The sequence below is a fragment of the Octopus bimaculoides genome, chromosome 6 (assembly GCF_046866305.1).
Source record: "Octopus bimaculoides isolate indiv1 chromosome 6, ASM4686630v1, whole genome shotgun sequence".
In the NCBI taxonomy this organism is placed as follows: Eukaryota; Metazoa; Mollusca; class Cephalopoda; order Octopoda; family Octopodidae; genus Octopus; species Octopus bimaculoides.
In genome coordinates, this window is record NC_142933.1 from 53,104,070 (window position 1) to 53,166,795 (window position 62,726).

General features: G+C 38.5%; 15 non-coding genes across 15 annotated transcripts; all 15 read right to left on the bottom strand.

Moving 5' to 3' along the window:
- Positions 1 to 25,931: 25,931 nt before the first annotated feature.
- Positions 25,932 to 26,003, bottom strand: Trnad-guc (transfer RNA aspartic acid (anticodon GUC)). Its single transcript has one exon. It is a non-coding gene; the product is annotated as a tRNA-Asp (tRNA).
- A 729-nt stretch (positions 26,004 to 26,732) lies between these two features.
- Positions 26,733 to 26,804, bottom strand: Trnad-guc (transfer RNA aspartic acid (anticodon GUC)). Its single transcript has one exon. It is a non-coding gene; the product is annotated as a tRNA-Asp (tRNA).
- A 3,470-nt stretch (positions 26,805 to 30,274) lies between these two features.
- Trnad-guc (transfer RNA aspartic acid (anticodon GUC)) lies at positions 30,275 to 30,346 on the bottom strand. The gene has a single exon. It is a non-coding gene; the product is annotated as a tRNA-Asp (tRNA).
- Positions 30,347 to 33,413: 3,067 nt separating this feature from the next.
- Trnad-guc (transfer RNA aspartic acid (anticodon GUC)) lies at positions 33,414 to 33,485 on the bottom strand. The gene has a single exon. It is a non-coding gene; the product is annotated as a tRNA-Asp (tRNA).
- Positions 33,486 to 34,214: 729 nt separating this feature from the next.
- Positions 34,215 to 34,286, bottom strand: Trnad-guc (transfer RNA aspartic acid (anticodon GUC)). Its single transcript has one exon. It is a non-coding gene; the product is annotated as a tRNA-Asp (tRNA).
- A 3,067-nt stretch (positions 34,287 to 37,353) lies between these two features.
- On the bottom strand, positions 37,354 to 37,425 carry Trnad-guc (transfer RNA aspartic acid (anticodon GUC)). The gene has a single exon. It is a non-coding gene; the product is annotated as a tRNA-Asp (tRNA).
- Positions 37,426 to 38,154: 729 nt separating this feature from the next.
- Trnad-guc (transfer RNA aspartic acid (anticodon GUC)) lies at positions 38,155 to 38,226 on the bottom strand. Its single transcript has one exon. It is a non-coding gene; the product is annotated as a tRNA-Asp (tRNA).
- Positions 38,227 to 38,955: 729 nt separating this feature from the next.
- Positions 38,956 to 39,027, bottom strand: Trnad-guc (transfer RNA aspartic acid (anticodon GUC)). The gene has a single exon. It is a non-coding gene; the product is annotated as a tRNA-Asp (tRNA).
- Positions 39,028 to 42,094: 3,067 nt separating this feature from the next.
- Trnad-guc (transfer RNA aspartic acid (anticodon GUC)) lies at positions 42,095 to 42,166 on the bottom strand. The gene has a single exon. It is a non-coding gene; the product is annotated as a tRNA-Asp (tRNA).
- A 729-nt stretch (positions 42,167 to 42,895) lies between these two features.
- Positions 42,896 to 42,967, bottom strand: Trnad-guc (transfer RNA aspartic acid (anticodon GUC)). Its single transcript has one exon. It is a non-coding gene; the product is annotated as a tRNA-Asp (tRNA).
- Positions 42,968 to 43,696: 729 nt separating this feature from the next.
- Positions 43,697 to 43,768, bottom strand: Trnad-guc (transfer RNA aspartic acid (anticodon GUC)). The gene has a single exon. It is a non-coding gene; the product is annotated as a tRNA-Asp (tRNA).
- Positions 43,769 to 45,298: 1,530 nt separating this feature from the next.
- Positions 45,299 to 45,370, bottom strand: Trnad-guc (transfer RNA aspartic acid (anticodon GUC)). The gene has a single exon. It is a non-coding gene; the product is annotated as a tRNA-Asp (tRNA).
- Positions 45,371 to 50,905: 5,535 nt separating this feature from the next.
- Positions 50,906 to 50,977, bottom strand: Trnad-guc (transfer RNA aspartic acid (anticodon GUC)). The gene has a single exon. It is a non-coding gene; the product is annotated as a tRNA-Asp (tRNA).
- Positions 50,978 to 53,308: 2,331 nt separating this feature from the next.
- Trnad-guc (transfer RNA aspartic acid (anticodon GUC)) lies at positions 53,309 to 53,380 on the bottom strand. Its single transcript has one exon. It is a non-coding gene; the product is annotated as a tRNA-Asp (tRNA).
- Positions 53,381 to 54,910: 1,530 nt separating this feature from the next.
- Trnad-guc (transfer RNA aspartic acid (anticodon GUC)) lies at positions 54,911 to 54,982 on the bottom strand. The gene has a single exon. It is a non-coding gene; the product is annotated as a tRNA-Asp (tRNA).
- Between the last annotated feature and the right edge of the window lie 7,744 nt (positions 54,983 to 62,726).

Sequence of the window (62,726 nt, forward strand, 5' to 3'; positions counted from 1 at the left end):
CTGTGTTGAAATTTGGTGTGATGAAGCAATTCATCAAAGCTCTTGATCACAGTAGAGACTGCTTCAGACATATATATATATGTATATATATATATACAATCTTTCCAAGTCTCAGTGATGGAGAAGCAGAAGGCAGGAATATTTGATGGACCTCAAATAAGAACACTCCTCAGGGATCCACATTTTGTTACAATAATGAATGTGGTTGAGGCTAGAGCTTGGAACGTCTTCTCTGATGTGGTGGGGAATTTCCATGGGAACAGGAAAAGTGACAAAGGTGACAAAGATGACAATCAAGAGATTGTGGAGGATCTGCTCATGAGTTTGCAAGCATTTGGATGTAGAATTAGCATCAAATTGCACTACTTACACAGTCACTTGGATTAGTCTCCAGAGAACGTGGGTGATGTTAACGAAGAACAAGGTTAACGCTTTCATCAAGACGTAAAAGTAATGGAAGAATGCTACCAAGGCTGGTGGGACTCAAACATGATGGTAGGTTACTGCTGGAGCTTAATGAGAGACATTCCAGACGCTGTGCACAAGAAATCGTCAAAAATGAGGAAGTTCTTGCAGTAGTAACATGATCGGAATGAATGACCGCAATAAATAGACTTTGTATTCGTGTTTTGCTATCACCGAGCTTAATTCTTACATGCTAATGTGCATTTACTCCCACAACTTTGTGTTTTGATTTATTAGATTTTAAAAAGAAGACATTGTCTATTAGAAATTGCATCTACGTATGTTTAATTCTTTCTGAGCATTAAATAGCTGTTTCTAGTAAAACTAAAAGATTTTATATCTAAATAATCTGTTGTGATAGACAAAATCTAATGCCAGATTTGGATTCAGCACCCAAAAATGAGCTAAAAACCATGTGTAATGAGAGCGTTATTTGCGGTATTTCTTCCGGCTTTGTTACATCCTAAATTCAAGTCCCGCCAAGTTTATCGTTGTTTTTCATTCACACAAGGTAGTTAAAATAAAGCAGAGAGATTAATTTATTCGACTGTTCTTTCCTCACATATTTCAGACCTTATGCCTATTTCAGAAGTAGTCATTTTTGTTGTTGGTAAGGCATCAGGTCAGCCTTGATTGAGCTGATCTCTGATGTAGGGTTGCATCGGTCCGAGGATAAGATAACCAAAGAATAGCCCTTGTGTATCCAATAGGCCCCTTAACAAAAAAAAAAAATGAAGCAAAAAAGAAATAATAAATAAAAATAAAAAATCAGCCCGCAGGAATTTTGAGAAGACACCCAACTTAAAAACAAACCTGTAACCTTATTCTGCCTTGCCAAATGTCTTCTGGAGGTCTTATGAACCGTAGGCCTAAGGCTAGACAACAACAACAACTGACCTAAGACTAGACAACAACAACAGCAACAACAACAACAACAACGGTAACAAAGTCAATAGATAAGTCAGGAAAGGAGCCTCTATCTGGTCACTCGATTTACTAGAAATTGTTGCTAAATCACCCTAAAAGCATACCTTACTGCCTTTTTTTTCTTTTGAAAAAGGACATATTAGATAAAGTATTTGTGGGAGTTGTCTATTTGCTGGAATGCCTTTAATTATGCTTCTGTTCACGAAGGTTTATCTGGCGTTAAGAAATAACAATAACATGGACAGGTGGGGGAAGTTCCGAGGATACATGTAATCGGGCGAGCAAAATTATTAGTTGGGTGACATTGGTGAGCTGAAATAAAGTCACTGAAAAAGACGTCTCAATTTTGGCTGGGTAGGCGTCACATAAAAAAATAGCTACGCTTCAGTTAAATAGCATAAGTAATAGTTAAAATAATTCTTTTATCTTTTACTTGTTTCTGTTATTCTGAGACACCACCTTGAAGGATTTTAGTCGCATAAATCGATATCAGGTCTTATATTTTTTAGACCTAGTACTTATTCTACCGGCCTCTTTTGCCGAACCGCCAGTTTACGGGGACGTAAACACACCATTATCGGTTGTCAAGCGGTAGTATGGACAAACACAGACGTGGATATATACATATACATTACACGACAAGCTTCTTTTAGTTTCCGTCTACCAAATCCACTTACAAGGCTTTGCTCGGCCCGAGGATCTATTAGAAGGCACTTGCCCAAGGTGTCACGCAGAGGAACTGAACCCGGAACCATGTGGTTGGCAAGCAAACTTCTTACCACACTACCAGATTGCTTATTAACAGTCAATATATGGTAATAATACACAATACAGCATTATATCGGTTCTATATTTAAGAGATGAGGAATTATGTACATTATTTACATTATTTACATTTGACGAATATTTGTCCTCATCTTGTTTGTTGTTAACACACCGTTTCGGCTGATATACCCTCCAGCTTTCATCAGATGTCTTGGGTGAATTTCGAACCCGGGTTCTCATTCCTAAGGTATTTTTCGCTGCTGCTGTTGTTGTTGTTGTTGTTGTTGTTGTTGTTGTTGTTGCTGTTGTTGTTGTTATTGTTATTATTATTATTATTATTATTATGAAGAAAAGAGAGGATGAAACCAATTAACTGTCCACAGTCTGTCTACCCTATGTGAAAGGCCTCTCCGAAAAGATACAAAAGGTATGCGGCCCATATGACATCAGGACAGTATTTAAAAGTAATACAACACTTCGCAAATATCTCCTTCGAGTAAAACCACCAATAGAAGAGAATATGACTAAGACCTGCGTGTACTCCATCCCATGCAGCTGTGGTAGGTTATACAAAGGCGAAACATGTCGCCCCCTCAAAATAAGGGTAGATGAATATCGCAAAGCTGTGACACGGGGAGATATTAATAAATCGGGTATAGCTGATCATGTATGAAAAATGGAGACCACCTCCCTCTGCGGGATGAAGTTAAAATAATAGATGGAGAACACCACTGGAAAATACGAAAACTAAAAGAAGCAGCACATATGCTAGGACACAACAACCTCCTAAGCAGGCCGAGTGCAGATATGAGCAGCATATGGGAACCAGTATTAAGGAAGGATAGGAGAATATTAGATTTATAAGCCCTAAAATTCACTCCATAATTGCCCACGGGCATATGGCGTAGTGGTTAAGAATGCAGGCTACTAACCCCAAGATTCCGAGTTCGATTCCAGGCAGTGACCTGAATAATAATAATGATAACAACATCGAAAAATACCTTAGGAATGAGAACCTGATAAAGACTGGAGGGTATATCAGCCGAAACGTTGTGTTAACAAGATGAAGACAAATATCCGTCACCTGTAAATAATGTAAATAAAGCATTATATCGGCATATTAACATTACATGTATGAGGGGGTGGGGAAACAATTCACGTTTTATTCAGTGTATTAAATAAAACAAAAACAATATATTATAGCAGTGTCTTATTGAAGCTTTCCTGTCATCTTTTTCTTTGTATCCTTCTTTTAGCTGTTAATATTTTCTGTGAGTGAGGCAACAAGCTGGCAGAATTGCTAGCACGCCAGGCAAAATGCTTAGCGGCATTTCGTTCGTCTTCACGTTCTGAGTTCAAATTTCGCCGAGGTCGACTTTGCCTTTCATCCTTTCGAGGTCGATAAAATAAGCATTAGTTGAACACTGGAGTCGATGTAATCGACTTATCTCCCACGCCCAGAAAAAAGGCAGAAAAAAGATATACCAATAAATTATTAGGTGTTAAGTATACAGAACATTACAGCAAACTGAGCATGAATATGAATATGAGTTTGAATATGAATATAAATATCAATATATTAATCATACAATGACATATTTATATAGTTTTTTCCGCATCTAATTACTACTTAGATTTTTGCATATATTTATTATGTATATTTATCTATTGGATAGATATTTTGACTATTAATAACTTCTACTTATAACTAGTCTCTTTAATAATAAACTATAAATATATTTACCCCAATATTAATATGATACTTACATACATGGTAAATTACTATTTATTATATATATCTACACCTTCTAACTATTATCTAGAGTATATTAATATATATTTACTTTCCCACTAAATATACACCCTATGTCCCCCTTAATAGGTTTATACCAAACTTATCCATATAATAATACTCAATTTGCTGTAATGTTCTGTATACTTAACACCTAATAATATATAGGTATCTTCTTTTTTTCTGCCTCTGACGAGATTCTGCTTTATAAAATGATTTAATTATTACAATTATAATCTTTAAAGCATGAATCGAAACAGCTGTTAGAGATCATGTTTATTTTTGCAGTTAATAGATATACTTATTAATTGATGTATCTCCGTCCTTGTATTCATATGCATTCGCTTGCTTTCTTCCAACGAATCTAGTGCTCTTAGCTTAGATTTTCTTGGGGCCGGCCAGATTGGAGTAGTCTCGAGTGTAACCGGCCGAAACTGCTGAGATAATCTGGAACTCGACTGAGGATTGAAAGCACCGAATGACCCCTCTTTGTTTTTTCCTGTCCTTTTTTGTATCATCTAACTGTCCGGATGTTTTGTTGTCGCCTGTTACGTTCTTGTTCCATTTTTGTTTTCTTATATATATATATATATATATATATATATATATATATATATATATACATTTGTGTGACCATCTATAGCGAAACCAGTATGCCTTTTTATAATGATTTTATACATCTTAATATAACTTCAACTCATTTGTATATATATTTGTTTTGAAAAAAGCCATTGCATTCATACCTAGCGTGCATTTTCTTTGTTTCTTTTTACTTTTCACTTAATTACATCACGTGTGGTCTTTTTTCCTTAAAACCTGTTTCAATTATACACACACACACACGCGCACACACACACACACGCGCACACACACACACACACGCACGCGCACACACACACACACACACACACACACACACACACACACACACACACACACACACACACACACACACACATATCAGAATATAAAGAAAAGATTTCAAGTGAAAGGTGGCAACGACAGCAATGGCGCCAATAAACCAAAGCTGGTTCCATAGTTACGATGATGACAAAATATGAGTCGCTGACTTTTCAATCGTTGTCCGTTACTACTCTATCAACTCAATCATTCACCATCGCTTCCACAACTGTATACAATGTTATTAACGAAACAGAAAGTAGAAACGTCATTGAAGCTACTGCAAATTCCTTTGAAATTTCATTAAAAAGATATCTAATATTGTGTTCGCGTGTGTATGTATATATGTATATATATGTGTGTGTGTATGTGTGTGTGTGTGCATAGATTTACTTGTCTGTTTCACTGTGGTTTGGTAAGGAGACAGTTGGTTTTGTCCTTTTATCTAAGTAAACAGATATCTTATTAAAGCTTTTGTTGCAAAAATATCCATTTCTTTACGCAGTTATACATCTCTATAATACTCTATAAAGAATTTGACACTTATCCAACAAAAGAAATCTAAAGTAATGGACACTTTTTACGGAAGACTGAAAACAGCTGAAAGTATGCATACATGAAAACTGACATTTGGCAAACAAGATTTTTGTTGCAAATCTCTCGATGAATCTATCACAATAAACTTACCTTTTAGTTTTGACTCATTTCTACTGTTTGTCAAAAGTGTTAGTAGTAAGTCGTGGTGTGTACTTTAACCTTCGTCTCATTAATTCAACCGTTAAGGAAAATTGTATTCGGCTTTCCTTATCACCTCTAGTATTCTACTGTCCATCGCTAACTTCAGTCCCTTCTCCACACATTAACCTATGATTAAAAGGGTCTATCATCTCCTGAAATATAACTTTGCTCGTTCCTTACTGTAACTGTTGTTAATACAAGTCTACCGTATTAACTCGAGGTCAGTTTTAATCAATCAAAACTGCTGGTATTACCACGCCAGAGTTTGAATTTTACACCACCAAATATATAAATACATACATACAGACATATATATATATATATATATATATATATATATATGCTTTCACGCATGCACACCTACACACATACACACACGTGTGTGTGTACTTTTTTATTAGTGACCACACAGCAGAAAATGAACTCTGAACCTTATGTTCAACTCCTCGATGTTAGATTAGGCAGCAGTGTATTCATCTGTAATTCTAATGTGTTGAGGTATGGGAAAATTGGGTAATGGCAAGGACGAAGTTATATGACAAAGTTCAGTTCTCTGGCGCAGAATAAACACGAAGAAATCAACAAAGTCTATTGAAAATATCTTGTGAAATTTAATGTAGGAAACGTCTGTAGCTTCAACAGATAACAAAGCTGTGAATGGAAGCTAAAGATAAATTTTAAGATTTTTTTTTTGTGATTCAAGCCATAGATCTTTTATAGGGAAATTAGAATATCTCAGATGTCTCTACTTATCTATTTCATGGACGTGGGAATAGCTGTACGGTTATGAAGTTACGTAGCTTCGGGTTCAATCTCATTGCTCAATGCCTTGAACGTGTATCTTATTCCATAAACTCAGAGCAACCAAAGCCTTATGCCAGAAATTTGGTTGCCGGAAACAGTGTGAGAACTCGTCGAAGGATCCACCCCTATTTTTGAATAGTAGATTAGTGTGTGGTCCAGTTAAATACCTCCGTCTGTTTCTTCGGTGCCTTCAGACCGAAAAATGAACGCTTTCTCCGGCTTAACAGAAACTTCCGCCCTTCTCCCACTAGTCACGGAAGTTACGAAAAATGTTATTAAGCAATAGCATAATGCTACACCTATTCAATCCATAGCACAAACCTTTCTGGCGTCAGCCGTAGTGCACAAGCAGATGATACGATTAGGTTTCGAGTTTCAGTTCAAGATAATTTACTGTATTTGCGACGCTAATAACCTGGAAGAATGTCTGGACGTTACTTATTGACTCAAAGACTAGCCTCTTTTTTCGGAGCCAGGTTATATTTCAGCTCCAAGGATTTCTAACTCTCTACAAAGCCCAGACGAGACACACAATGGAGCACTACTGCCCCATATGAGAAGGACCTGCTCACATTCTAGTTCACATCTAGAGAAAGGTCACTCTGCTTAAATCCACTCACAGACACGCTCTACTTCCTAGCCCACAGATGTGTTGTCTCCCCATCTGCTTTTTCTACCACCATTACAACGGTCTCTGCTTCTCGGAAGTAACTGCCCTCGTGCCACCTTCACTCAAGAACTTTTCGATTTACTTATCCTTCTTCCTTTTGCCCTCCATGTTCTACCCATACTCACACTCAGACCACACATTAACCCCTGCATCAATCCCCGTCATCCTCACAACTCTGGTTCTCTGGAAGTCTCCTCCTATCGACGACTTGCTACAGTTTATGCGAAATGTCAACAGCGTCAATCTCTCTACGCTCAGACAGTCTGTGAAGATCATGAACTCAGTTACTTCCTTCAGACCTACTAATAATAATTATTTCTAACATAGGCGAGAAATTTGGGAAAAGGGTTTACTCGATTAAACCAACTCCCACTTCTTGACTAGTACAAAATTTTATCGAACCCGGGAGGATGAAAGGCAAACTTGACCACGGCAGCATTTGAACTCAGAATGTAAAAAGGTAGAAGAAATATCGCAAGGCATATTTTGTCTGACGTGCTAAATTTTCTTCCTTTGGTAAAGGTGTGATTTAGTGTCCAGGAAAGGAATCGATTTAAAAAGTAAAGTAGAACTACATTCCAGAAAGGTATCAAAATAGAAACAGTTTTTAACAGTGATATATAATTAATATACAAAAGATATTTAACATAGAGGCATATATATATACATATATATATATATATATATATATATACACAACATACACATACACACAAACACACACGCACGCACAAAAACATACACATACACACACGCGCACGTACAAAATGCACACACACACGCACACGTACCCAATACCTACAACCCCACACAAACACACACACGAACACACACATACTCAAAAACTGCCTGCTGACCTTCCACTGACCATTGTCCATAAGCACCCACTAACTATTCCTGCTACTAATTCATTCCACTACGTCTCACACACACACACAAACACAAACACACACATACACACTAACAGATAAACCACCAAACCACACACACACACACACACACATACATACGCGCACACACGTTCTGTTATTACACACACACTTGCAGACTCTCGCGCACGCACAGACATTCACCTCCCTTTTTCACTCTCCTGTCTTAGAAAGAACTTTTCCTCCACCACTTCCTCTTCCGGTCCTTTCACAATGTAACCTCGTGGGCATCAGTGCCGAGTTTTTCTTCCTCCGTTTTTCCATTCTTTGAACTTTTCGTCTTTCCGACGAAGGGCTCCGCCCGAAACGTCGTACTCTCTCTCTTTCCTTTCCCGAGCGTCCAATAACACTATCCGTATCACGTCCTCACTTTGTTGTTGTTTTGTTATTGTTTTTTGTGTTTTTTTAAACTATATATATATATATATATATATATATATATATATATATATATATATATATATATATGTATGTATATGTGTGTGTGTGTGTGTGTCCCCGTCTGTCTGTCAGTCTGTATGTTTGTCTCCTGCCACCGCTTGACAACCGGTATTGGGGTGTATATACGTCTTCGTAACTTAACGGTACGGCAAAAAAGACCGAACTAGGCTTAAAAAAAGTACCAGGCTTAAAAAAAATACTGGAGTCGATGTGTTCGACTGAAATTCTTCAAGGCGGTGTCCCTGCATGGCCTCAGTCTAAATGACCAAAACAAAAGATATAAGTAAAAATTATGAAAGGACTATTGCAGTCCTTTATCAGGGCACCTTAATACAAGATTTATTAATTAAATCAAATCTCCAAGGAACAAGAGTAATCGATTGAAATCGTATCCCTGTATAATCCGTTGTTTACTCTTTCGACCCAAGAAGGATAAAAGGAAAACAATAGATCCTGTCGGGATTTGATCTTAGAAATCTTTTATTATAGAAGCAGCATTGCTCTTGGAATTCCTACGAACTCAAACTAAAAGGTTTAGTTGGATGTGAATTTTTCTACATGCACTGTGATATTTACGTTGGATCACGTATCTTTGCTTGATGTCGTAGAAACTCAAGTCAATGAAATGTCGATCAAACGAGCCTCTATACTATCGCTCAACCTGCTGAAATAGCACGCAAATCTCTCACAAATCCCACCCTATGAAGTTAAAAAGAGAAGGACACTTTACATAATGTAGTCCTAAATACTCATAGAAAAGAGAATGGTCGCGATTGGAATATTTTTGATTAAAAGTCTGTTCGGTCAGGGTCAGCCTGCCGTTAAACAACAAATGTCAAACAATTAACCAGAAGTTCAGTTTCCTAACCTTTCATAGGTAGTGTGTAGTAACCTTAACCAAGACAGTTATTTCTCGCTGATCCGAGAAACCAAACTAAATAGGCACTCTGTTGATGTGACGCTTACTGCTGTTATTAGCAGGAGAAATGTATAATTCACGAATACCCCGTCAGCTTGCAGTGTTGTATCGTAGAGCCTTCGGAGAAAATAAGAGGATTGAACGGTTCCATATACCTACGGGAAAATCCCTTAAATCTTTTATCTACAGGACAACCAGAGTCGTATACGTTTAATAAATCTTCAGCCTTCTTAGAACCAGTCAGAAATATAATGCAGTTAATAGTCAAAATTAGTCTCCCTATTTTTCTTTTTTAAAAATATTTCGAGTTGGTACTGTTTGTTTTGGTTGATTGAGTTGGCAGTCATCTTTCTAGTCTAAATCAACAACACATATTTACATAAAATAACACTTTTAAATGTTTATTTTTATTTGAAAGCTATGTAATAAACTTTTTCAATATCAAACACACACCAATATCATGATTATAGTAAATTTACATATTTAGCGTGTGATCTTTAAAGTTCTAAAACACTTTACATAGCTCAGATTACCATTTCCGCACCAGAAATTATAGCATAGACGACAAAGATTAGCCTATCTATGCCAATCTAGTTTTATTGAACCGTTTCGTGACCTCTAGCACAAACGCAAACGGAAAATTTGGCAAATACTTATTGGCGGTAACATTTATAAAGTAATAATATTTCTGAAGATTAAAGTAGAAATAATATATTTTGAGGCATTTTATTTTCAATTTAAATAGGCTTTCAAAAGTCTATTGAATATGTCAAGGTAGCATCAATGATAGCGTATGAAATTTACCCGTGCACGCACGCGCACACACACACACACACACACACAGACACACACACACACACACACACACACACACACACACACAGTTCAGACATAACCAAATTGAGAAGCTAACATAGACTGATGTAGTAGTTAACTTTGGGTTAATATATTAGATGCAGAAAATATTAAAAAGCTAACTAGAAATAATTATGCAGCAAGCATAAAAGAAACAATATTAATTAATGACTAATATGTTCATTATTTCGACAAGTACGAAAAACATTACATGTTTTGGTCTTATTATCTGTTAGGTACCCTTTCTATCACGTTCATTTTCCTACACTTACATCTTTATATCAGGGATCAGTCCTGTGATTTGTACAGAATTGCTTTTTGTTCATATTAACATATAGTTGCTATTGTTGTTTAGCTCAAACTTGAATCCAGCCATGACCACCGTCTTTTTTTGTTGGGATAGTTATATATATTTTGTATTATTTTATTTCATATATCGCACTTTTATGAATAATACTTTCTACTGTAGGTACAAGGCCTTAAATTTGGAGGCAGGAAGTGAGTCGATTACATCAACCCTAGTACTTATATTACCAACCCAGAAAGGATGAAAGATAAAGCCGACTTTGACAGAATTTGAACTCAAAAGGTGAAGTGTTTTGTCCGACGTGCTAACGGTTCTGCCAGCTTACCGCCTTCTCAAAGGTTCTTCTTGAAGCATAGGATCAGATGGTCAGTTTTCTAGTTTCTGTGGCGTATATATCCCCTCCCGCCGCTGGACGGGACACTGGTCCATTGCAGATTTTTTTGCTAGCTGAGTGGGCTGGAGTAACGTGAAATGAAGTATTTTGCTTTGTTTGATTCAGGAATCGAAACCGCAATCTTACGATATTGAGTGCAGCACTTTAACCACTAAGTCACGTGCCTCCACCATTTTTGTGAGTAATAACGCCATCGGAAAATGTGACACTTACTAGCTCGCTGCGTTTCGATGGCAAGAGACTCAAGGGCGTGAATAACTACAACTCGAGACAAATAAATACCACAAATGTATTTTGTTTGAACTACACACACACACACACACACACACACACACACACACACACACACACACACACACGCACACGCACACACACACATACACACACACACAAAATAAACAAACAGACAAACAAACAAACAAACACTCACATATACATTTACAGATATATGTGTGTGTGTGTAAAAACCATTTTCTCCCCTAAGTACGGCTATCCCAAAAAAGAGAGAATAGTGGTTTTACTGTGATTTTTGCTGCGAGTGTTACATTCCTTACAGCGACTAGCAATTCCATACCAGGTGGAAATTCAAGGATACTTATACATCCATATATACATACATTATGTTTACCTCATCTTGTCAGATGGGAACCGTTTAACTTGTGTGACATCTTTATGTCACTGGGTTTAAGTAACAAAAGTCTGTACAACACTTCTGCCACTCCCTCGGTCGCCATAGTACGTTCTAGTGAGAAATATTGCAAGATGACTATTTTGGCTGCAAGTTTTATGCCAGAGTATCTTTCTCTTAGAAGAACTGCCTTCCTCACGGATTTGTCTAAAATAACGAGAGCCTCTTCTACCCCTGGAAAATCTATTTAATTCCTAGGTGGGGCCCTGGCGGGTACTACCGTTCCGGATCAGAAGGGATCTTGGAGTAATGACAATTAAGGGCTGACTCCACGTTCCCCACAATCCAAGAACTACCGAACTGGATACAATCTAATGCCATAACCAAGACTAATACATATGCGCTCGCCTATACACACATATGCACCCGCACACGTTATCCTTACACACACACACTGGAGCCAAGTTACTGTTGTCTCTCCTTCCATTGAGCTATTTTCTTTTAGTCAATTCAACATGTGAAACCATTCATACAGACACATTTAGTTTTCTTTCCGTTTCCTTTCCTCATTTCTTTCTCTCGAAGAGAGTAGACTCGAAACGTCAAAGACTTTTCCATTTTTCCTGAGCGTCAAACTAATACACCTTGTTTGCTATTTCTTCACCTGTTTCTGCCTTCTGTTCTCTTTTTGTCCATTTGAGGCATATATGTATATATATATATATATATATATATATATATATATATATATATATATATATATATATATATATATATATATATATATATACAAGTATGTATATGTATACAGATTCAATTATACACACATATATAGAAAAAAATGACAAGTTACAATTAATAATCTATATACGAAGATAAGTAAGTAATTACGTATCATTATCTATAGGGTACTATTTATAGCAAAAACCAGTAATAAAAACGCGTACTGTTATGAATAACCATGAGAATTAACTGAAGAATATTGAAAGATGTGAACACAAAACCATTCAGGAGTGTGTATTATGATAAAGGAACTAAATTAGAGATAAGCATATAAAAATATATTTATTGAACAAAAAGTATATTTATTAATCATCTGAATAGATATAGATACAAACTCACATACGCACACATTTACACATATAACGAAACATACAGACGTTTACACATGTACTTATATGCTAATATGTAAAAAAAGAGATAGAAATATGCATACAATATTCTATTTATAAAAGTACGGAAGGCACGCAACAGCTAATAAATATGCGAGATATCCAAGCACGGATAACAAAGCGTAATGAAAATGGAAACATGTAGAAATATAGTAGAAACCTACAATCTAAAGTTATTGTAATCTTGGGTTGAGATAGAGAAGTTTAGCTTTCGAAGAGCTTAAGCAGAAGAAACAGTCAAAGAAATCACCATCGTACGCGACAACTAGGGAAATTATAAAATGGTTCTGGTAGTTCCATTAAGAGCGCTGAGTATGGTCAGGGGAGATAATTACATCCATATTTAAAGTGATTGCATATTTTTCTCATACTTTGTATTAGTAAATTATTTTGCAGCTTATTTATTCGCGTATAAACGTATCGAAACTCACTGTTGTTTCTTGCAGACTTTATTTTAACTTAGAATAACGATTAAGTTGTCTCTGTTCTGACACGTTTTCTGCCATATTCAGATTCTTCAGGCGTGCCTCTGTAGTTAAGAAGCTTGCTTCTAGTCATGTGATCTTGGTATCAGTCCAATTGTACGATACCTTAGATAAGTGTGTTCTACTACAGCCCATGCCGACCAAAACCTTGTGACTGGATTTTGTAGATGGAAACTGCCGTATACACACACACACACACACACACACACACACACACACACACATATATATATATATATATATATATATATATATACAGCAGGCTTCTTTCAGTTTCTGTCAACGAAATCCAGTCACATGGTTTTGGTCGGCACGGGCTATAGTAGAACACACACACACACACACACACACACACACACACACACACACACACACACACACACACACACACACACACACATATAACTAGTCGAGTCTATGTCCGGTCATAGAGTGTGTACGTAGATAAATGTGCGTGAATGCGTGGGTGAGGTCTGTGTTTACGTGGTGTGTGTGTATATATATACGAGGTCTGATCAATAAGTATCCGGACTGTTGCCATAGTAATAAAGCTAAAGAACGCAGAGTAAAACCACTTGGCAAAAATTGATCTTGAACTCAGTTTTAACATTCTAGTTTACTTCCGTTGTTTACAGCAGTGCATGAAAGGAAGGTGTGTAACGTGTGATCGTCGCATTGACCATGATAGAGAAAGTTGTCATGTCGATACCTGCTCAGAGTCCTACACAAAGTTGCAGAAAGTGTATGGAGAGGAGTGTATGAGTTTCACAGAAGTGTACGAGTGGTTCACACGTTTCTATGATGGCCAAAAAATGTCGATATTGACGAACGACCTGGGAGATCCGCAACCAGCAGAACTGAGAAAAACGTCGCAGTTGTACCTGCAGCTGTGAAAGGAAATCGTCGAATCACCATCCGTGAGTTATCAGAGGATGTGCAGATTGGTTACGGTTCAGTTCGGTCCATTATCACTAAAGATTTGGGTATGAGACGCGTATCTGCCAAGTTTGTGCCAAAACTGCTTTCACCTGACCAAAAAGACACTCGGGTTTCAGTTGTGCAAGATCTCCTTGATTGTGTCGAGAACAATGAAAACTTTTTGAAAACTTTGCGGTGGCCTCTGAGTAGGTCTCACCAAGCTTTTGGCAAAATTTGATGTAGATTCTGTGCTGAACTTTCTGTGTCATAGTCAATGCGACTATCACGCGTTACACACCTTCCTTCCAAGCACTGCTGTAAATAGTGGAAGTGAGCTAGAACGTTAAAACTTAATGCACATGCAAAGCAGAGTTCAAGGTCAATCTGTGCCAAGCGGCTTCATTATGCGTGCTTTAACTTCGTTACTATGGCAACAGTCTGGATACTTATTGATCAGACCATGTATGCCTCTGTGTGTGTGCATGTTTGGGCGTTCGGTTCGCATGTGCTTCAATTTCAATGTATGTGTGTTTATGACTATGCATAGATGTGTATAAGAGAGTGTGTGTATCACTGTGAAACTATGTAAACCTGTGTTTGCCTGTGTTTGTATATATTTACTTCTTTATTACTTGTGTGTGCGTAAGTATCTATCTATCTATCTATCTATCTATCTATCTGTCAGTTTATCTATCTGTCTGTCTGTCTGTCTGTCTGTCTGTCTGTCTGTCTATCTCATTATCATTTTGTAAATATCTTTTACCAGCACTCTGTGACTGTATAAAACACTGTTTACAGACACGCACAAACATACACATAAAAGCCTTATAAGAATAAAACTATGTACTATTACAAACATTTTCTCAACACTCATAAACACACGAACAAACATACTTTCATTCTCTCAGAAACTCATACATACAAAATCGGAATCATAACATAAATATACATATAAATACATGTAATAGATATGTAGACGTAAGTGGCACTCCATCGACTACGACGATGAGTGCTCCACATTGGAACCGATGAATGTAACATCCTCTCGGGAAATTAACGTGCAAGTGGGTGAACATTCCACAGACACACGTATCCTTAACTTAGTTCTCAAGGAGATTCGACATGACACAGAATGTGATAAGGCTGGCCCTTGTACAAAATGTACCACTCATTTTTGCCAGCTTAGTGGACGAGAGCAATGTGAAATAAAGAGTCTTGCTCAAGGATACCATGCACCGTCGAGAATCGAACTCACGACTCTACCATCGAGAGCCGAATACCCTAACCACTGAGCCACGTACCACTACATATGTACATATATTTATCAACACTACACACCTACATACACACAAGCGCATATATGTCGAAAATTTCAATATCATAGCATTTAATATAAATACATACATATTCATATTCACCTATGTCTGTTCATGTGTGTGCGTGAGTGTGTGTGTGTGTGTGTGTATGTGCGTGTTTGTGTCTGTATGTCTGCTTGTCTATCTATCTATCTATCTATCTATCTATCTATCTATCTATGTACTTGTGTATACATACATAAATACATATATATATACATATGATATATTACATATATATTATATATCACATATATGATACACACACACACACGCATATGTATGCATGTCTGTGTGTGTACGTACCTCCTCTCACAAGTACACATGCGTAAATTCACACATACACACGTCGTTACAGATTTTGTAAATATCTTTTGTAAATTGTATAAAATTTTTTATAACCAACAGACGATACGCGCGCATGGACACGAACAGAGGCGCATGCGCAAACACCATTTCAAAATTGATGCTCATACGTACTGGCACGTACATGCACACACATATACACGAGTAGTCATGTAAGAATGTCCACTCATAGTTTCCTAGATATGCACACACATTTCCGTAAACACGCATCAACACTATTTTGGACAGAATTTAGATGTGTGTCTTTACATATGATTGCATGTATGTAAGTTTATATGCATGCATGTATACATGTATGCATGTATGTGTGTGTGTGTGTGTGTGTGTGTGTGTGTGTGCGTATGTGTGTATGTATTATGTCGGTATGCAAAGCATATATCATGTTTATAGATGTGTATATAGATGTGAATGCATATATTACATATGCACATATACATGCATACAAACATACACACACACATATAGGTATATATATATTTATATATATAGGTATATATATATATATATATATATATATATATATATATATATATATATTAGTGTGTATATATACATATGTATATATGTGTGTAATATACATATATATATATATTACACACACACACACACATATATATATATATATACATGTATATATGTGTGTATATATATATATATATATATATGTATATGTGTGTATATGTATATATGTATATGTGTGTATATGTATATATGTATATGTGTGTATATATATATATATATATGTATATATATATGAATATATACATATATATATATATATATATATATATATGCATATATATGTATGTATGTATATATATGTATATATATGTATGTATGTATGTGTGTGTACATACATATATATATATATATATATATATATATATATATACACACACACATTCTTCGAACAAGCGCAGCAATATTTCGACATCTACATAAGCATACACCAATTGGCAATGACATATGTAAGGCGTGCATAATTTTGATATAAATTATACAAAATTTTTAAATTCTGAAAATAAAAACTGGGGAAAATAAAAATCTACCACAACGAACGGCACCGTCACCTCCACCTTCATCCAGCCCAGTACCTCCTACTACCACCACCACCACCACCACCATCACCGGCGTCGTCGTTCTCCTCCTGCACCTCCATCCACATCCTCATCATCACGATCACCATGCACTACCACTGCTGCTGTAGCTGCTGCTGTAGCTGCTGCTGTCCGAAACCTTTTGGGTTATTTTTAATCTGCCTGAAATATTAATAGATACAATTGTCTTATGAACTATGCAAAATAGCTGTGTGTATGTGTGTGTGTGCGTGTGCGTGTATGTATGTGCGTGTGCGCGCGTGCGTGTATGTATTCATGTATGTATGTATGTTTGTATGTTTTTGTGGACATGTGTGAATGCATGCATGCTTGTTTTTAGTTATGCACCCCCCCCCCACACACACAAATATATATATTTGTATATGTGTGCATGCGTGTATGTATGTATGTATGCAAGTATGCGTGTGTATATGAATCTATATGTATCTATATGTATGTATGTATACATACATACATGCATATATATATATATATATATATATATATATATATATATATATATATATATATATGCATACACACACATATGCATATATACAAATTTATAAATGTACACGCATATATATATATATATATATATATATATATATATATATATATATATATATATATGCATGTATGTATGTATGCATGTTTCTGTGTATGCGTGTGCAAATGGAGGTATTAATTCTGTGTATACTAATTTATGTAATCCGCCTCATGACAGAATAACTAATATATTATGTCTAGCAAGAACAAGAACAACAACAATAGCAAAACGACCTCCCGACACACGACACAAAAGAAAACATAACACGAAGATCAACAAAACCCAACCAATGAACAAACAAAAAACAACGGCCACAACGATCGCACCAATCGTATCAACAAAACTGCACGTGACATCCAGAAATGTGTAAATTTGAAGTGAAAGTTTAGAAAAATGTCGACTAATACGTACTTAAAGAAAAGGAAACGACACCTAACAGTCAGTCGGTTATCTCCCACCTCGCTCACAACGACCACTACTTACTATCGCCACTGCTACTACTACTACTACTACTACTACTACTACTACTACTACTACTACTACTACCACTGCCATCATCATCGCCACCGCAATAATGCACCACCGTCTCTACCACACACACACACATGTGCGCGCGCGCACACAAACATACACACACACACACGCACGCACACATATCTTGAATGGTTTACGGTAATAATGTTGATGAGATGATACAAGGGCTGGCAATATGGATGGACATGTATGTAGGCATTGCATGTATGTATGTATGTATGTATGTATGTATGTATGTATGTATGCATTGCATGTATGTATGTATGTATGTATGTATACGTGTACGTATGCATGTATGCATTATGTATGCATGCATGCAAAAAAAAAAACAGTATGCATGCATGTATGTATGTATTTATGCAAAAACAGTTTCCAACCCCCATAGCATGGACCTAAATCACCTTACTCCACAATATCCACCCAAACATGGGAATAGAAATCGATCTAACAAACGCGCCCGCTACAGATAACCCCTAATCCTATATACACCACAGCCCACCAAAACAGGTACCAATATACACATCCTTTTATCTCCACCCAGGTAACCCCCTAATCGGATTAAACGAACTCGAACCTGAGACGTTATATGGTTTCACCCCCTTTCGCCCTTAACGTCCAGACTCGAGTATCTAAACTCTTCTTCACCCAACTTGATAAACATTTACCTAAATCTAACCTCCTTAGAAAAATATTTACCCTCTCCCCATCTATAAAATCCTCCTCCTCCTCCTCCTCCTCCTCCTCCACCAGCACCACCACCACCACTACCACCACCGCCACCACCACCACCACCACCAACAACAACAACAACAACATTGCCAGATGTGCGACATCTTAACGAGAAACTCTGAAATCCAGTAACGGCTAACATCCACCCAAGTAAATTAATTCAGCATAACCTCCAACTCCATACATACTTATAAACCCAACTGACCTCCATAACAAAACAAACCCTCATAACTACAACTATAATGCTATTGCTAACACCCGACCCTTAAATTTACAATACCCAAATATACCTCCTACCATGATAGAGAATAATACAGAGGATACCACCGGACAGAATAATAATAACTTACAACCCAACAACACCATCCTCAAACCCTTAACAATTGATAACCTTAACACCAACTATAATAACAAACCAACAATCCTCTCAGAAGATCCTCCGGAGCACCCCCTACAAACCTATGGAACTTCAAACGCCCAACCTCCTGTCCTTTAGATAACTGCTGTCTAACTAAAAACCTAGTTTATAAGTGCACAGTATCAACTAACAATTGCAACTACATTTACACCGGCTCATGTAACACCACCTTCAAAGCTAGGGTGAGCAATCACTACTCTAGCTTCAAATCCCATGCAAAATCTAACAGTACATCATTATCTCGACAATAAACTAACGCTTGATTCAACTCCTTACACTCTCAAATGGTCCATAATCACCCACGCCAAACCTTACAGCTGATATAAAAATGTGTGATCACTGCATAGCCGAGGTCATGGCTATTTTGCATTCCACGAACTGTATCAATGAATGCTGCAATATAATATTTACCAGCAAACATCGGGCACTAAATCTATTTCCGAAATACAAATAATTACAACCCCACCCCGATCTTGTCTCCCCATAACTCTCATATATTCTTTTTCCCACTCATTCACCCTCACTACCACTGCGTATTAACCCAACAATATTTTTCTCCCCTTTTAATTCCTAAATCGTCAAATACAATTTTCTATCTGTATTTTTACTTCCTACCTAATATATTCCTCTCACTTTATATTTCTAATCTCTCCCTTCCTACCCCCTACACCCATAAACGTAAAAATGCATACGTCTACATACACCTTCACAGCTTCATTCATGTTTTTTTCTTATACTATTTTACGCCTTTTGACCATAAAACCACTTGCCGTACTCAAACTCGCCACCTTACCTTGCTTTTTTCATACATACTTTCTCTTGTCCTCAACGACCAAAACTATTTCCCCCGCTCCCCCGCCCCCATTTCTCTTCAAATGCCACAATTGAATTCTGTGATTAAACTTTCTTTCTTTCTTTCTTTCTTTCTTTCTTTCTTTCTTTCTTTCTTTCCTTTTTCCATTACTTATTTCTCCCTTCATTTATATATCCCTCATATACCGTGCCCTCCACACATTCTGATTGAATCTTTGCGTCAACATGTACCTACTTGCGACGATATTCTTTTTAGCACACTCGGCAACCCTGGTTGCCTACTGAGGTATATAAAAAGAACTTTTCTTCTATTCATTGTTTTCCGATAAAAGTAAAAAAAAAAAAAATCCGTAACCTTCCGTCTCAATAAACCACTGTTGCTCCTGAAAGTTAGCTAACTTTCTTCCTACACCTCGATCCCTGGATTTTGCATTTATATATATATATATATATATATATATATATATATATATATATATATATATATATATAGAGAGAGAGAGAGAGAGAGAGAGAGAGAGGGAGAGAGAGAGACAAAGAGACAGAGAGACAGAGAGAGAGGTTATGAGAGGTAATGGTATCATGATCCAAAGGTGTCAGGTAATGCTGAGTAAGTGCTATGGAAAGACCATAGTTAAGCTCCAGGTTCGGTGATTATGCAAATGAGGAGTCCAAAGCAGGTCATATATCAGCATGTGTATGTATTAAAAAAATTTCAGAATGAGATAAAAATCCAAGGCTGTTAGAGATTTTAGAACATTTATAAATAGAAGGTCTTGCAGCTGTTTCCGGGATATTTTATATATCCCTTCATCGGAGACGGTGTGAGAAGATGGTTAAGCAATAGTTATTCTAGATAAGATATGAAATAGAGGGTGAAGTGTAGGAATGAAAATAGATTGAGATATGCTATTTTTCGTTCTAGTATGCCACAAGTGTTAGCGTTAATGCAGCTTGTCTTGTCTTCACCTGTATCTGTTGCATCAAGCAAAAGAACATTCAGTGCACTTCACCATTTGAAGACCTGGCTCCGTACCACAATGACACAGCACCGTCTTACACATTGTGCCATAATGCATGTACATAAAAAATATACGATGAAAACACTTTGCACGTCCTCATGAAACGTTTCATTAACAAAACGTATGAGCGTAGGAAAACTTTTGGAATATGTTGATACAATTTTTTTTATATACGTGTGAATTATGGAGTGATGCAAAAACTTGGCTTACTTCCATTTTAATACTATTTCTTTCTTGGTAAACTGACATTTGAATGTTCAGAGAAAACTTCAAAAGTAACTGTTAGTGACTTCTCTTCAAGATGAACAAAATTTGGCATCATGCTGTTATCAAGTACCTGTAGAAAAAGGATTTAGTCCCCAGGAACATGTTGATATATCGGAGGATGATGCTCCAGTTTTATCAACAGTGCAAAACTGATTAACTGATTTGAGCAGAGATAATTTTGAGAAGACTAATGATCTGAACAGTCTGCAACTGCCTCCACCGGAGAAAAAAATAATAAATTGCCAGTGTTATTAGCATATCACGTGTGAGAGCTGAGAATATTCTACACAATAAATTTGGCATGATGAAAGTTTCTGCTTGGTGGGTGTTGCTTCTTCTGACACCTGATTAAAAGGGCACCAGGCTGATCACATTTCGATAATATCTGACATTGCTTGAGGCAAATCCAGTTTCCTTAAATGTGTTGGGTTCATCATTTTGAGTTAGAGAATAAGAGATAATCTAACAGTGGAGACACTCTTCAACACTTACTCTAAAGAAGGTCATCAAGACTGTTTAATCTGCAGGGAAGGTGATGGCCTCAGTATTTTGGATTGCAAAAAGCATCGTGTTTATTGACTACTTTCAAAGGCTCTCACCATCAATGGAGGGTGCTGTACTGTGCCACCTTTCTAAGGCAGTTGCGAAAGGCTATCAAGGCCAAACACAAGGAAAACTGTCGAGTATGTTTTTCTTTCATCGAAACAAATACTCCAGTGCACAAGTAATTGGTTTCGATGGCTGCTGTGTGTGATTGGCTTTGGACTGCTACGCCACTCTCCCTACTTTAGTGATTTGACCTCATCTTATTATCTATATCCCCTACATATATAAAAAAAAATCCTCGGTTTGGAACCAATATCATAGTGATGATGTCTTATCAGCTGTTGAAAACTTGTTTAACTAACAGGATAGCTTCTTTTCCAAGGCAATCGAAGCAATGAATCGCTGAAAGAAGTATGCAGATGATCCTTTCTGTTTGATTTTCACTTTTCAATTGCCTCAATTTTATTCCAATTTCAAATGTTTATCCAACATTTCACAAAACTTCATTAAAACTTCCATCGTTGAATGTTTTAACATTGTAATGTTGTCACCTTGTACAAAATGCCAGCTTCCACATCCTGTTCTCTGATGTAGGGAAAAATGATCAAACTTTAAACCTCTGTTGCAGTTTTCTAAAGTTTTTCTGGAATAAGTGAATAGCATCAGATTCAACGGGAAAAATTACACCAATATATCAAATTTGAAAATTTTCGCTTAATTTTAAATTTTCAGAAGGGGAAATCAAGCAGAAAAGATCCTAATATTTAAAAATGAACTTCATTTGGTCACATTCTATGAGAATATATTGGTCAGCCTGTTAACTTTCCAGTCGATCCTCATAATAATAAAAGTTATTATTATTGAACATTTGTTTGTTTTGATACCTAAATTAGAAAACTTCACCTTGTTTGTAAAAAATTTGGGTACTACAGGAGAAGTGTGGACCTGAGTTCTGAGAGTGCGCATGTCACAAATTTGCGCGTGCACGCGTATTAGTTGTAAATAGTCGATTTTAGCTCACAAGGCAAATGATGAGACGTGCGGATTCGCGCTACTACTTGATTTTAGCACAGAGGTAAACAACGAGACGCACGGACACGTGCTACTTGCTGTAAAAGGAGCGAGGTTATCCATGTAATACAAAAAGAAAATTGCAGATAAGTTGAATATAAAAGTGAAAAATATTCATTGAATACTGAAAAAACATTCACCTCCCCTAACTTTAAACCCTAACCCTAAACCTAACCCCTAACCCTAAACCCTAACACTAATCCCTAACCCTTAATAAAATATGGGAAAAGCTGGAGATGAATGTTTTGAAAACATTCTGAACTATCTTTCAGAATGGTTTACTTTTCAATGAAATATCATTTTGTTATTTTTCATGTTTTTATTCAATTAATCTGCAATTTTCTTCTTGTATTAGATGGATAACCCACCCTCCATTTACAGCAAGTAGCGAGCGTTTAGTTTTTTCCCTGTGTGCTAAATTCGACTACTTACGACTAACGCGTGCGCATGCGCAAATTTGTGACATGCACACTCCCAGAACTCGGATACACACTTCTCCAGTAGTGCCAAATTTTGAAACTGAGTTTGCACCCCCTAAGCAAATTTTGTTCCCGGGCCACTGGTTCTACATTAAGCAAAGTGCATTTCGCTTATGACTGTATGCACTCCCATGACAATGTTAATTTTGATGTGTCTAATGTTGCTACTATTGGTAATAATTCAGTTCCTGTTTGATCAAGGAAATGATATTGTAATTCATTTCATTAGTAACCATCAGTTTTCTGAGGGCTCCAAGGGTCTTCTAGCACTTATTTCCACTTTACAACTTCCTTCAAGAAACGTCTTAAATATTGAATATAACAAGCATGATACGAACGTTGATTTATTCGACTTGAAGGAATTCCATGAGGAGTTGACCATGTTTCAGCAGAACTACAACAAGCGAAGTGAGGCGAGGACTTCAGCTTTATGGAGACCAGTGATTTGAATGTGTTTGTAAGTAGTGAAAGTATGAAATCTTTTGGAACATCTGTCGTTTGATGGGATCACGTGTACGTTAGCGGTGATTATATTAGTAGTCAATTAGCCAATGTGAAAAGCACGCAGGAAGCAAAAGGAGGCTAGTCACTCGGGCCTGTCAGGGATATATGCCAGGTTTCTCGCTTCAGTAAGACACCAGTCTCCCGCGTGACATGCGGCGATACTTACCACTATACTACCGAGGACTTACGAGAAACCATCTTCAAATTAGCACTTTCATTACAGATAATATATTTCGCGCTGTCATTAATTGCTTGCACTTGTTTTCAGATATGAAGTTCAATAGCAAATAATACCTTCGACTGCTGAATCTTACTGACAAGTTTTTCTAGCAATCTCGCTTGCATTCGTTCTAATTCGATAGACGCGAAATATTATGATTCTCTCCACTTCCTACTTCAGTCATCAATCTTGATGACTTGGCTTCGTCTGTGAGTAAAATGTGTGCGTTGGACAAACGCGCTATTAAATTTGTGACTTCGTGTTCGCTATTCGCTAAGCGTAATAAATGTAAGCACAACTTCCTTGAAGAAACGTTTTGTCTTTGTAAATCTTCCGCTTCCCTTTCTAAATATATACATAAGTGTTCTAAAACATAACCCGAATTTGACATGTTGAAGGATCATATTAAATATTATGCAAAGTACAACAGCTTAATTGTTTCAATGAACCCGAATATATTTCCTCATATTTACGCACTCAGACAACTAGTATGACAAATACAGCAAGCGTGTCGCTCTGGAACGCCAGACGGATGCATCCACTGCTCTTTACTCGGGACGTTTATGCTTTTTTTGTTTAGTCCCGGGTAAGTGGAGATTGAAGCACAATATGATGAAAGGCAATGCAGTCGTCGCACTTCATTCGAAACGTATCTAGTTCTACATTAGACAAAATGCATTTCCCTTGCGAATCTCTATGCACTCGCATGACAACGTTGCTTTTGCTGTGGCTAATGTTGCTGCTCTTGGTTATTACTCAGCTCCCGTTTGATCAAGGAAACTATAATGTAATTCTATCGACTCATCACTGTCAGTTTCGTTAGGACTCGTGGCGTCTTCTAATAATTTTTTGCTCTTTATAACTGTGTGTTAGACATCGTTGCTTAAAGAATTGACATGCTCCGTTTTAATGTTATTCATTCTTCCGTATCGTTCAACTTATATTCGCATATATTCGCATATATTCGCATATATGTAAGAGCACTTTCAAGAAAGCCTTTTAGAGAATACTTGCCAGAACTAAGTAGTTTGTAGAATGCAGTAAGGAGGAGAAGAAAAATTGGAAAGACGCTTTGCAATAAATATTTGAGTGTATCTTAGTAAAGTCTCTGAAGAAACACATGAAATGCCCCTGTGAATATATGGATTTAATTGTAGGAGCAGTGCGTCAGTTCCACGCTGATACAAGTGGCCAGTGAAAGCAAGTGCAGCAGGAAACAGATGATGATCTCAGTTTTCCACAGTCAGACACAAATCGAAGTTGTTTAGGCTTATACTTGGCACCGCCAGATTGAGGAATTTCTGGAGTTTTCCAGCAAGTAGAGTAGTAGGTTTCAAGGCAAAAGGCAAGATAACGTGCAACTGTAAGATGAAGTAGTTCACGTATGCATCGCCTTACGAACTACTTGATAGAAGCATGCATGAAATGTGTCCCTCACTTTGCCGACGGTGGAGATTCTGCTCTCGGTAACGTCGGCTGTTCAATAGACGAACGAGAAAAATAGGGAGACTATTATAAGCGCGATTCGCGCGTTGATTCATTCGAATTGAAGGAATTCCATGAGGAGCTGAACATGTTTCAGCTGAACTACAACAAGCGAAGTGAGGCGAGGACTTCAGCTTTATGGAGACCTGTGTTTTGAATGTGTTTGTAAGAAGTGAAAGTATGAAATCTTTTGGGACATGGGTCTTTTGATGCGATTGAGTTTATGTTAGCGTTAATTTTACTGGTAGTCAATGTGAAAAGCACGCAGGAAGCAAAAAGAGGCTAGTCACTCGGGCCGGTGAGGGATATATACAAGGTTTCTCGCTTCAGTAAAGTAAAAAGAAAAAATAAACGTACCGTTAACGTCTCCCCGGCGGGGAATCGAACCCCGGTCTCCCGCGTGACAGGCGGGGATACTCACCACTATACTACCGAGGACTGACGAGAAACCGTCATCAATTTAGCACTTTCATTACAGATAATATATTCCGCTATGTCATTAACTGCTTGCGCTTGTTTTCAGATATGAAGTTCAATTGTCTTAAATAAGTACGACTGCTGAATCTTACTGACAAATTTTTCTTGCAATCTCGCTTGCATTCGTTCTAATTCGATAGACGCGAAATATTACGATTCTCTCCACTTCCTACTTCAGTCATCAATCTCGATGACTTGGCTTCGTCTGTGAGTAAAATGTGTGCGTTGGACAAACGCGATAGTGAATTTGAGACTTCGCGTTCGCTATTCGCTTCGCGTAATAAATGTAAGCATAACTTCCTTGAAGAAACGTTTTGTCTTTGTAAATTTTCCGCTTCCCTTTCTTAATATATACATAAGTGTTCTAAAACATTGACCGAAATTGACATGTTGTAGGATCATATTAAATATTATGCAAAGTACAACAGCTGAATTGTTTCAAGAGGCGAGGACTTCAGCTTTATGGTGACCAGAGTTTTGAATGTGTTTGAAAGTAGTGAAAGTATGAAATCTTATGGAACACGGGTCTTTCGATGGGATTACGTGTATGTTTGCGATGATTTTACTAGTAGTCTATGTGAAATGCCCGATGGAAGAAAAAAGAGGCTAGTCACTCGGGCCTGTCAGGGATATATGCCAGATTTCTCGCTTCAGTAAAGTTAAAAGAAGAAATAAAAATACCGTTAACGTCTCCCCGGCGGGGAATCGAACCCCGGTCTCCCGCGTGACAGGCGGGGATACTCACCACTATACTACCGAGGACTGACAAGAAACCGTCATCATTTTAGCACTTTCATTACGGATAATATATTCCGCTATGTCATTAACTGCTTGCACTTGTTTTCAGATATGAAGTTCATTTGTTTTAAATAAGTACGACTGCTGAATCTTACTGACAAGTTTTTCGAGCAATCTCGCTTGCATTCGTTCTAATTCGATAGACGCGAAATATTATGATTCTCTCCACTTCCTACTTCAGTCCTCAATCTTGATGACTTGGCTTCGTCTGTGAGTAAAATGTGTGCGTTGGACAAACGCGATAGTGAATTTGAGACTTCGCGTTCGCTATTCGCTTCGCGTAATAAATGTAAGCATAACTTCCTTGAAGAAACGTTTTGTCTTTGTAAATTTTCCGCATCCCTTTCTTAATATATTCATAAGTGTTCTAAAACATTGACCGAAATTGACATGTAGTAGGATCATATTAAATATTATGCAAAGTACAACAGCTGAATTGTTTCAAGAGGCGAGGACTTCAGCTTTATGGAGACCAGTGTTTTGAAAGTGTTTGAAAGTAGTGAAAGTATGAAATCTTATGGAACAAGGGTCTTTCGATGGGATTACGTGTATGTTTGCGATGATTTTACTAGTAGTCTATGTGAAATGCCCGCTGGAAGAAAAAAGAGGCTAGTCACTCGGGCCTGTCAGGGATATATGCCAGATTTCTCGCTTCAGTAAAGTTAAAAGAAGAAATAAAAATACCGTTAACCTCTCCCCGGCGGGGAATCGAAGCCCGGTCTCCCGCGTGACAGGCGGGGATACTCACCACTATACTACCGAGGACTAACGAGAAAACGTCATCAATTTAGCACTTTCATTACAGATAATATATTCCGCTATGTCATTAACTGCTTGCACTTGTTTTCAGATATGAAGTTCAATTGTCTTAAATAAGTACGACTGCTGAATCTTACTGACAAGTTTTTCTAGCAATCTCGCTTGCATTCGTTCTAATTCAATAGACACGAAATATTATGATTCTCTCCAATTCCTACTTCATTCATTAATCTTGATGACTTGGCTTAGTCTGTGAGTAAAATGTGTGCGTTGGACAAACGCGATAGTGAATTTGAGACTTCGCGTTCGCTATTCGCTTCGCGTAATAAATGTAAGCATAACTTCCTTGAAGAAACGTTTTGTCTTTGTAAATCTTCCGCTTCCCTTTCTTAATATATACATAAGTGTTCTAAAACATTGACCGAAATTGACATGTTGTAGGATCATATTAAATATTATGCAAAGTACAACAGCTGAATTGTTTCAAGAGGCGAGGACTTCAGCTTTATGGAGACCAGTGTTTTGAATGTGTTTGAAAGTAGTGAAAGCATGAAATCTTATGGAACACGGGTCTTTCGATGGGATTACGTGTATGTTTGCGATGATTTTACTAGTAGTGTATGTGAAATGCCCGCTGGAAGAAAAAAGAGGCTAGTCACTCGGGCCTGTCAGGGATATATGCCAGATTTCTCGCTTCAGTAAAGTTAAAAGAAGAAATAAATATACCGTTAACATCTCCCCGGCGGGGAATCGAACCCTGGTCTCCCGCGTGACAGGCGGGGATACTCACCACTATACTACCGAGGACTGACGAGAAACAGTCATCAATTTAGCACTTTCATTACAGATAATATATTCCGCTATGTCATTAACTGCTTGCACTTGTTTTCAGATATGAAGTTCAATTGTTTTAAATAAGTACGACTGCTGAACCTTACTGACAAGTTTTTCTAGCAATCTCGCTTGCATTCGTTCTAATTCAATAGACACGAAATATTATGATTCTCTCCAATTCCTACTTCAGTCCTCAATCTTGATGACTTGGCTTCGTCTGTGAGTAAAATGTGTGCGTTGGACAAACGCGATAGTGAATTTGAGACTTCGCGTTCGCTATTCGCTTCGCGTAATAAATGTAAGCATAACTTCCTTGAAGAAACGTTTTGTCTTTGTAAATCTTCCGCTTCCCTTTCCTAATATATACATAAGTGTTCTAAAACATTGACTGAAATTGACATGTTGTAGGATCATATTAAATATTATGCAAAGTACAACAGCTTAATTGTTTCAATGAACCCGAATATATTTCCCCATATTTACGCACTCAGACAACAAGTATGACAAATACAGCAAGCGTGTCGCTCTGGAACGCCAGACGGATGCATCCACTGCTCTTTACTCGGGACGTTTATGCTTTTTCTGTTTAGTCCCGGGTGAGTGGAGATTGAAGCACAATATGATGAAAGGCAATGCAGTCGTCGCACTTCATTCGAAATGTATCTAGTTCTACATTAAACAAAATGCATTTCCCTTGCGAATCTCTATGCACTCGCATGACAACGTTGCTTTTGCTGTGGCTAATGTTGCTGCTATTGGTAATTACTCAGCTCCCGTTTGATTAAGGAAACTATAATGTAATTCTATCGACTCATCACTGTCAGTTTCGTTAGGACTCGTGGCGTCTTCTAATAATTCTTTGCTCTTTATAACTGTGTGTTAGACATCGTTGCTTAAAGAATTGACATGCTCCGTTTTAATGTCATTCATTCTTCCGTATCGTTCAACTTCTATTCGCATATATGTAAGAGCACTTTCAAGAAAGCCTTTTAGAGAATACTTGCCAGAACTAAGTAGTTTGTAGAATGCAGTAAGGAGGAGAAGAAAAATTGGAAAGACGCTTTGCAATAAATATTTGAGTGTATCTTAGTAAAGTCTCTGAAGAAACACTTGAAATGCCCCTGTGAATATATGGATTTAATTGTAGGAGCAGTGCGTCAGTTCCACGCTGATACAAGTGGCCAGTGAAAGCAAGTGCAGCAGGAAACAGATGATGATCTCAGTTTTCCACAGTCAGACACAAATCGAAGTTGTTTAGGCTTATACTTGGCACCGCCAGATTGAGGAATTTCTGGAGTTTTCCAGCAAGTAGAGTAGTAGATTTCAAGGCAAAAGGCAAGATAACGTGCACCTGTAAGATGAAGTAGTTCACGTATGCATCGCCTTACGAACTACTTGATAGAAGCATGCATGAAATGTGTCCCTCACTTTGCCGACGGTGGAGATTCTGCTCTCGGTAACGTCGGCTGTTCTATAGACGAACAAGAAAAATAGGGAGACTATTATAAGCGCGATTCGCGCGTTGATTCATTCGAATTGAAGGAATTCCATGAGGAGCTGAACATGTTTCAGCTGAACTACAACAAGCGAAGTGAAGCGAGGACTTCAGCTTTATGGAGACCAGAGTTTTGAATGTGTTTGTAAGTAGTGAAAGTATGAAATCTTTTGGAACATGGGTCTTTTGATGGGATAAAGTGTATGTTAGCGATGATTTTACTAGTAATCTATGTGAAAAGCACGCTGGAAGCAAAAGGAGGCTAGTCACTCGGGCCTGTCAGGGATATATGCCAGATTTCTCGCTTCAGTAAAGTTAAAAGAAGAAATAAAAATATCATTAACGTCTCCCCGGCGGGGAATCGAACCCCGGTCTCCCGCGTGACAGGCGGGGATACTCACCACTATACTACCGAGGACTGACGAGAAACAGTCATCAATTTAGCACTTTCATTACAGATAATATATTCCGCTATGTCATTAACTGCTTGCACTTGTTTTCAGATATGAAGTTCAATTGTTTTAAATAAGTACGACTGCTGAATCTTACTGACAAGTTTTTCTAGCAATCTCGCTTGCATTCGTTCTAATTCAATAGACACGAAATATTATGATTCTCTCCAATTCCTACTTCAGTCCTCAATCTTGATGACTTGGCTTCGTCTGTGAGTAAAATGTGTGCGTTGGACAAACGCGATAGTGAATTTGAGACTTCGCGTTCGCTATTCGCTTCGCGTAATAAATGTAAGCATAACTTCCTTGAAGAAACGTTTTGTCTTTGTAAATCTTCCGCTTCCCTTTCTTAATATATACATAAGTGTTCTAAAACATTGACCGAAATTGACATGTTGTAGGATCATATTAAATATTATGCAAAGTACAACAGCTGAATTGTTTCAAGAGGCGAGGACTTCAGCTTTATGGAGACCAGTGTTTTGAATGTGTTTGAAAGTAGTGAAAGCATGAAATCTTATGGAACACGGGTCTTTCGATGGGATTACGTGTATGTTTGCGATGATTTTACTAGTAGTGTATGTGAAATGCCCGCTGGAAGAAAAAAGAGGCTAGTCACTCGGGCCTGTCAGGGATATATGCCAGATTTCTCGCTTCAGTAAAGTTAAAAGAAGAAATAAATATACCGTTAACATCTCCCCGGCGGGGAATCGAACCCTGGTCTCCCGCGTGACAGGCGGGGATACTCACCACTATACTACCGAGGACTGACGAGAAACAGTCATCAATTTAGCACTTTCATTACAGATAATATATTCCGCTATGTCATTAACTGCTTGCACTTGTTTTCAGATATGAAGTTCAATTGTTTTAAATAAGTACGACTGCTGAATCTTACTGACAAGTTTTTCTAGCAATCTCGCTTGCATTCGTTCTAATTCAATAGACACGAAATATTATGATTCTCTCCAATTCCTACTTCAGTCCTCAATCTTGATGACTTGGCTTCGTCTGTGAGTAAAATGTGTGCGTTGGACAAACGCGATAGTGAATTTGAGACTTCGCGTTCGCTATTCGCTTCGCGTAATAAATGTAAGCATAACTTCCTTGAAGAAACGTTTTGTCTTTGTAAATTTTCCGCTTCCCTTTCTTAATATATACATAAGTGTTCTAAAACATTGACCGAAATTGACATGTTGTAGGATCATATTAAATATTATGCAAAGTACAACAGCTGAATTGTTTCAAGAGGCGAGGACTTCAGCTTTATGGTGACCAGTGTTTTGAATGTGTTTGAAAGTAGTGAAAGTATGAAATCTTATGGAACACGGGTCTTTCGATGGGATTACGTGTATGTTTGCGATGATTTTACTAGTAGCCTATGTGAAATGCCCGCTGGAAGCAAAAGGAGGCTAGTCACTCGGGCCTGTCAGGGATATATGCCAGATTTCTCGCTTCAGTAAAGTTAAAAGAAGAAATAAAAATACCGTTAACGTCTCCCCGGCGGGGAATCGAACCCCGGTCTCCCGCGTGACAGGCGGGGATACTCACTACTATACTACCGAGGACTGAAGAGAAGCCGTCATCAATTTAGCACTTTCATTACAGATAATATATTCCGCTATGTCATTAACTGCTTGCACTTGTTTTCAGATATGAAGTTCAATTGTTTTAAATAAGTACGACTGCTGAATCTTACTGACAAATTTTTCTAGCAATCTCGCTTGCATTCGTTCTAATTCGATAGACGCGAAATATTATGATTCTCTCCACTTCCTACTTCAGTCATCAATCTTGATGACTTGGCTTCGTCTGTGAGTAAAATGTGTGCGTTGGACAAACGCGATAGTGAATTTGAGACTTCGCGTTCGCTATTCGCTTCGCGTAATAAATGTAAGCATAACTTCCTTGAAGAAACGTTTTGTCTTTGCAAATCTTCCGCTTCCCTTTCTTAATATATACATAAGTGTTCTAAAACATAACCCGAATTTGACATGTTGAAGGATCATATTAAATATTATGCAAAGTACAACAGCTTAATTGTTTCAATGAACCCGAATATATTTCCTCATATTTACGCACTCAGACAACAAGTATGACAAATACAGCAAGAGTGTCGCTCTGGAACGCCAGACGCATGCATCCACTGCTCTTTACTCGGGACGTTTATGTTTTTTCTGTTTAGTCCCGGGTGAGTGGAGATTGAAGCACAATATGATGAAAGGTAATGCAGTAGTCGCACTTCATTCGAAATGTATCTAGTTCTACATTAAACAAAATGCATTTCCCTTGCGAATCTCTATGCACTCGCACGACAACGTTGCTTTTGCTGTGGCTAATGTTGCTGCTATTGGTAATTACTCAGCTCCCGTTTGATCAAGGAAACTATAATGTAATTCTATCGACTCATCACTGTCAGTTTCGTTAGGACTCGTGGCGTCTTCTAATAATTCTTTGCTCATTATAACTGTGTGTTAGACATCGTTGCTTAAAGAATTGACATGCTCCGTTTTAATGTCATTCATTCTTCCGTATCGTTCAACTTCGTCTATGAGTAAAATGTGTGCGTTGGACAAACGCGATAGTGAATTTGAGACTTCGCGTTCGCTATTCGCTTCGCGTAATAAATGTAAGCATAACTTCCTTGAAGAAACGTTTTGTCTTTGTAAATTTTCCGTTTCCCTTTCCTAATATATGAATAAGTGTTCTAAAACATTGTCTGAAATTGACATGTTGTAGGATCATATTAAATATTATGCAAAGTACAACAGCTGAATTGTTTCAAGAGGCGAGGACTTCAGCTTTATGGAGACCAGTGTTGTGAATGTGTTTGAAAGTAGTGAAAGCATGAAATCTTATGGAACACGGGTCTTTCGATGGGATTACGTGTACGTTTGCGATGATTTTACTAGTAGTCTATGTGAAATGCCCGCTGGAAGCAAAAAGAGGCTAGTCACTCGGGCCTGTCAGGGATATATGCCAGATTTCTAGCTTCAGGAAAGTTAAAAGAAGAAATAAAAATACCGTTAACGTCTCCCCGGCGGGGAATCGAACCCCGGTCTCCCGCGTGACAGGCGGGGATACTCACCACTATACTACCGAGGACTGACGAGAAACCGTCATCAATTTAGCACTTTCATTACAGATAATATATTCCGCTATGTCATTAACTGCTTGCACTTGTTTTCAGATATGAAGTTCAATTGTCTTAAATAAGTACGACTGCTGAATCTTACTGACAAGTTTTTCTAGCAATCTCGCTTGCATTCGTTCTAATTCAATAGACACGAAATATTATGATTCTCTCCAATTCCTACTTCATTCATTAATCTTGATGACTTGGCTTCGTCTATGAGTAAAATGTGTGCGTTGGACAAACGCGATAGTGAATTTGAGACTTCGCGTTCGCTATTCGCTTCGCGTAATAAATGTAAGCATAACTTCCTTGAAGAAACGTTTTGTCTTTGTAAATTTTCCGCTTCCCTTTCTTAATATATACATAAGTGTTCTAAAACATTGACCGAAATTGACATGTTGTAGGATCATATTAAATATTATGCAAAGTACAACAGCTGAATTGTTTCAAGAGGCGAGGACTTCAGCTATATGGTGACCAGTGTTTTGAATGTGTTTGAAAGTAGTGAAAGTATGAAATCTTATGGAACACGGGTCTTTCGATGGGATTACGTGTATGTTTGCGATGATTTTACTAGTAGTCTATGTGAAATGCCCGCTGGAAGCAAAAGGAGGCTAGTCACTCGGGCCTGTCAGGTACATATGCCAGATTTCTCGCTTCAGTAAAGTTAAAAGAAGAAATAAAAATACCGTTAACGTCTCCCCGGCGGGGAATCGAACCCCGGTCTCCCGCGTGACAGGCGGGGATACTCACCACTATACTACCGAGGACTGACGAGAAGCCGTCATCAATTTAGCACTTTCATTACAGATAATATATTCCGCTATGTCATTAACTGCTTGCACTTGTTTTCAGATATGAAGTTCAATTGTTTTAAATAAGTACGACTGCTGAATCTTAGTGACAAATTTTTCTAGCAATCTCGCTTGCATTTGTTCTAATTCGATAGACGCGAAATATTATGATTCTCTCCACTTCCTACTTCAGTCCTCAATCTTGATGACTTGGCTTCGTCTGTGAGTAAAATGTGTGCGTTGGACAAACGCGATAGTGAATTTGAGACTTCGCGTTCGCTATTCGCTTCGCGTAATAAATGTAAGCATAACTTCCTTGAAGAAACGTTTTGTCTTTGTAAATCTTCCGCTTCCCTTTCTTAATATATACATAAGTGTTCTAAAACATTGACCGAAATTGACATGTTGTAGGATCATATTAAATATTATGCAAAGTACAACAGCTGAATTGTTTCAAGAGGCGAGGACTTCAGCTTTATGGAGACCAGTGTTTTGAATGTGTTTGAAAGTAGTGAAAGCATGAAATCTTATGGAACACGGGTCTTTCGATGGGATTACGTGTATGTTTGCGATGATTTTACTAGTAGTGTATGTGAAATGCCCGCTGGAAGAAAAAAGAGGCTAGTCACTCGGGCCTGTCAGGGATATATGCCAGATTTCTCGCTTCAGTAAAGTTAAAAGAAGAAATAAATATACCGTTAACATCTCTCCGGCGGGGAATCGAACCCTGGTCTCCCGCGTGACAGGCGGGGATACTCACCACTATACTACCGAGGACTGACGAGAAACAGTCATCAATTTAGCACTTTCATTACAGATAATATATTCCGCTATGTCATTAACTGCTTGCACTTGTTTTCAGATATGAAGTTCAATTGTTTTAAATAAGTACGACTGCTGAATCTTACTGACAAGTTTTTCTAGCAATCTCGCTTGCATTCGTTCTAATTCAATAGACACGAAATATTATGATTCTCTCCAATTCCTACTTCAGTCCTCAATCTTGATGACTTGGCTTCGTCTGTGAGTAAAATGTGTGCGTTGGACAAACGCGATAGTGAATTTGAGACTTCGCGTTCGCTATTCGCTTCGCGTAATAAATGTAAGCATAACTTCCTTGAAGAAACGTTTTGTCTTTGTAAATTTTCCGCTTCCCTTTCTTAATATATACATAAGTGTTCTAAAACATTGACCGAAATTGACATGTTGTAGGATCATATTAAATATTATGCAAAGTACAACAGCTGAATTGTTTCAAGAGGCGAGGACTTCAGCTTTATGGTGACCAGTGTTTTGAATGTGTTTGAAAGTAGTGAAAGTATGAAATCTTATGGAACACGGGTCTTTCGATGGGATTACGTGTATGTTTGCGATGATTTTACTAGTAGCCTATGTGAAATGCCCGCTGGAAGCAAAAGGAGGCTAGTCACTCGGGCCTGTCAGGGATATATGCCAGATTTCTCGCTTCAGTAAAGTTAAAAGAAGAAATAAAAATACCGTTAACGTCTCCCCGGCGGGGAATCGAACCCCGGTCTCCCGCTTGACAGGCGGGGATACTCACTACTATACTACCGAGGACTGACGAGAAGCCGTCATCAATTTAGCACTTTCATTACAGATAATATATTCCGCTATGTCATTAACTGCTTGCACTTGTTTTCAGATATGAAGTTCAATTGTTTTAAATAAGTACGACTGCTGAATCTTACTGACAAATTTTTCTAGCAATCTCGCTTGCATTCGTTCTAATTCGATAGACGCGAAATATTATGATTCTCTCCACTTCCTACTTCAGTCATCAATCTTGATGACTTGGCTTCGTCTGTGAGTAAAATGTGTGCGTTGGACAAACGCGATAGTGAATTTGAGACTTCGCGTTCGCTATTCGCTTCGCGTAATAAATGTAAGCATAACTTCCTTGAAGAAACGTTTTGTCTTTGCAAATCTTCCGCTTCCCTTTCTTAATATATACATAAGTGTTCTAAAACATAACCCGAATTTGACATGTTGAAGGATCATATTAAATATTATGCAAAGTACAACAGCTTAATTGTTTCAATGAACCCGAATATATTTCCTCATATTTACGCACTCAGACAACAAGTATGACAAATACAGCAAGAGTGTCGCTCTGGAACGCCAGACGCATGCATCCACTGCTCTTTACTCGGGACGTTTATGTTTTTTCTGTTTAGTCCCGGGTGAGTGGAGATTGAAGCACAATATGATGAAAGGTAATGCAGTAGTCGCACTTCATTCGAAATGTATCTAGTTCTACATTAAACAAAATGCATTTCCCTTGCGAATCTCTATGCACTCGCACGACAACGTTGCTTTTGCTGTGGCTAATGTTGCTGCTATTGGTAATTACTCAGCTCCCGTTTGATCAAGGAAACTATAATGTAATTCTATCGACTCATCACTGTCAGTTTCGTTAGGACTCGTGGCGTCTTCTAATAATTCTTTGCTCATTATAACTGTGTGTTAGACATCGTTGCTTAAAGAATTGACATGCTCCGTTTTAATGTCATTCATTCTTCCGTATCGTTCAACTTCGTCTATGAGTAAAATGTGTGCGTTGGACAAACGCGATAGTGAATTTGAGACTTCGCGTTCGCTATTCGCTTCGCGTAATAAATGTAAGCATAACTTCCTTGAAGAAACGTTTTGTCTTTGTAAATTTTCCGTTTCCCTTTCCTAATATATGAATAAGTGTTCTAAAACATTGTCTGAAATTGACATGTTGTAGGATCATATTAAATATTATGCAAAGTACAACAGCTGAATTGTTTCAAGAGGCGAGGACTTCAGCTTTATGGAGACCAGTGTTGTGAATGTGTTTGAAAGTAGTGAAAGCATGAAATCTTATGGAACACGGGTCTTTCGATGGGATTACGTGTACGTTTGCGATGATTTTACTAGTAGTCTATGTGAAATGCCCGCTGGAAGCAAAAAGAGGCTAGTCACTCGGGCCTGTCAGGGATATATGCCAGATTTCTAGCTTCAGGAAAGTTAAAAGAAGAAATAAAAATACCGTTAACGTCTCCCCGGCGGGGAATCGAACCCCGGTCTCCCGCGTGACAGGCGGGGATACTCACCACTATACTACCGAGGACTGACGAGAAACCGTCATCAATTTAGCACTTTCATTACAGATAATATATTCCGCTATGTCATTAACTGCTTGCACTTGTTTTCAGATATGAAGTTCAATTGTCTTAAATAAGTACGACTGCTGAATCTTACTGACAAGTTTTTCTAGCAATCTCGCTTGCATTCGTTCTAATTCAATAGACACGAAATATTATGATTCTCTCCAATTCCTACTTCATTCATTAATCTTGATGACTTGGCTTCGTCTATGAGTAAAATGTGTGCGTTGGACAAACGCGATAGTGAATTTGAGACTTCGCGTTCGCTATTCGCTTCGCGTAATAAATGTAAGCATAACTTCCTTGAAGAAACGTTTTGTCTTTGTAAATTTTCCGCTTCCCTTTCTTAATATATACATAAGTGTTCTAAAACATTGACCGAAATTGACATGTTGTAGGATCATATTAAATATTATGCAAAGTACAACAGCTGAATTGTTTCAAGAGGCGAGGACTTCAGCTATATGGTGACCAGTGTTTTGAATGTGTTTGAAAGTAGTGAAAGTATGAAATCTTATGGAACACGGGTCTTTCGATGGGATTACGTGTATGTTTGCGATGATTTTACTAGTAGTCTATGTGAAATGCCCGCTGGAAGCAAAAGGAGGCTAGTCACTCGGGCCTGTCAGGTACATATGCCAGATTTCTCGCTTCAGTAAAGTTAAAAGAAGAAATAAAAATACCGTTAACGTCTCCCCGGCGGGGAATCGAACCCCGGTCTCCCGCGTGACAGGCGGGGATACTCACCACTATACTACCGAGGACTGACGAGAAGCCGTCATCAATTTAGCACTTTCATTACAGATAATATATTCCGCTATGTCATTAACTGCTTGCACTTGTTTTCAGATATGAAGTTCAATTGTTTTAAATAAGTACGACTGCTGAATCTTAGTGACAAATTTTTCTAGCAATCTCGCTTGCATTTGTTCTAATTCGATAGACGCGAAATATTATGATTCTCTCCACTTCCTACTTCAGTCCTCAATCTTGATGACTTGGCTTCGTGTGTGAGTAAAATGTGTGCGTTGGACAAACGCGATAGTGAATTTGAGACTTCGCGTTCGCTATTCGCTTCGCGTAATAAATGTAAGCATAACTTCCTTGAAGAAACGTTTTGTCTTTGTAAATCTTCCGCTTCCCTTTCTTAATATATACATAAGTGTTCTAAAACATTGACCGAAATTGACATGTAGTAGGATCATATTAAATATTATGCAAAGTACAACAGCTGAATTGTTTCAAGAGGCGAGGACTTCAGCTTTATGGTGACCAGAGTTTTGAATGTGTTTGAAAGTAGTGAAAGTATGATATCTTATGGAACTCGGGTCTTTCGATGGGATTAAGTGTATGTTTGCGATGATTTTACTAGTAGTCTATGGGAAATGCCCGCTGGAAGAAAAAAGAGGCTAGTCACTCGGGCCTGTCAGGGATATATGCCAGATTTCTCGCTTCAGTAAAGTTAAAAGAAGAAACAAAAATACCGTTATCGTCTCCCCGGCGGGGAATCGAACCCCGGTCTCCCGCGTGACAGGCGGGGATACTCACCACTATACTACCGAGGACTGACAAGAACCCGCCATCAATTTAGCACTTTCATTACGGATAATATATTCCGCTATGTCATTAACTGCTTGCACTTGTTTTCAGATATGATGTTCAATTGTCTTAAATAAGTACGACTGCTGAATCTTACTGACAAGTTTTTCTAGCAATCTCGCTTGCATTCGTTCTAATTCAATAGACACGAAATATTATGATTCTCTCCAATTCCTACTTCATTTATTAACCTTGATGACTTGGCTTCGTCTATGAGTAAAATGTGTGCGTTGGACAAACGCGATAGTGAATTTGAGACTTCGCGTTCGCTATTCGCTTCGCGTAATAAATGTAAGCATAACTTCCTTGAAGAAACGTTTTGTCTTTGTAAATCTTCCGCTTCCCTTTCTTAATATATACATAAGTGTTCTAAAACATTGACCGAAATTGACATGTTGTAGGATCATATTAAATATTATGCAAGGTACAACAGCTGAATTGTTTCAAGAGGCGAGGACTTCAGCTTTATGGTGACCAGTGTTTTGAATGTGTATGAAAGTAGTGAAAGTATGAAATCTTATGGAACACGGGTCTTTCGATGGGATTACGTGTATGTTTGCGATGATTTCACTAGTAGTCTATGTGAAATGCCCGCTGGAAGCAAAAGGAGGCTAGTCACTCGGGCCTGTCAGGGATATATGCCAGATTTCTCGCTTCAGTAAAGTTAAAAGAAGAAATAAAAATACCGTTAACGTCTCCCCGGCGGGGAATCGAACCCCGGTCCGCCGCGTGGCAGGCGGGGATACTCACCACTATACTACCGAGGACTAACGAGAAGCCGTCATCAATTTAGCACTTTCATTACAGATAATATATTCCGCTATGTCATTAACTGCTTGCACTTGTTTTCAGATTTGAAGTTCAATTGTTTTAAATAAGTACGACTGCTGAATCTTACTGACAAATTTTTCCAGCAATCGCGCTTGCATTCGTTCTAATTCGATAGACGCGAAATATTATGATTCTCTCCACTTCCTACTTCAGTAATCAATCTTGATGACTTGGCTTCGTCTGTGAGTAAAATGTGTGCGTTGGACAAACGCGCTAGTGAATTTGAGACTACGCGTTCGCTATTCGCTTCGCGTAATAAATGTAAGCATAACTTCCTTGAAGAAACGTTTTTCCTTTGTAAATTTTCCGCTTCCCTTTCTTAATATATACATAAGTGTTCTAAAACATTGACTGAAATTGACATGTTGTAGGATCATATTAAATATTATGCAAAGTACAACAGCTGAATTGTTTCAAGAGGCGAGGACTTCAGCTTTATGGTGACCAGTGTTTTGAATGTGTTTGAAAGTAGTGAAAGTATGAAATCTTATGGAACACGGGTCTTTCGATGGGATTACGTGTATGTTTGCGATGATTTTACTAGTAGCCTATGTGAAATGCCCGCTGGAAGCAAAAGGAGGCTAGTCACTCGGGCCTGTCAGGGATATATGCCAGATTTCTCGCTTCAGTAAAGTTAAAAGAAGAAATAAAAATACCGTTAACGTCTCCCCGGCGGGGAATCGAACCCCGGTCTCCCGCTTGACAGGCGGGGATACTCACTACTATACTACCGAGGACTGACGAGAAGCCGTCATCAATTTAGCACTTTCATTACAGATAATATATTCCGCTATGTCATTAACTGCTTGCACTTGTTTTCAGATATGAAGTTCAATTGTTTTAAATAAGTACGACTGCTGAATCTTACTGACAAATTTTTCTAGCAATCTCGCTTGCATTCGTTCTAATTCGATAGACGCGAAATATTATGATTCTCTCCACTTCCTACTTCAGTCATCAATCTTGATGACTTGGCTTCGTCTGTGAGTAAAATGTGTGCGTTGGACAAACGCGATAGTGAATTTGAGACTTCGCGTTCGCTATTCGCTTCGCGTAATAAATGTAAGCATAACTTCCTTGAAGAAACGTTTTGTCTTTGCAAATCTTCCGCTTCCCTTTCTTAATATATACATAAGTGTTCTAAAACATAACCCGAATTTGACATGTTGAAGGATCATATTAAATATTATGCAAAGTACAACAGCTTAATTGTTTCAATGAACCCGAATATATTTCCTCATATTTACGCACTCAGACAACAAGTATGACAAATACAGCAAGAGTGTCGCTCTGGAACGCCAGACGCATGCATCCACTGCTCTTTACTCGGGACGTTTATGTTTTTTCTGTTTAGTCCCGGGTGAGTGGAGATTGAAGCACAATATGATGAAAGGTAATGCAGTAGTCGCACTTCATTCGAAATGTATCTAGTTCTACATTAAACAAAATGCATTTCCCTTGCGAATCTCTATGCACTCGCACGACAACGTTGCTTTTGCTGTGGCTAATGTTGCTGCTATTGGTAATTACTCAGCTCCCGTTTGATCAAGGAAACTATAATGTAATTCTATCGACTCATCACTGTCAGTTTCGTTAGGACTCGTGGCGTCTTCTAATAATTCTTTGCTCATTATAACTGTGTGTTAGACATCGTTGCTTAAAGAATTGACATGCTCCGTTTTAATGTCATTCATTCTTCCGTATCGTTCAACTTCGTCTATGAGTAAAATGTGTGCGTTGGACAAACGCGATAGTGAATTTGAGACTTCGCGTTCGCTATTCGCTTCGCGTAATAAATGTAAGCATAACTTCCTTGAAGAAACGTTTTGTCTTTGTAAATTTTCCGTTTCCCTTTCCTAATATATGAATAAGTGTTCTAAAACATTGTCTGAAATTGACATGTTGTAGGATCATATTAAATATTATGCAAAGTACAACAGCTGAATTGTTTCAAGAGGCGAGGACTTCAGCTTTATGGAGACCAGTGTTGTGAATGTGTTTGAAAGTAGTGAAAGCATGAAATCTTATGGAACACGGGTCTTTCGATGGGATTACGTGTACGTTTGCGATGATTTTACTAGTAGTCTATGTGAAATGCCCGCTGGAAGCAAAAAGAGGCTAGTCACTCGGGCCTGTCAGGGATATATGCCAGATTTCTAGCTTCAGGAAAGTTAAAAGAAGAAATAAAAATACCGTTAACGTCTCCCCGGCGGGGAATCGAACCCCGGTCTCCCGCGTGACAGGCGGGGATACTCACCACTATACTACCGAGGACTGACGAGAAACCGTCATCAATTTAGCACTTTCATTACAGATAATATATTCCGCTATGTCATTAACTGCTTGCACTTGTTTTCAGATATGAAGTTCAATTGTCTTAAATAAGTACGACTGCTGAATCTTACTGACAAGTTTTTCTAGCAATCTCGCTTGCATTCGTTCTAATTCAATAGACACGAAATATTATGATTCTCTCCAATTCCTACTTCATTCATTAATCTTGATGACTTGGCTTCGTCTATGAGTAAAATGTGTGCGTTGGACAAACGCGATAGTGAATTTGAGACTTCGCGTTCGCTATTCGCTTCGCGTAATAAATGTAAGCATAACTTCCTTGAAGAAACGTTTTGTCTTTGTAAATTTTCCGCTTCCCTTTCTTAATATATACATAAGTGTTCTAAAACATTGACCGAAATTGACATGTTGTAGGATCATATTAAATATTATGCAAAGTACAACAGCTGAATTGTTTCAAGAGGCGAGGACTTCAGCTATATGGTGACCAGTGTTTTGAATGTGTTTGAAAGTAGTGAAAGTATGAAATCTTATGGAACACGGGTCTTTCGATGGGATTACGTGTATGTTTGCGATGATTTTACTAGTAGTCTATGTGAAATGCCCGCTGGAAGCAAAAGGAGGCTAGTCACTCGGGCCTGTCAGGTACATATGCCAGATTTCTCGCTTCAGTAAAGTTAAAAGAAGAAATAAAAATACCGTTAACGTCTCCCCGGCGGGGAATCGAACCCCGGTCTCCCGCGTGACAGGCGGGGATACTCACCACTATACTACCGAGGACTGACGAGAAGCCGTCATCAATTTAGCACTTTCATTACAGATAATATATTCCGCTATGTCATTAACTGCTTGCACTTGTTTTCAGATATGAAGTTCAATTGTTTTAAATAAGTACGACTGCTGAATCTTAGTGACAAATTTTTCTAGCAATCTCGCTTGCATTTGTTCTAATTCGATAGACGCGAAATATTATGATTCTCTCCACTTCCTACTTCAGTCCTCAATCTTGATGACTTGGCTTCGTGTGTGAGTAAAATGTGTGCGTTGGACAAACGCGATAGTGAATTTGAGACTTCGCGTTCGCTATTCGCTTCGCGTAATAAATGTAAGCATAACTTCCTTGAAGAAACGTTTTGTCTTTGTAAATCTTCCGCTTCCCTTTCTTAATATATACATAAGTGTTCTAAAACATTGACCGAAATTGACATGTAGTAGGATCATATTAAATATTATGCAAAGTACAACAGCTGAATTGTTTCAAGAGGCGAGGACTTCAGCTTTATGGTGACCAGAGTTTTGAATGTGTTTGAAAGTAGTGAAAGTATGATATCTTATGGAACTCGGGTCTTTCGATGGGATTAAGTGTATGTTTGCGATGATTTTACTAGTAGTCTATGGGAAATGCCCGCTGGAAGAAAAAAGAGGCTAGTCACTCGGGCCTGTCAGGGATATATGCCAGATTTCTCGCTTCAGTAAAGTTAAAAGAAGAAACAAAAATACCGTTATCGTCTCCCCGGCGGGGAATCGAACCCCGGTCTCCCGCGTGACAGGCGGGGATACTCACCACTATACTACCGAGGACTGACAAGAACCCGCCATCAATTTAGCACTTTCATTACGGATAATATATTCCGCTATGTCATTAACTGCTTGCACTTGTTTTCAGATATGATGTTCAATTGTCTTAAATAAGTACGACTGCTGAATCTTACTGACAAGTTTTTCTAGCAATCTCGCTTGCATTCGTTCTAATTCAATAGACACGAAATATTATGATTCTCTCCAATTCCTACTTCATTTATTAACCTTGATGACTTGGCTTCGTCTATGAGTAAAATGTGTGCGTTGGACAAACGCGATAGTGAATTTGAGACTTCGCGTTCGCTATTCGCTTCGCGTAATAAATGTAAGCATAACTTCCTTGAAGAAACGTTTTGTCTTTGTAAATCTTCCGCTTCCCTTTCTTAATATATACATAAGTGTTCTAAAACATTGACCGAAATTGACATGTTGTAGGATCATATTAAATATTATGCAAGGTACAACAGCTGAATTGTTTCAAGAGGCGAGGACTTCAGCTTTATGGTGACCAGTGTTTTGAATGTGTATGAAAGTAGTGAAAGTATGAAATCTTATGGAACACGGGTCTTTCGATGGGATTACGTGTATGTTTGCGATGATTTCACTAGTAGTCTATGTGAAATGCCCGCTGGAAGCAAAAGGAGGCTAGTCACTCGGGCCTGTCAGGGATATATGCCAGATTTCTCGCTTCAGTAAAGTTAAAAGAAGAAATAAAAATACCGTTAACGTCTCCCCGGCGGGGAATCGAACCCCGGTCCGCCGCGTGGCAGGCGGGGATACTCACCACTATACTACCGAGGACTAACGAGAAGCCGTCATCAATTTAGCACTTTCATTACAGATAATATATTCCGCTATGTCATTAACTGCTTGCACTTGTTTTCAGATTTGAAGTTCAATTGTTTTAAATAAGTACGACTGCTGAATCTTACTGACAAATTTTTCCAGCAATCGCGCTTGCATTCGTTCTAATTCGATAGACGCGAAATATTATGATTCTCTCCACTTCCTACTTCAGTAATCAATCTTGATGACTTGGCTTCGTCTGTGAGTAAAATGTGTGCGTTGGACAAACGCGCTAGTGAATTTGAGACTACGCGTTCGCTATTCGCTTCGCGTAATAAATGTAAGCATAACTTCCTTGAAGAAACGTTTTTCCTTTGTAAATTTTCCGCTTCCCTTTCTTAATATATACATAAGTGTTCTAAAACATTGACTGAAATTGACATGTTGTAGGATCATATTAAATATTATGCAAAGTACAACAGCTGAATTGTTTCAAGAGGCGAGGACTTCAGCTTTATGGTGACCAGTGTTTTGAATGTGTTTGAAAGTAGTGAAAGTATGAAATCTTATGGAACACGGGTCTTTCGATGGGATTACGTGTATGTTTGCGATGATTTTACTAGTAGTCTATGTGAAATGCCCGCTGGAAGCAAAAGGAGGCTAGTCACTCGGGCCTGTCAGGTACATATGCCAGATTTCTCGCTTCAGTAAAGTTAAAAGAAGAAACAAAAATACCGTTATCGTCTCCCCGGCGGGGAATCGAACCCCGGTCTCCCGCGTGACAGGCGGGGATACTCACCACTATACTACCGAGGACTGACAAGAACCCGCCATCAATTTAGCACTTTCATTACAGATAATATATTCCGCTATGTCATTAACTGCTTGCACTTGTTTTCAGATATGAAGTTCAATTGTCTTAAATAAGTACGACTGCTGAATCTTACTGACAAGTTTTTCTAGCAATCTCGCTTGCATTCGTTCTAATTCAATAGACACGAAATATTATGATTCTCTCCAATTCCTACTTCATTCATTAATCTTGATGACTTGGCTTCGTCTATGAGTAAAATGTGTGCGTTGGACAAACGCGATAGTGAATTTGAGACTTCGCGTTCGCTATTCGCTTCGCGTAATAAATGTAAGCATAACTTCCTTGAAGAAACGTTTTGTCTTTGTAAATTTTCCGCTTCCCTTTCTTAATATATACATAAGTGTTCTAAAACATTGACCGAAATTGACATGTTGTAGGATCATATTAAATATTATGCAAAGTACAACAGCTGAATTGTTTCAAGAGGCGAGGACTTCAGCTTTATGGTGACCAGTGTTTTGAATGTGTTTGAAAGTAGTGAAAGTATGAAATCTTCTGGAACACGGGTCTTTCGATGGGATTACGTGTATGTTTGCGATGATTTTACTAGTAGTCTATGTGAAATGCCCGCTGGAAGCAAAAGGAGGCTAGTCACTCGGGCCTGTCAGGTACATATGCCAGATTTCTCGCTTCAGTAAAGTTAAAAGAAGAAATAAAAATACCGTTAACGTCTCCCCGGCAGGGAATCGAACCCCGGTCTCCCGCGTGACAGGCGGGGATACTCACCACTATACTACCGAGGACTGACGAGAAGCCGTCATCAATTTAGCACTTTCATTACAGATAATATATTCCGCTATGTCATTAACTGCTTGCACTTGTTTTCAGATATGAAGTTCAATTGTTTTAAATAAGTACGACTGCCGAATCTTAGTGACAAATTTTTCCAGCAATCTCGCTTGCATTTGTTCTAATTCGATAGACGCGAAATATTATGATTCTCTCCACTTCCTACTTCAGTCCTCAATCTTGATGACTTGGCTTCGTGTGTGAGTAAAATGTGTGCGTTGGACAAACGCGATAGTGAATTTGAGACTTCGCGTTCGCTATTAGCTTCGCGTAATAAATGTAAGCATAACTTCCTTGAAGAAACGTTATGTCTTTGTAAATCTTCCGCTTCCCTTTCTTAATATATACATAAGTGTTCTAAAACATTGACCGAAATTGACATGTAGTAGGATCATATTAAATATTATGCAAAGTACAACAGCCGAATTGTTTCAAGAGGCGAGGACTTCAGCTTTATGGTGACCAGAGTTTTGAATGTGTTTGAAAGTAGTGAAAGTATGATATCTTATGGAACTCGGGTCTTTCGATGGGATTAAGTGTATGTTTGCGATGATTTTACTAGTAGTCTATGGGAAATGCCCGCTGGAAGAAAAAAGAGGCTAGTCACTCGGGCCTGTCAGGGATATATGCCAGATTTCTCGCTTCAGTAAAGTTAAAAGAAGAAACAAAAATACCGTTATCGTCTCCCCGGCGGGGAATCGAACCCCGGTCTGCCGCGTGACAGGCGGGGATACTCACCACTATACTACCGAGGACTGACAAGAACTCGCCATCAATTTAGCACTTTCATTACGGATAATAAATTCCGCTATGTCATTAACTGCTTGCACTTGTTTTCAGATATGATGTTCAATTGTCTTAAATAAGTACGACTGCTGAATCTTACTGACAAGTTTTTCTAGCAATCTCGCTTGCATTCGTTCTAATTCAATAGACACGAAATATTATGATTCTCTCCAATTCCTACTTCATTTATTAATCTTGATGACTTGGCTTCGTCTATGAGTAAAATGTGTGCGTTGGACAAACGCGATAGTGAATTTGAGACTTCGCGTTCGCTATTCGCTTCGCGTAATAAATGTAAGCATAACATCTTTGAAGAAACGTTTTGTCTTTGTAAATCTTCCGCTTCCCTTTCTTAATATATACATAAGTGTTCTAAAACATTGACCGAAATTGACATGTTGTAGGATCATATTAAATATTATGCAAAGTACAACAGCTGAATTGTTTCAAGAGGCGAGGACTTCAGCTTTATGGTGACCAGTGTTTTGAATGTGTTTGAAAGTAGTGAAAGTATGAAATCTTCTGGAACACGGGTCTTTCGATGGGATTACGTGTATGTTTGCGATGATTTTACTAGTAGTCTATGTGAAATGCCCGCTGGAAGCAAAAGGAGGCTAGTCACTCGGGCCTGTCAGGTACATATGCCAGATTTCTCGCTTCAGTAAAGTTAAAAGAAGAAATAAAAATACCGTTAACGTCTCCCCGGCAGGGAATCGAACCCCGGTCTCCCGCGTGACAGGCGGGGATACTCACCACTATACTACCGAGGACTGACGAGAAGCCGTCATCAATTTAGCACTTTCATTACAGATAATATATTCCGCTATGTCATTAACTGCTTGCACTTGTTTTCAGATATGAAGTTCAATTGTTTTAAATAAGTACGACTGCTGAATCTTAGTGACAAATTTTTCCAGCAATCTCGCTTGCATTTGTTCTACTTCGATAGACGCGAAATATTATGATTCTCTCCACTTCCTACTTCAGTCCTCAATCTTGATGACTTGGCTTCGTGTGTGAGTAAAATGTGTGCGTTGGACAAACGCGATAGTGAATTTGAGACTTCGCGTTCGCTATTAGCTTCGCGTAATAAATGTAAGCATAACTTCCTTGAAGAAACGTTTTGTCTTTGTAAATCTTCCGCTTCCCTTTCTTAATATATACATAAGTGTTCTAAAACATTGACCGAAATTGACATGTAGTAGGATCATATTAAATATTATGCAAAGTACAACAGCTGAATTGTTTCAAGAGGCGAGGACTTCAGCTTTATGGTGACCAGAGTTTTGAATGTGTTTGAAAGTAGTGAAAGTATGATATCTTATGGAACTCGGGTCTTTCGATGGGATTAAGTGTATGTTTGCGATGATTTTACTAGTAGTCTATGGGAAATGCCCGCTGGAAGAAAAAAGAGGCTAGTCACTCGGGCCTGTCAGGGATATATGCCAGATTTCTCGCTTCAGTAAAGTTAAAAGAAGAAACAAAAATACCGTTATCGTCTCCCCGGCGGGGAATCGAACCCCGGTCTGCCGCGTGACAGGCGGGGATACTCACCACTATACTACCGAGGACTGACAAGAACTCGCCATCAATTTAGCACTTTCATTACGGATAATATATTCCGCTATGTCATTAACTGCTTGCACTTGTTTTCAGATATGATGTTCAATTGTCTTAAATAAGTACGACTGCTGAATCTTACTGACAAGTTTTTCTAGCAATCTCGCTTGCATTCGTTCTAATTCAATAGACACGAAATATTATGATTCTCTCCAATTCCTACTTCATTTATTAATCTTGATGACTTGGCTTCGTCTATGAGTAAAATGTGTGCGTTGGACAAACGCGATAGTGAATTTGAGACTTCGCGTTCGCTATTCGCTTCGCGTAATAAATGTAAGCATAACTTCTTTGAAGAAACGTTTTGTCTTTGTAAATCTTCCGCTTCCCTTTCTTAATATATACATAAGTGTTCTAAAACATTGACCGAAATTGACATGTTGTAGGATCATATTAAATATTATGCAAAGTACAACAGCTGAATTGTTTCAAGAGGCGAGGACTTCAGCTTTATGGTGACCAGTGTTTTGAATGTGTTTGAAAGTAGTGAAAGTATGAAATCTTATGGAACACGGGTCTTTCGATGGGATTACGTGTATGTTTGCGATGATTTCACTAGTAGTCTATGTGAAATGCCCGCTGGAAGCAAAAGGAGGCTAGTCACTCGGGCCTGTCAGGGATATATGCCAGATTTCTCGCTTCAGTAAAGTTAAAAGAAGAAATAAAAATACCGTTAACGTCTCCCCGGCGGGGAATCGAACCCCGGTCCGCCGCGTGACAGGCGGGGATACTCACCACTATACTACCGAGGACTAACGAGAAGCCGTCATCAATTTAGCACTTTCATTACAGATAATATATTCCGCTATGTCATTAACTGCTTGCACTTGTTTTCAGATATGAAGTTCAATTGTTTTAAATAAGTACGACTGCTGAATCTTACTGACAAATTTTTCCAGCAATCGCGCTTGCATTCGTTCTAATTCGATAGACGCGAAATATTATGATTCTCTCCACTTCCTACTTCAGTCATCAATCTTGATGACTTGGCTTCGTCTGTGAGTAAAATGTGTGCGTTGGACAAACGCGATAGTGAATTTGAGACTACGCGTTCGCTATTCGCTTCGCGTAATAAATGTAAGCATAACTTCCTTGAAGAAACGTTTTTCCTTTGTAAATTTTCCGCTTCCCTTTCTTAATATATACATAAGTGTTCTAAAACATTGACCGAAATTGACATGTTGTAGGATCATATTAAATATTATGCAAAGTACAACAGCTGAATTGTTTCAAGAGGCGAGGACTTCAGCTTTATGGTGACCAGTGTTTTGAATGTGTTTGAAAGTAGTGAAAGTATGAAATCTTATGGAACACGGGTCTTTCGATGGGATTACGTGTATGTTTGCGATGATTTTACTAGTAGTCTACGTGAAATGCCCGCTGGAAGAAAAAAGAGGCTAGTCACTCGGGCCTGTCAGGGATATATGCCAGATTTCTCGCTTCAGTAAAGTTAAAAGAAGAAATAAAAATACCGTTAACGTCTCCCCGGCGGGGAATCGAACCCCGGTCTCACGCGTGACAGGCGGGGATACTCACCACTATACTACGGAGGACTGACAAGAAACCGTCATCAATTTAGCACTTTCATTACAGATAATATATTCCGCTATGTCATTAACTGCTTGCACTTGTTTTCAGATATGAATTTCAATTGTCTTAAATAAGTACGACTGCTGAATCTTACTGACAAGTTTTTCTAGCAATCTCGCTTGCATTCGTTCTAATTCAATAGACACGAAATATTATGATTCTCTCCAATTCCTACTTCATTCATTAATCTTGATGACTTGGCTTCGTCTATGAGTAAAATGTGTGCGTTGGACAAACGCGATAGTGAATTTGAGACTTCGCGTTCGCTATTCGCTTCGCGTAATAAATGTAAGCATAACTTCCTTGAAGAAACGTTTTGTCTTTGTAAATTTTCCGCTTCCCTTTCCTAATATATGAATAAGTGTTCTAAAACATTGTCTGAAATTGACATGTTGTAGGATCATATTAAATATTATGCAAAGTACAACAGCTGAATTGTTTCAAGAGGCGAGGACTTCAGCTTTATGGAGACCAGTGTTTTGAATGTGTTTGAAAGTAGTGAAAGTATGAAATCTTATGGAACACGGGTCTTTCGATGGGATTACGTGTATGTTTGCGATGATTTTACTAGTAGTGTATGTGAAATGCCCGCTGGAAGAAAAAAGAGGCTAGTCACTCGGGCCTGTCAGGGATATATGCCAGATTTCTCGCTTCAGTAAAGTTAAAAGAAGAAATAAAAATATCATTAACGTCTCCCCGGCGGGGAATCGAACCCCGGTCTCCCGCGTGACAGGCGGGGATACTCACCACTATACTACCGAGGACTGACGAGAAGCCGTCATCAATTTAGCACTTTTATTACAGATAATATATTCCGCTATGTCATTAACTGCTTGCACTTGTTTTCAGATATGAAGTTCAATTGTTTTAAATAAGTACGACTGCTAAATCTTACTGACAAGTTTTTCTAGCAATCTCGCTTGCATTCGTTCTAATTCGATAGACGCGAAATATTATGATTCTCTCCACTTCCTACTTCAGTCCTCAATCTTGATGACTTGGCTTCGTCTGTGAGTAAAATGTGTGCGTTGGACAAACGCGATAGTGAATTTGAGACTTCGCGTTCGCTATTCGCTTCGCGTAATAAATGTAAGCATAACTTCCTTGAAGAAACGTTTTGTCTTTGTAAATCTTCCGCTTCCCTTTCTTAATATATACATAAGTGTTCTAAAACATTGACCGAAATTGACATGTTGTAGGATCATATTAAATATTATGCAAAGTACAACAGCTGAATTGTTTCAAGAGGCGAGGACTTCAGCTTTATGGAGACCAGTGTTTTGAATGTGTTTGAAAGTAGTGAAAGCATGAAATCTTATGGAACACGGGTCTTTCGATGGGATTACGTGTATGTTTGCGATGATTTTACTAGTAGTCTATGTGAAATGCCCGCTGGAAGCAAAAAGAGGCTAGTCACTCGGGCCTGTCAGGGATATATGCCAGATTTCTCGCTTCAGGAAAGTTAAAAGAAGAAATAAAAATACCGTTAACTTCTCCCCGGAGGGGAATCGAACCCCGGTCTCCCGCGTGACAGGTGGGGATACTCACCACTATACCACCGAGGACTGACTAGAAACCGGCATCAATATAGCACTTTCATTACAGATAATATATTCCGCTATGTCATTAACTGCTTGCACTTGTTTTCAGATATGAAGTTCAATTGTCTTAAATAAGTACGACTGCTGAATCTTACTGACAAGTTTTTCTAGCAATCTCGCTTGCATTCGTTCTAATTCAATAGACACGAAATATTATGATTCTCTCCAATTCCTACTTCATTCATTAATCTTGATGACTTGGCTTCGTCTATGAGTAAAATGTGTGCGTTGGACAAACGCGATAGTGAATTTGAGACTTCGCGTTCGCTATTCGCTTCGCGTAATAAATGTAAGCATAACTTCCTTGAAGAAACGTTTTGTCTTTGTAAATTTTCCGCTTCCCTTTCCTAATATATGAATAAGTGTTCTAAAACATTGTCTGAAATTGACATGTTGTAGGATCATATTAAATATTATGCAAAGTACAACAGCTGAATTGTTTCAAGAGGCGAGGACTTCAGCTTTATGGAGACCAGTGTTTTGAATGTGTTTGAAAGTAGTGAAAGTATGAAATCTTATGGAACACGGGTCTTTCGATGGGATTACGTGTATGTTTGCGATGATTTTACTAGTAGTGTATGTGAAATGCCCGCTGGAAGAAAAAAGAGGCTAGTCACTCGGGCCTGTCAGGGATATATGCCAGATTTCTCGCTTCAGTAAAGTTAAAAGAAGAAATAAATATACCGTTAACATCTCCCCGGCGGGGTATCGAACCCCGGTCTCCCGCGTGACAGGCGGGGATACTCACCACTATACTACGGAGGACTGACGAGAAACCGTCATCAATTTAGCACTTTCATTACAGATAATATATTCCGCTATGTCATTAACTGCTTGCACTTGTTTTTAGATATGAAGTTCAATTGTTTTAAATAAGTACGACTGCTGAATCTTACTGACAAATTTTTCCAGCAATCTCGCTTGCATTCGTTCTAATTCGATAGACGCGAAATATTATGATTCTCTCCATTTCCTACTTCAGTCCTCGATCTTGATGACTTGGCTTCGTCTGTGAGTAAAATGTGTGCGTTGGACAAACGCGATAGTGAATTTGAGACTTCGCGTTCGCTATTCGCTTCGCGTAATAAATGTAAGCATAACTTCCTTGAAGAAACGTTTTGTCTTTGTAAATTTTCCGCTTCCCTTTCTTAATATATACATAAGTGTTCTAAAACATTGACCGAAATTGACATGTTGTAGGATCATATTAAATATTATGCAAAGTACAACAGCTGAATTGTTTCAAGAGGCGAGGACTTCAGCTTTATGGAGACCAGTGTTTTGAATGTGTTTGAAAGTAGTGAAAGTATGAAATCTTATGGAACACGGGTCTTTCGATGGGATTACGTGTATGTTTGCGATGATTTTACTAGTAGTGTATGTGAAATGCCCGCTGGAAGAAAAAAGAGGCTAGTCACTCGGGCCTGTCAGGGATATATGCCAGATTTCTCGCTTCAGTAAAGTTAAAAGAAGAAATAAAAATATCATTAACGTCTCCCCGGCGGGGAATCGAACCCCGGTCTCCCGCGTGACAGGCGGGGATACTCACCACTATACTACCGAGGACTGACGAGAAACCGTCATCAATTTAGCACTTTTATTACAGATAATATATTCCGCTATGTCATTAACTGCTTGCACTTGTTTTCAGATATGAAGTTCAATTGTTTTAAATAAGTACGACTGCTAAATCTTACTGACAAGTTTTTCTAGCAATCTCGCTTGCATTCGTTCTAATTCGATAGACGCGAAATATTATGATTCTCTCCACTTCCTACTTCAGTCCTCGATCTTGATGACTTGGCTTCGTCTGTGAGTAAAATGTGTGCGTTGGACAAACGCGATAGTGAATTTGAGACTTCGCGTTCGCTATTCGCTTCGCGTAATAAATGTAAGCATAACTTCCTTGAAGAAACGTTTTGTCTTTGTAAATCTTCCGCTTCCCTTTCTTAATATATACATAAGTGTTCTAAAACATTGACCGAAATTGACATGTTGTAGGATCATATTAAATATTATGCAAAGTACAACAGCTGAATTGTTTCAAGAGGCGAGGACTTCAGCTTTATGGAGACCAGTGTTTTGAATGTGTTTGAAAGTAGTGAAAGCATGAAATCTTATGGAACACGGGTCTTTCGATGGGATTACGTGTATGTTTGCGATGATTTTACTAGTAGTCTATGTGAAATGCCCGCTGGAAGCAAAAAGAGGCTAGTCACTCGGGCCTGTCAGGGATATATGCCAGATTTCTCGCTTCAGGAAAGTTAAAAGAAGAAATAAAAATACCGTTAACGTCTCCCCGGAGGGGAATCGAACCCCGGTCTCCCGCGTGACAGGCGGGGATACTCACCACTATACTACCGAGGACTGGCTAGAAACCGTCATCAATTTAGCACTTTCATTACAGATAATATATTCCGCTATGTCATTAACTGCTTGCACTTGTTTTCAGATATGAAGTTCAATTGTTTTAAATAAGTACGACTGCTAAATCTTACTGACAAGTTTTTCTAGCAATCTCGCTTGCATTCGTTCTAATTCGATAGACGCGAAATATTATGATTCTCTCCACTTCCTACTTCAGTCCTCAATCTTGATGACTTGGCTTCGTCTGTGAGTAAAATGTGTGCGTTGGACAAACGCGATAGTGAATTTGAGACTTCGCGTTCGCTATTCGCTTCGCGTAATAAATGTAAGCATAACTTCCTTGAAGAAACGTTTTGTCTTTGTAAATCTTCCGCTTCCCTTTCTTAATATATACATAAGTGTTCTAAAACATTGACCGAAATTGACATGTTGTAGGATCATATTAAATATTATGCAAAGTACAACAGCTGAATTGTTTCAAGAGGCGAGGACTTCAGCTTTATGGAGACCAGTGTTTTGAATGTGTTTGAAAGTAGTGAAAGCATGAAATCTTATGGAACACGGGTCTTTCGATGGGATTACGTGTATGTTTGCGATGATTTTACTAGTAGTCTATGTGAAATGCCCGCTGGAAGCAAAAAGAGGCTAGTCACTCGGGCCTGTCAGGGATATATGCCAGATTTCTCGCTTCAGGAAAGTTAAAAGAAGAAATAAAGATACCGTTAATGTCTCCCCGGCGGGGAATCGAACCCCGGTCTCCCGCGTGACAGGCGGGGATACTCACCACTATACCACCGAGGACTGACTAGAAACCGTCATCAATTTAGCACTTTCATTACAGATAATATATTCCGCTATGTCATTAACTGCTTGCACTTGTTTTCAGATATGAAGTTCAATTGTCTTAAATAAGTACGACTGCTGAATCTTACTGACAAGTTTTTCTAGCAATCTCGCTTGCATTCGTTCTAATTCAATAGACACGAAATATTATGATTCTCTCCAATTCCTACTTCATTCATTAATCTTGATGACTTGGCTTCGTCTATGAGTAAAATGTGTGCGTTGGACAAACGCGATAGTGAATTTGAGACTTCGCGTTCGCTATTCGCTTCGCGTAATTAATGTAAGCATAACTTCCTTGAAGAAACGTTTTGTCTTTGTAAATTTTCCGCTTCCCTTTCCTAATATATGAATAAGTGTTCTAAAACATTGTCTGAAATTGACATGTTGTAGGATCATATTAAATATTATGCAAAGTACAACAGCTGAATTGTTTCAAGAGGCGAGGACTTCAGCTTTATGGAGACCAGTGTTTTGAATGTGTTTGAAAGTAGTGAAAGTATGAAATCTTATGGAACACGGGTCTTTCGATGGGATTACGTGTATGTTTGCGATGATTTTACTAGTAGTGTATGTGAAATGCCCGCTGGAAGAAAAAAGAGGCTAGTCACTCGGGCCTGTCAGGGATATATGCCAGATTTCTCGCTTCAGGAAAGTTAAAAGAAGAAATAAATATACTGTTAACATCTCCCCGGCGGGGAATCGAACCCCGGTCTCCCGCGTGACAGGCGGGGATACTCACCACTATACTACGGAGGACTGACGAGAAACCGTCATCAATTTAGCACTTTCATTACAGATAATATATTCCGCTATGTCATTAACTGCTTGCACTTGTTTTTAGATATGAAGTTCAATTGTTTTAAATAAGTACGACTGCTGAATCTTACTGACAAATTTTTCCAGCAATCTCGCTTGCATTCGTTCTAATTCGATAGACGCGAAATATTATGATTCTCTCCATTTCCTACTTCAGTCATCAATCTTGATGACTTGGCTTCGTCTGTGAGTAAAATGTGTGCGTTGGACAAACGCGATAGTGAATTTGAGACTACGCGTTCGCTATTCGCTTCGCGTAATAAATGTAAGCATAACTTCCTTGAAGAAACGTTTTGTCTTTGTAAATTTTCCGCTTCCCTTTCTTAATATATACATAAGTGTTCTAAAACATTGACCGAAATTGACATGTAGTAGGATCATATTAAATATTATGCAAAGTACAACAGCTGAATTGTTTCAAGAGGCGAGGACTTCAGCTTTATGGTGACCAGAGTTTTGAAAGTGTTTGAAAGTAGTGAAAGTATGAAATCTTATGGAACACGGGTCTTTCGATGGGATTACGTGTACGTTTGCGATGATTTTACTAGTAGTCTATGTGAAATGCCCGCTGGAAGCAAAAAGGAGGCTAGTCACTCGGGCCTGTCAGGGATATATGCCAGATTTCTCGCTTCAGTAAAGTTAAAAGAAGAAATAAAAATACCGTTAACGTCTCCCCGGCGGGGAATCGAAGCCCGGTCTCCCGCGTGACAGGCGGGGATACTCACCACTATACTACCGAGGACTGACGAGAAACCGTCATCAATTTAGCACTTTCATTACAGATAATATATTCCGCTATGTCATTAACTGCTTGCACTTGTTTTCAGATATGAAGTTCAATTGTCTTAAATAAGTACGACTGCTGAATCTTACTGACCAATTTTTCCAGCAATCTCGCTTGCATTCGTTCTAATTCGATAGACGCGAAATATGATTCTCTCCACTTCCTAGTTCAGTCATCAATCTTGATGACTTGGCTTCGTCTGTGAGTAAAATGTGTGCGTTGGACAATCGCGATAGTGAATTTGAGACTTCGCGTTCGCTATTCGCTTCGCGTAATAAATGTAAGCATAACTTCCTTGAAGAAACGTTTTGTCTTTGTAAATTTTCCGCTTCCCTTTCTTAATATATACATAAGTGTTCTAAAACATTGACCGAAATTGACATGTTGTAGGATCATATTAAATATTATGCAAAGTACAACAGCTGAATTGTTTCAAGAGGCGAGGACTTCAGCTTTATGGAGACCAGTGTTTTGAATGTGTTTGAAAGTAGTGAAAGTATGAAATCTTATGGAACACGGGTCTTTCGATGGGATTACGTGTATGTTTGCGATGATTTTACTAGTAGTGTATGTGAAATGCCCGCTGGAAGAAAAAAGAGGCTAGTCACTCGGGCCTGTCAGGGATATATGCCAGATTTCTCGCTTCAGTAAAGTTAAAAGAAGAAATAAAAAAACCGTTAACGTCTCCCCGGCGGGGAATCGAAGCCCGGTCTCCCGCGTGACAAGCGGGGATACTCACCACTATACTACCGAGGACTGACGAGAAACCGTCATCAATTTAGCACTTTTATTACAGATAATATATTCCGCTATGTCATTAACTGCTTGCACTTGTTTTCAGATATGAAGTTCAATTGTTTTAAATAAGTACGACTGCTAAATCTTACTGACAAGTTTTTCTAGCAATCTCGCTTGCAATCGTTCTAATTCGATAGACGCGAAATATTATGATTCTCTCCACTTCCTACTTCAGTCCTCAATCTTGATGACTTGGCTTCGTCTGTGAGTAAAATGTGTGCGTTGGACAAACGCGATAGTGAATTTGAGACTTCGCGTTCGCTATTCGCTTCGCGTAATAAATGTAAGCATAACTTCCTTGAAGAAACGTTTTGTCTTTGTAAATCTTCCGCTTCCCTTTCTTAATATATACATAAGTGTTCTAAAACATTGACCGAAATTGACATGTTGTAGGATCATATTAAATATTATGCAAAGTACAACAGCTGAATTGTTTCAAGAGGCGAGGACTTCAGCTTTATGGAGACCAGTGTTTTGAATGTGTTTGAAAGTAGTGAAAGTATGAAATCTTATGGAACACGGGTCTTTCGATGGGATTACGTGTATGTTTGCGATGATTTTACTAGTAGTGTATGTGAAATGCCCGCTGGAAGAAAAAAGAGGCTAGTCACTCGGGCCTGTCAGGGATATATGCCAGATTTCTCGCTTCAGGAAAGTTAAAAGAAGAAATAAATATACTGTTAACATCTCCCCGGCGGGGAATCGAACCCCGGTCTCCCGCGTGACAGGCGGGGATACTCACCACTATACTACGGAGGACTGACGAGAAACCGTCATCAATTTAGCACTTTCATTACAGATAATATATTCCGCTATGTCATTAACTGCTTGCACTTGTTTTTAGATATGAAGTTCAATTGTTTTAAATAAGTACGACTGCTGAATCTTACTGACAAATTTTTCCAGCAATCTCGCTTGCATTCGTTCTAATTCGATAGACGCGAAATATTATGATTCTCTCCATTTCCTACTTCAGTCATCAATCTTGATGACTTGGCTTCGTCTGTGAGTAAAATGTGTGCGTTGGACAAACGCGATAGTGAATTTGAGACTACGCGTTCGCTATTCGCTTCGCGTAATAAATGTAAGCATAACTTCCTTGAAGAAACGTTTTGTCTTTGTAAATTTTCCGCTTCCCTTTCTTAATATATACATAAGTGTTCTAAAACATTGACCGAAATTGACATGTAGTAGGATCATATTAAATATTATGCAAAGTACAACAGCTGAATTGTTTCAAGAGGCGAGGACTTCAGCTTTATGGTGACCAGAGTTTTGAAAGTGTTTGAAAGTAGTGAAAGTATGAAATCTTATGGAACACGGGTCTTTCGATGGGATTACGTGTACGTTTGCGATGATTTTACTAGTAGTCTATGTGAAATGCCCGCTGGAAGCAAAAAGGAGGCTAGTCACTCGGGCCTGTCAGGGATATATGCCAGATTTCTCGCTTCAGTAAAGTTAAAAGAAGAAATAAAAATACCGTTAACGTCTCCCCGGCGGGGAATCGAAGCCCGGTCTCCCGCGTGACAGGCGGGGATACTCACCACTATACTACCGAGGACTGACGAGAAACCGTCATCAATTTAGCACTTTCATTACAGATAATATATTCCGCTATGTCATTAACTGCTTGCACTTGTTTTCAGATATGAAGTTCAATTGTCTTAAATAAGTACGACTGCTGAATCTTACTGACCAATTTTTCCAGCAATCTCGCTTGCATTCGTTCTAATTCGATAGACGCGAAATATGATTCTCTCCACTTCCTAGTTCAGTCATCAATCTTGATGACTTGGCTTCGTCTGTGAGTAAAATGTGTGCGTTGGACAATCGCGATAGTGAATTTGAGACTTCGCGTTCGCTATTCGCTTCGCGTAATAAATGTAAGCATAACTTCCTTGAAGAAACGTTTTGTCTTTGTAAATTTTCCGCTTCCCTTTCTTAATATATACATAAGTGTTCTAAAACATTGACCGAAATTGACATGTTGTAGGATCATATTAAATATTATGCAAAGTACAACAGCTGAATTGTTTCAAGAGGCGAGGACTTCAGCTTTATGGAGACCAGTGTTTTGAATGTGTTTGAAAGTAGTGAAAGTATGAAATCTTATGGAACACGGGTCTTTCGATGGGATTACGTGTATGTTTGCGATGATTTTACTAGTAGTGTATGTGAAATGCCCGCTGGAAGAAAAAAGAGGCTAGTCACTCGGGCCTGTCAGGGATATATGCCAGATTTCTCGCTTCAGTAAAGTTAAAAGAAGAAATAAAAAAACCGTTAACGTCTCCCCGGCGGGGAATCGAAGCCCGGTCTCCCGCGTGACAAGCGGGGATACTCACCACTATACTACCGAGGACTGACGAGAAACCGTCATCAATTTAGCACTTTTATTACAGATAATATATTCCGCTATGTCATTAACTGCTTGCACTTGTTTTCAGATATGAAGTTCAATTGTTTTAAATAAGTACGACTGCTAAATCTTACTGACAAGTTTTTCTAGCAATCTCGCTTGCAATCGTTCTAATTCGATAGACGCGAAATATTATGATTCTCTCCACTTCCTACTTCAGTCCTCAATCTTGATGACTTGGCTTCGTCTGTGAGTAAAATGTGTGCGTTGGACAAACGCGATAGTGAATTTGAGACTTCGCGTTCGCTATTCGCTTCGCGTAATAAATGTAAGCATAACTTCCTTGAAGAAACGTTTTGTCTTTGTAAATCTTCCGCTTCCCTTTCTTAATATATACATAAGTGTTCTAAAACATTGACCGAAATTGACATGTTGTAGGATCATATTAAATATTATGCAAAGTACAACAGCTGAATTGTTTCAAGAGGCGAGGACTTCAGCTTTATGGAGACCAGTGTTTTGAATGTGTTTGAAAGTAGTGAAAGCATGAAATCTTATGGAACACGGGTCTTTCGATGGGATTACGTGTATGTTTGCGATGATTTTACTAGTAGTCTATGTGAAATGCCCGCTGGAAGCAAAAAGAGGCTAGTCACTCGGGCCTGTCAGGGATATATGCCAGATTTCTCGCTTCAGGAAAGTTAAAAGAAGAAATAAAAATACCGTTAACGTCTCCCCGGAGGGGAATCGAACACCGGTCTCCCGCGTGACAGGCGGGGATACTCACCACTATACTACCGAGGACTGACTAGAAACCGTCATCAATTTAGCACTTTCATTACAGATAATATATTCCGCTATGTCATTAACTGCTTGCACTTGTTTTCAGATATGAAGTTCAATTGTTTTAAATAAGTACGACTGCTAAATCTTACTGACAAGTTTTTCTAGCAATCTCGCTTGCATTCGTTCTAATTCGATAGACGCGAAATATTATGATTCTCTCCACTTCCTACTTCAGTCCTCAATCTTGATGACTTGGCTTCGTCTGTGAGTAAAATGTGTGCGTTGGACAAACGCGATAGTGAATTTGAGACTTCGCGTTCGCTATTCGCTTCGCGTAATAAATGTAAGCATAACTTCCTTGAAGAAACTTTTTGTCTTTGTAAATCTTCCGCTTCCCTTTCTTAATATATACATAAGTGTTCTAAAACATTGACCGAAATTGACATGTTGTAGGATCATATTAAATATTATGCAAAGTACAACAGCTGAATTGTTTCAAGAGGCGAGGACTTCAGCTTTATGGAGACCAGTGTTTTGAATGTGTTTGAAAGTAGTGAAAGCATGAAATCTTATGGAACACGAGTCTTTCGATGGGATTACGTGTATGTTTGCGATGATTTTACTAGTAGTCTATGTGAAATGCCCGCTGGAAGCAAAAGGAGGTTAGTCACTCGGGCCTGTCAGGGATATATGCCAGATTTCTCGCTTCAGGAAAGTTAAAAGAAGAAATAAAAATACCGTTAACGTCTCCCCGGCGGGGAATCGAACCCCGGTCTTCCGCGTGACAGGCGGGGATACTCACCACTATACTACCGAGGACTGACGAGAAGCCGTCATCAATTTAGCACTTTTATTACAGATAATATATTCGGCTATGTCATTAACTGCTTGCACTTGTTTTCAGATATGAAGTTCAATTGTTTTAAATAAGTACGACTGCTAAATCTTACTGACAAGTTTTTCTAGCAATCTCGCTTGCATTCGTTCTAATTCGATAGACGCGAAATATTATGATTCTCTCCACTTCCTACTTCAGTCCTCAATCTTGATGACTTGGCTTCGTCTGTGAGTAAAATGTGTGCGTTGGACAAACGCGATAGTGAATTTGAGACTTCGCGTTCGCTATTCGCTTCGCGTAATAAATGTAAGCATAACTTCCTTGAAGAAACGTTTTGTCTTTGTAAATCTTCCGCTTCCCTTTCTTAATATATACATAAGTGTTCTAAAACATTGACCGAAATTGACATGTTGTAGGATCATATTAAATATTATGCAAAGTACAACAGCTGAATTGTTTCAAGAGGCGAGGACTTCAGCTTTATGGAGACCAGTGTTTTGAATGTGTTTGAAAGTAGTGAAAGTATGAAATCTTATGGAACACGGGTCTTTCGATGGGATTACGTGTATGTTTGCGATGATTTTACTAGTAGTGTATGTGAAATGCCCGCTGGAAGAAAAAAGAGGCTAGTCACTCGGGCCTGTCAGGGATATATGCCAGATTTCTCGCTTCAGGAAAGTTAAAAGAAGAAATAAATATACCGTTAACATCTCCCCGGCGGGGAATCGAGCCCCGGTCTCCCGCGTGACAGGCGGGGATACTCACCACTATTCTACCGAGGACTGACGAGAAACCGTCATCAATTTAGCACTTTCATTACAGATAATATATTCCGCTATGTCATTAACTGCTTGCACTTGTTTTTAGATATGAAGTTCAATTGTTTTAAATAAGTACGACTGCTGAATCTTACTGACAAATTTTTCCAGCAATCTCGCTTGCATTCGTTCTAATTCGATAGACGCGAAATATTATGATTCTCTCCATTTCCTACTTCAGTCATCAATCTTGATGACTTGGCTTCGTCTGTGAGTAAAATGTGTGCGTTGGACAAACGCGATAGTGAATTTGAGACTACGCGTTCGCTATTCGCTTCGCGTAATAAATGTAAGCATAACTTCCTTGAAGAAACGTTTTGTCTTTGTAAATTTTCCGCTTCCCTTTCTTAATATATACATAAGTGTTCTAAAACATTGACCGAAATTGACATGTAGTAGGATCATATTAAATATTATGCAAAGTACAACAGCTGAATTGTTTCAAGAGGCGAGGACTTCAGCTTTATGGTGACCAGAGTTTTGAATGTGTTTGAAAGTAGTGA